Source organism: Apus apus, chromosome 23 (genome assembly GCF_020740795.1).
Source record: "Apus apus isolate bApuApu2 chromosome 23, bApuApu2.pri.cur, whole genome shotgun sequence".
Lineage (NCBI taxonomy): Eukaryota > Metazoa > Chordata > Aves > Apodiformes > Apodidae > Apus > Apus apus.
Window position 1 is genome coordinate 1270375 of NC_067304.1, and position 71868 is coordinate 1342242.

General features: G+C 48.0%; 1 protein-coding gene across 4 annotated transcripts; it reads right to left on the bottom strand.

Moving 5' to 3' along the window:
• Positions 1-9814: 9814 nt before the first annotated feature.
• IGFN1 (immunoglobulin like and fibronectin type III domain containing 1) lies at positions 9815-56207 on the bottom strand. Of its 4 annotated transcripts, XM_051639078.1 has the most exons (26): positions 56047-56207; positions 51361-51450; positions 50801-50941; positions 45809-45878; positions 44694-44816; positions 41530-41669; positions 40595-40694; positions 38859-38906; positions 38245-38290; positions 37270-37444; positions 36555-36668; positions 34813-34984; positions 33389-33661; positions 26350-31602; positions 24015-24139; positions 23100-23241; positions 22304-22600; positions 21049-21348; positions 19426-19599; positions 18361-18489; positions 17482-17784; positions 15865-15953; positions 13911-14106; positions 12833-13132; positions 11701-12027; positions 9815-10949 (listed from the first exon to the last, which is right to left on the bottom strand). In XM_051639078.1, the coding sequence occupies exons 4-26, from the start codon at positions 45825-45827 to the stop codon at positions 10936-10938; spliced, it is 8859 nt and encodes a 2952-aa protein (XP_051495038.1). In that variant the 5' UTR covers positions 45828-45878; positions 50801-50941; positions 51361-51450; positions 56047-56207; the 3' UTR covers positions 9815-10935. The 4 variants fall into 4 exon arrangements, with proteins under 4 accessions (XP_051495038.1, XP_051495041.1, XP_051495039.1 ...); XM_051639081.1 differs by lacking the exon at positions 51361-51450; XM_051639079.1 differs by lacking the exons at positions 50801-50941; positions 51361-51450.
• Between the last annotated feature and the right edge of the window lie 15661 nt (positions 56208-71868).

Consider the following 71868-nt stretch of genomic DNA (forward strand, 5'->3'; position numbering starts at 1 on the left):
ATCTGTACCTGTCACATGCAGGTTCTCTCTTTCACCCTGTCTGGTTTCCAGGGTCTACACTGACCCAGGTTCTCAAGGTGGAGAAGTATTCAAGTCTTCACCTTCACCCTGAGAGGGGACAAGCAGAGTTTCAAAGCCAGTTTATGGCCAGACACATGAACAGTGCTCAGATAACAGTTCTGGAGATGAGGCAAGGAGCTTCCCTGATGTCCAAGGGGATGTCCAAGGGGATGTTCAACTATTAGAACTGTAGCTGCACCCTCTGTGTTGATCGTCACCAGTGCTGAGCACAGGGAGAATCACCTCCCTGCTCCTGCTGGCCACACCATTCCTGATACAAGCCAGGATGCCATTGGCCTTCCGGGCCACCTGGGCACACTGCTGGCTCATGTTCAACAAGCTGTCAACCAGTGCTCCCCGTTCTCTGCTGGGCTGCTCTCCAGCCACTCTCCCCCAGTCTGTAGCACTGCAGGGGGGGATTGTGGCCAAAGTGCAGGACCCTGCACTTGGTCTTGTTGAATTTCATCCCGTTGGCCTCAGCCCATCAACCCAGCCTGTCCAGGTCCTCCTGCAGCTTCTTCCCACCCTCCAGCAGATCAGCATCCCCCCAGCTTGGTGTCATCTACAAACTTACTGAGGGTGGACTCAGTCCCCACATCCAGGTCATCAATAAAGATGTCGAACAGGACTGGGCCCAGTACTGATCCCTGGGGACACTGCTGGTCACTGGGCTCCAGCTGGATGCAGCTCCATTCACCATCACTCTCTGGGCCTGCTCATCCAGCCAGTTTTTGACCCAGCGAAGGGAAACAACAAACCAAGTATCCATGAGGGAATGTCCTGCACATGACGTGCCCTGGTGCAGGGAAAGCAGGTTGTGGTTCTTGTGCCAGCTCCTCCTACCATTTCTGAGCCTTGCAAAGCCCAAGTGAGATTTGTCATTGCCAAGAGCTGTGTCCCCTTTTCATGTCTTCTGTAGGATGCAATAAGCAATTTCCCGTGTGTATGTGATGCTGCCCTTCACTGGGGGGAAATCCTAGACAGATTTAGGTTGGAAAGGACTTGGAGAGGTCCTGAGTCCAACGTCACGTTCAAAGTAGGGCTCGCTGCAAAGTCAGCTTGAGTTGCTCCAGTCCTTGCCCACCTGAGTTTGGAATGTCCTCAAAAACCCTCCCATCCCAGGGCTGCACGTGTCTCACAGGAAAAAACAGTTTCTGGCCAGTGTTACTGGTCCTTTCTTGGTGCAGGCAGGGCTGGTGGTGGAGGAAGGCTCCTGGGCAAGCCTGCTCCAGCTTTTGCTTCTCCAGGCTGAGGGCACCTCCTCCTTCAGCCTCCCCATACGTGGGGTGCTCTGGAGCATCGTCCCTGACAACAGAAAAGTGGGAGCTGCAAACACCCCTGTGAAAGGGCAGGGATGAGGAGCCTGGCAGCTAAAACGTGGTTCACCCTGGGGTCTGCCACGTGTGTTTGCCATTTCTGCAGAACTCAGGGCTAATGATCTGCAGAGTGAGGATGCCAAGGATGCAGAGCAGATTCACCACTTCTGTGACACCAAAAAGCAATTTCTCTTTTCTTTAAAGACACAGCAACAGCTGAGGTTGGAGCACACTTTTAATTAAGTTAAAATTAAATCATTAAGGACTGTTCTACTGCCTAGGAATGACTGAAAAAAGAAATAATCTTACCTTGCTTCTGCAGATCAAAGTGCCTGGTCTTCATCTCGTAATAAAAACAGTCTGAAATTTTATACAAATGATTGATCTAGAAAACCAGAAAGGACGTCCCAGTAGTTAGTAAGTAGCAGCTGCCCTCAGTAATTTTTAACTTCCGACTTCAGTTGACTTGGCAAAAATAAATGCTGTGCAGCAGTGGGTTTACTAGGCAGCTCCACTTCATATTCTACTTGAGGCCTCATCATCTGGAAATTTTCTGCCCTTGTAGGCAACTGAATGGGAGTGGAAGGAGCATGTTGCTGCAGCCCAGCAGGAGCTGTTGAAGGAAAGGGACCTCCTAGGGAAGGGAAACTCTGTGTCCTTGGCACAACACGTGGCCTTCCAAGCCCTACATCTGGCATGGGAAGGAAAAGCAAACACTTTTGTAGGACACCTTTTTGGTTTTGGGCAGTACAAAAAGTCTTGTCTCCATAGGTAGGACACAGAAGCTTTGGCCAAGAAGACTTAGCCCAGGGATGTCCCAAGGGTCTCCCCTGCTTGGTGCCATTGGCAGTGTCATCAGAGCTCATGCAAGAAGGACAGAGACTAATCCCTGGTCCTGAAGCAGGCAGCATGCACAGGGGGTCCTGGTCACCCTGCTTTGGGACATCCATCTTCAGAGCAGGCTGCATCTATGGACCATGCTCTTCAGCCCCACATGGTGGCCTATGACATATTTATTATCCTCGGAGGCTTTGGTGGGTTTTTTTTGTCTGGCTGAAATGACAGAAATAATTTGAGGGCAGTGGTGGGGTGGGGCTTTCAGAGCAGGAAACCCAGGCTTTGTCCTAAAGAGCTGGTGGAATAACTCAAAGCTGAAGAGTGAGCTGATGATGGAGGAGCCTGGGACAGGACTGGAACTGCTCCTGGACCCCCTTCCTCAGCAGCACACATATACCAAGGCAGGTAGCTGGCTGTGACTCCATGTTGGGACACATACACACAGGAGACACCAGCAGGTGATGATGTGTGGTCCAAATTTCTCTAAGGCCCAGGACAGCAATCCCAGCAACCCAAAATCTCAAGAGCCCCAACGCAGCTGTTGGAATGGCCTCTGCAGCATCTTCCCACAGTGTTTGGTCTTTCCCACACAAGTAACACAAGTGTCCTGGAGTCTCAGCCTTGTCCCAGGGTTTCACAGTTGATGTTGCTCCAGGGGACAGGAGGCTGCACCCAAATTCTGACCTATCTTGGCTGCTGGGGAGGATACTTCCTGGACTCTTCCTACCAGCAGATGGAAAACGAGGACTGGAGGGGAAAACAAAGAAGCTGCTGGTGATTTGCAGCAAGTGCCTTGTACTCCATTAACACATGGATCCCACAGCACTGGAAGTCTTTAAGAAGACAGATGCCTCTTCTGAGCAAGGCTGGTTGCACCGGGTCCTGCTCTGGAGCAGGGCAAGGACCAGGTGACTTTTTGAGCTTCCTTTCCACCCTTCAGCGTTCCAGTCCTTCCATTCCTTGAGCACCATGAGATCCCGTCCACTGGGACAAGGCATCTCATGGCAGAGGCAGCAGGGACAAGCACTGACAGGGATGCTCTGGGCATCTGCTATGTGACCACCTTGGAAGAGGCAAGCTGTGCTCCCCAGGTGCCTGGCCCAGGCCATCATGTGCCTCTTGCAGCTGCCCAGGGCTCAGCCCAGACGCCTGCAGCGCACACTGCTCAGCACAAGGGGCTGCTGGTCACTGCCACCTGCCCAGCCATGCACCCAACCCATAGCCAGGCCCTCCCAGGGGCTGAAGGTACCCATGCAGTCAGCACCCATCCCTGTGGGTGTGTCAGCACCAAAATCCTGCTGCTCAGAGATTTTAGAGTCATTGGCATGAAACTCATTCACATCATTGATTGTATTAAAGGCAACGAGCTCTTGCATGGACGCGTGTCCTGGGCGGGTGGAAAGGAGAGGAGGAGCAGACCTGCTCAGGCATCTGCACGAGCACTCTCCTGCAGCCAGGCTGCCCTTTGGACCAAGGCTCCTGGAGCTGGGAGCTGCCTTGCCAGACAAGTTTTCAAAAGGCAGCTATCAGCTCCTTGCTCTCAAACACGTGTCACTGTGACAGAGGCAGTTTATCCTCTGCTGGAATTGAGCAACTCCTCCCTCCCCTTGCATTACCGAAGCCTTTCAAGCATCATTTGATAAGCAGGATGAGTGCAGCTCCTCCAGCATTGCTCCATCTTTTGGCGTGCTTTCCTCTGCCAAAACTGCGTTTCAAGCTAGCTATAAATTATGCTTCATGTTTGGCTTTCATCTGTTCACCACGCAACGGGCGAGAACAAAGGCCACCAGGTGCCACACCAAGGCAGGAGAGCCAGGGGCAGGGTGTAGGGACAGGTAGCAAGTCTGCTGGAGGAAGCAAAACAACCCCCTGTCAGTCTTACATCAGAGATGTGGAAAGCTGGGGTGGCTCTGGCGGCAGCGAAGGAGCTGGGTTATGGAGGATGAGAGGAGGGGAAAGAGGGCAGAGGAATCTGCTTTTCCTGCAGGGTGCTGAGCAGTTACAGCAGCAGAAGCAGAAACAGCAGCAGACAAGGGGGCAGGCAGCCACTGTCCAGCAATCATGGAATGGTTTGATTTGGAAGGGACTTTAAAGATCACCTAGTTCCAACCCCCTGCATGGGCAGGGACACCTCCCACCAGCCCAGGCTGCTCCAAGCCCCATCCAACCTGCCCTTCAGCACTGCCAGGGATGGGGCAGCCACAGCTTCCCTGGGCAACCTGGGCCAGGCTCTCACCACCCTCAGAGTGAAGAATTTCCTCCTGATACCTAATATTAATCTCCCCACTTCCAATTCTAATCCATTCCCCCTTGTCCACTTGCTACAAGCCCATGTAAGAAGTCCCTCTCCAGCTTTCCTGTAGCCCCTTCAGATACTGGAAGGCCACTATGAGGTCTCCCCAGAGCCCTGTCTTCTCCAGGCTGAACAACCTGGACAACAAAAAGACCATGCAGAACATGAGCAACCAGCACAAACAAGGCAGGGGAGAAAGGCAGAGCTGCAGACACAGAGAACCAAGAGCTGTACAAGCCAACACATCTGGAAACTCCAGCTGCTCCAAGGGCATCCTAGATGGAATGGCATTGCCCAGACCAGTGGCTGGGGCCAGGTCAGAGAGGGGCTTTGCTTGCTCTGGAGTGAGCAAATAAGAGGAAATGTCATTTTCAGAGTAACAGGACTTCCTAGGTCAGTGCCTCTGGGTCTGTCATGCAAATCTGCACCTGCTGGGGAAGGCTGAGCCTGCTGAGGGTGAGGAGGAGCCAGTGTCCCTGGCAAGGATGAGGGAAACAAGTGCCAGCACATTACAGCACATTTGCTGCTCTAGGTGATTGTACTTCAGTTCCATTTCAGCATGAACATTTTAGGTTGAGTTCTCAGGTAGCTCAGACCCCTTGGAGGACCACAGCCCATGGGGCAGATGCTCAGTCCTTCTGGTGGTGCCAGGGCTGGACAGAGAGAAGGGAACAAAGCTGGAGGCCTCACGAGTCCCTCATTACAGGAAGAATGAGCTGCACAGACATCCCAGTGTTCTCCTCATTTTGTACAAAGACCTCAGCAACTTGTGGCTCAGCAGGACCTTTTCTGTGAACCAAGGTGCCTCCTGAAGCTGCTGTGGGAGTCCCTGAGCACACACGGTGCCCTCTTGTCCTGACCTGGGCTGCCTGCTGCATCCTGGCTTAAAATAAAACTCCTTGAATAACAGTGAGTCCCATCAGATACAGCAGCACTTGGTGTAACCACAGGCCTGCAGCCCACAGACCATGTTCAGTGGTAACACGGGTGGAGATCCAGTCCACACTGGCTCCATCTCACCTGGCTTCAGTGGCAAACAGCTAACAACAACCTTGCTGATGTGTTTTTGTTTTGTCTTTCTTACCAGGCCCAGAAGTAAGATCAGGCAGGAAATTATGGTCTGGTCAACACCTCCAGCCAGTTTTGCACTGTCAGTAGACAGGTCTGGTTGTAGATGTGGCACATGGTTTAGCTGGCATGGTGGTGGTGGCTTGACGGTTGTGCTCGATGACCTTAGAGGTCTTTTCCAACCTCAGTGATTCTCTGATACTATGATTTGGGTTGAGAATCTTGAGAAGGTTGAGAATTTTGATGTGCTCCCCTGTTGGAAAGCTGCCTGTGAAGAGAAGCTGCCTGGGATGACCTTGTTGTGAATCCAGCAGCATGGAAAGCTTGGCCAGGAAGCTCCCTACGAGCTGCAGCTTTGCACCAACTGCCTAAACCACAGGAGAGGTTCAGCTGAGATGGGCAGCTGCCAGACTCCCATCAGATGCTGAATCACTGCTGAGCCACATTGCAGAGGGTTTAGAAATACTCCAGACTTGTCCAGTTTTACTTCTTGGCATTGCCAGTTGCAGCAGAGTCTGAGCCAGGCCTGCAAAAACTGACTAACCCAGGCAAGGTCAGGCTGCAGTGCCTGCAGCCCCTCTCACCACCAGCCTCCCTGGGCCAAGGCTGAAAAGAGACTGTGCCTGAAACTCTGCTGACTGAGCACCCAAGGGACCTCCAGGGTGAAGGAGACATGGTGAGACACCCACACACCCATGGCATCCCAAACCTACAAGGGCAAAGGGTAAGGACTGGGAATCTGGTAGAAGTGGAGCCACTGTGAGCATTGTCCTTGTACATGAAGTCTTCCAGTACTCCAGGGAGGGAAGTTGCAACCAGTGCAGATCCAGGGCCAGAGTCAGAAAGTGAGTCCATAGGGTCCTCCATCTCCCAGGCTGGGAAACTCTCTGCATTGTCCCTGGGAAGTCCTCTGCAGTCCTACAGCACCACTCCCTGGAGATGATGGGATGGAAACAGCTTGTGCAGCCAGGGAGGAGCATGGACAGAGGCTGTTCCAAGGGCTGCCCCTCCCTGGTGAGCACTCCCATCTCCAGAGGCAACCGGGTCCTCTCCAGCAGCAGCCAGATCCAGGAGATGGATGCAGAAGTTGTCAGTCATTGCTCCAAGTGCTGCCCAAGGTCAATCCATCACTGTCCTGCCCTGTCAGGAGGTTGGGCTGTGAATCCCTGCACTTAGAAATTAATTATCCTCCCCAAAGAAGGAAGCACCCTGAATTCAACCTCATGGGCTGCTCACAAACTTCCAAAGGGTGTCACCCAAAAGCTGAGATGTGTAGCCCTGACCACAGATCCCTGGAGAGAGGGGAGCTAGGAGATGTCACTGTACAGGACCAACACATGGACATAGACATCCACAGCACACAGCAGGCTGGGAACCCACAGAGGAAGAAGCAGGGACCTTCTGCCCCTTACAGTCTTGGTCACTGACTCTGGTGGATGAAGGAAAGACTTGGCTCAGCAGGGTCTCAGGTTAAATCAACGAAGAAAGAAGGTCCAGAGAGTCCCTTGGTCTGACATTAGCTCTCAGAAAATAGCATGGAAAAGCACTGCTGATTTATAGACATAGAATCATTTTGGTTCAAAAATACCTTTAAAATCATCAAGTCCAAATGTTCTCATTCTCCAAGCCACCTGAAAGGTCACAGAAGTTGCAGTTCTAACAGTAATTTTGGGGTTTTTTGGCTGCAAATCAGCCAAATACACCAAGCACACCTCCTGCCAAGGAAGGCTCCTGGATGAGGACCTGCTTTCTGCCCTAGAAGGATCCATCATCGTGTACTCAGTGGTGAAAATGGGATTTTGCTCTTACACTGTTGGGACCTGCTCTCCAGCTTGTTCATGCCCATCTCACTCCCAGCAGGGATACACACAGCACCCTCAGCCAGGCCCAGCCCTGCCTGGGAAGGGAGGGGGAAAAAAATCAGAGCCCTGGCAGAGGAATGGCTCACGTTCATCAGCACACCCTGTGCCCTCCACCTAGGGTGGGAGCCAGCAGAATAGCTCATCTGTCCCTCCCAGCTCAGGAGCATTGCTCTCCTCGGTGCTCATCACCTGCCCTGAGAGACAAACTCCACCACTCTGGCTTTGCTGCTCCCTCATCAGATGGGAATTTGGGGGAGTGGCCCCAAGGGACTGCAGGGCAAGTGCCAGCAGAGGCAGCCTGCAGCAGTGCCACACACCCCCTGCTGACATGAAGTCATAGGCCAAGGTACCCACACCACGTCCTTTGGTTGTTGAGGTGGTTCCTGGAAGGAAGGGTGGTCAGACTTAGCCCAGCCCCACACTCAGCATCTTCCCAAGTCAAATAATGACTGCAAAGAGTGATGCCAAACCATGAGACAGGGATGTGGAACAGGTTATAGGCAATAATTGCTGTAAATACCACCAAGCTGGAGTACAGGTTCAGCCTCCCCCTGCAGCAACATCTGCTCTTCCCCTTCGGAGGGTGATTCCTGGGAGGTGGATCATCACTCTGCTGTCATCAAAGGGCAGAGGATAAACAAGCAGCTCTGCTGACTCCCAACACTCCCTCCCCTGCTGCTCGTGCTGACCAGACCTTCCCAGCACACCAGCCTTACCTGTGCACAGTCTGCTCCTTGTGGAATTCCTGACACTACTGCTCAGGCTCTTGCAGCCCAGCTCGACGTGTCTGGCTCAGCCCTGCTCCCCAGCTGGGAAGCATTTTAAGCACGTGGGGCTGGAATATAAAATATTCAAGAGAATAAAAGTAGAGGAGCATCTTGAATTGGGGCTGACATCTGTGTACAGGGATAAGTCTGCAGCTCTCAGCAAGACTTGCAAGAACCCCCCACTCCTGGTGTGTCAGTTCCTTCCAGACATCACCCAGGCTTCAGTCTCAAATGTCCAGACCCTTCCAACAAGCTTGGGCCTTTATGCTCAGGAGAAAAACAGCAGAAGTGACCCTAGTGCTGCACATTCCCCACACAGCAGCTCCCACACACTCCTGCAGGGTCTTACCAGCATTAGTCAAACCAAAACTATTGAAAACTTGGTGTTTGTCACTCAGCCCTGCAGGAGAGCATCTCTCTCCTCTCAGCAGATTCAGAGAACAAAGAGCAGCAAGTGCATCTCCAGGGATGGACCTAGTTCAAGCCTGCTGGAATCCATAAACATGGATTACTGGGAAGGTCATCTTGGTCCTTGTCAATGGGGAAACAAAACCAGAGACACTCCTTCAAGGGAAGGGATATCCCACTCCTTGCAGGAGCAACAGGCCACCTCAAAAGAAACATCTAACTCCCAGTGGACTCTTCTCCAGGTGCAGCACTGCAGTTCCCAGCTGAGTGTTGCTCTCTTGACCATGGTCCCAGGCAGCACCTCCACCCACTGCATGATGGCAGATGGCCCAGTGCACCCACACTGCTCACATTCAGCCTCTGTGCTCTTTCAAAGGATGGAAAAGTAGCAGCACATCAAGGGACTCCACTGACCTGGCCACCAAAACTGCTCGAGATGTGGCCTGAGGATGGCAATGAGCAAAGGCACCAGCACTGCCCTACACCTTTTTTTTTGGATGGCACATGCTGCAAGGCTGGAGCATGCTAGGTCCATGCTGGCAGTCCTGGGAAGTCCTGCTGTGCTGGGAGATGGTTTCTGTAACAAGATTTGGAGGGTTGGCAGCCCTGGGAGCACAAGCCAGAGGTGCCCAACAGAACAGAGAGATGGATCCCAGTGGAAAGCAACACTGAGAGGGGAGCAGCCCCATGTTTCTCTTGCATAGAACAGGTGGGATGGAGAGAAGCTTCATCTGGTGGATCAAGGAGGGCTTGAGACAGGGGTCACAATACAGTGGTGAGGGTTATGGTATAAACAAGATGATCCTTGGTTAACATCAGCATGCAACATAGATGTTCCCAGTAGCAGCTGGTATCAGAAGCTTCAAGGAAGGAGGCATGAGACCACTTGCCCTGGGTACACCCTGATCAGGGAGTGGCAGGTTTATGCTGCCATGCACATTATTGTATTTTCTTGAACAAAATTTGCATTATCAGAGACTGCACAGCTCTGCCACTGCAGCAGCAGGCTCATACATTAGTGGGAAAGAAACCTATAAAAGCCTCATATCTGTTGTTCTTGCCAGATTAAACAGAAACCTACATATACAGTACAGGGTGAGGGGTGACCTTTTATAGCCACTACATGTGAAAACTGCAACAGGCTTGGATTGGCATTGAGGCACTGGCTGGGCTTCCTTCTCCCAAATAAACACTTACTCGTGGTAGATTTTATTGAATGATGGTTTAATTTCATAATCTACTGTTGCTATATCTGTACAACATTGTACAAAATATAAACCAAAAGAACATTTCAGCCCCACAGAGATGTTTGACTGGCTGCCTGAGGGTCCAGTGCCTTTAAGTCTTTGATCTATACTCTCCAGTCCTCCAGATGCTGTCACCCAAGTACCTTTGGTGCTGAGGCTCCATGCTTTGTGTTCACACAAGCATCACAACATTTTTGCTTTCCAATCTTCTCCACTCAGTGATGGAATTCCCCAGACATGGCTGAAGATCTCTAGTGGCACCTCATATTTCTGCTCTGGAGACTTTTAACCTCTTCTCACATCTGGCAAAAACATTCTAGCAGTGTCATGAGGCAGTTAAATTTCAGAGGTGTTAACGTGGTAGTTTAGGAATAACATCCTTTTTCACAGCACTTGCTCTGGTAAGTTCTTTAAGTCCAGCATTGATCTGCTCACATCAATACAACTGATTCTAGGTTTCCATTCATTCCCATCACGGCATTTCCCCTGTGAGCAGCACTGCCCCATGTAAGCCTGGGCTGAGAATGTCTCTCTTGCCCAGATAAAACTAGGATCTACCAGATAACTCTTTGCAATACTTAACTTGGGTAGTGGAATCCATGCAGAACTGCCTCTACCAGAATTAGGAAACCTGCTGAGAATTATGTGGAATCTGAAATTCATTCTTTGGATTGGAAAACCACAGGCTCAAAGGCCAACTTCCCAGATCTCTGGAGTCAAGAGATATTATTGTTGCAGCCTGCAGCAGGTGAAGCAGAAGGATCTCTCATGCCTGGGAAAAGTTGCATTTTGGCCAATTATTTTTCCTCTCATTTTCTGTGTTCCTGAAGCTTCTAATCTGTGTTTTAAAGGTTAGTGGAAAGCCATGGTCGTTACCAAAAAATACAATCCTCTTAAAGCCTTTTCCCCCCATTTTTACAGCATCGTGTTCAAAAGGCAACTTTTGGATCTGACAAATCAAACAGCAAGACTAGAATGCACATCTGAAAACAAACACACAGCCCTCCTATAGACCAGTTCACAGTCAAAACCTTCTCCTTCTCATCGTGGTGCTGAGATGTTCTCAGGAAGGTCATGCTACAGGGAGGTGTCTGAAAATGAGAGAAACAGAAAAGTAGCTCAATATTAAGAGGGACATGGTCTGTAAGGGACACTGGAAGGGGGAGCTGAGATGTTAAGGGGCCAGAAAGACTGCAAAAAGTCTGCAAAAAGATTACATGGATTTAACTGGCCTGTTTCTCCACTTGTTTAACCCACTAAGATATTCCAAATTGCATTAAAGGGAAATACTTGGCTCAGAGTAAAGGGTATTTCCTTATGAACTGAGTGAAACTCCCAACAATACTTTTCCATAAGTATTTCCACCATGAGACTCTCCTCAGCCAATTACACTGATTATCTAGTGACCCTTTTAAACCATGTCCCTCCTCTTTGCCTTTGGCCACCTACCACCAGCTTTTTCCTTGCTGCTTCACTTAACCTTGCACATCTTTTATTCTTTTATTCTGCACCTCCTGCACTGTGGAAAAATCTGACTAGATATTACCTTCTCAAGCAAAAATGGAGTATTTCTTTTTAAAAAATCTGCTAAAGATCAGCAAAAACCTCTGGCTCTTGTAGAAATCAGGTGGGTTTTCTCACACCTGCCTTTTCATTCCTATTTCTGTTTCTTACTTGGTCACTAATAAGATAATTAAAAATTCAATTAAGCCAAATATATACTGCCTTACAGAAGATTGCTCTTGCCAGTAAATGAAGCTGTATGGGGACCAGTTTGAAGGCATCTTGACAGCCATGACATATTTGACATCACACAGTGAAGGAAGAAATGAAGTTTGTTACCTTTAACAGTGAGGGAGGCTTTGCTGAAGACCCGGCCCAATTCATTACTGGCTTCTACCATATATTGTCCTGCATCACGTTCTGTGACAAACAGGACAACCAGGGAGCAGACACCAAAGTCGTTTGTGCAAAAATAGGCAGGATCATCGGAGAGGTCTCTGCTGTCCTTGTACCATGTCACCTTGGGAGGTGGATGGCCTCCAACTGCACAGCTCATGTGGCACTCGCTGCCGGTTGTCACCACGTGAGGCTTCAACGGGACGAGGAATCTTGGGGGTAGGTTTTTATTAACTTCCCTGTGCTTTTGTGGTTTGACTTCAGGTTGGACTGTAAAAATAAGAACGAAACAAACATACAAAACCCAACCCAGCAACACACCGAGGTCCTGCTTCACAGCAGGAGAAAGCAGAGGTTAAAGGACTGGGTTTCGGTTGTGACACTTGGATGTGCAGAATGTCTGTGACCCTGCCCTGCAGATGGGAAGATCCCAACCCCTGGGGATTGTCATCTGTGCTTGTGGTAGCACAGTTAGTAATGGCACAGAACCTGACAATATTCAAGAAACATTTGGAAAACACCCTCAGGGACATGGTGTGAACTTTGGGGTTGTCCTGTTCTGGGGCGGGACTTGGACTTGGTGATCCAGGCTGTCTGAGGAGCTGTTGAGCCACCATCCCTGGAGACATCTAGACAGAAAGATGTGGTGCCAGGGGACAGGGTTTAGTGGTGGACACTGCAGAGTTAGGGTAGTGGTTGGACTCGATGATCTTGAAGGTCTTTTCCAACCAGAATGATACTGGGTGATACTGTTACTTCTCCAATTCCCAGAATTTAACTTTGAAGGCAGGAACTTTGGTTTCTGCAAAACTTAACTCATAGATTTTGATGGGAATTAATTTAGTGGTGAATTATGTGATATGATGGCTGGAATTAAAGGATCTATCTGCACAACATCCATGCAGAGAGAAGCCTTCTCTGCCAAACTGGAATTTCTTAGGGTATCTCTATGCATTCTTGTTCTGGGCAACTAAATGTCCACAAGAGCAGAAGCCCCTTTCAGGATGGTGTGTTAAACAATAAAAGAAGCAAAGCACGACCACACACAGATAAATACTAGTAAAAACTGTTCTACCTTTTAGTTTTTTAATTTTCCAGGGCTTCACAGTTTCAGATGGACGACTGGCTCCCAAGTTATTTTTTGCCAGAACCCTGAAGTAGTAATCCCTGCCTGGGACCACTTTGGTGAAGGTGAACTTGTTGGTGTAGATCAGGTCACCCACCACGTGCCACACACCCTTCTCCGATTCCCGTTTCAGGACTGTGTAGTACAGGTGATTTTCCCATTTCTCAGAGGCTGATGGCTCCCAAGTTACTGTCACTGTATTTAGCACCTTCTCTTCCAATTGAATGGGTCCAGGAGGCTGTGGGATATCTGTCAGGTGAAGGCAAACAATAACAAAGATGTAGGGAAAGTGGCACAGGACAGAACCCTAAAAATTTTAAGTCCATTCTATGTCTGGGGGCTGAGTAAATATCCTGGTCATTGGAAGGGACCAAATTGGATTCCTTCTCCAGTCACACAAATTGATTTGCTATTAACTGTACTTCTGCTGCATTGCTGGGCCTCCTTCCTTTCCTGTACTTCTTTACTTCTTGGGGAGACAGCAAAGAGAGTTCATAAAATCATGGAATAGTTTGGGTTGGAAGGGACTTGAAAGGTCATCTAGATCCACCCCCTGCATGGGCAGGGACACCTCCCACCAGCCCAGGCTGCTCCAAGCCCCATCCAACCTGCCCTTCAACACTGCCAGGGATGGGGCAGCCACAGCTTCCCTGGGCAACCTGGGCCAGGGTCTCACCAGCCAATTTTTGTAGCTATGACTACATGTCCTACAGCTGCTGCTGACTAAGCTTAGACAGTTACAAAGAGCATGACCTCCTCTCCTGTGGCTTCCACTGTCCATCTGTGTAACTTTGCCCCTTTAAGCTGAGTCACTCTAGATGCTGGGTGTAATTTTAATCAGGAGATTGTTCTGTCCTGCAGACACAGCCAAGTGACATCATGAAGCGGCCAGACTGAATCTCGTGGAAAACTGTTCTCTAGCTCTCCCTGCACAGCTCAACTCCAGGAGAGCTCACTGTGCTGAGCTCAGTTCATGGCCTGCTGCCTGTTCCCAGGAATTCTGTATGTGTACGTGACAAGGAGTTACCTGTGACTTCAACTTGGAAAGTGAATGTTTCTCTTTTCCCCAACCCATTCTGGAGCTCAACGGTGTAGGTGCCGCTGTCGGTGAACGCGGACTCCCCGATCAGCAGCTGGGTGGTATCGTCTTTGGTGCTTATTGCAGCCTGGTCTGGAAGGGGAAGCCCATCCTTTAACCAGGTCACCACTGGATCTGGAGCTGCCTGTGAAGAACAATACCAGTTACAGCTCACTTGTTTTGCCTCCAAATTATGTCTTTGCATCTTTAGCTCCATTGTCTTTTCCCAAATGTACACCTACGAGATGCAGCAGAGCAACACTTGGAATCATGATAGTACCACAGACTGGTTTGGGTTGGAAGGGACCTCAAAGATCATCTAGATTCAAAACCCCCTGCATGGGCAGGGACACCTGCCACCAGCCCAGGTTGCTCCAAGCCCCATCCAACCTGCCCTTCAACACTGCCAGGGATGGGGCAGCCACAGCTTCCCTGGGCAACCTGGGCCAGGGTCTCACCACCCTCACAGCAAAGAATTCCCTCCTCATCTCCAACCTCAACGTCCCTCTTCCACTTTTAATCCATCCCCCTCATCCCATCCCTCCCTGCCCTTGTCCCAAGTCCCTCCCCAGCTTTCCTGGAGCCCCTTCAGGCACTGGAAGGTGCTCTAAGGTCTCCCTGGAGCCTTCTCTTCTCCAGGCTGAACACCCCAACTCTCCCAGCCTGTCTCCAGAGCAGAGCTGCTCCAGCCCTCTCATCATCTCTGTGGCCTCCTCTGGACTCTCTCTAGCAGCTCCATGTCCTCTTTATGTTGGGAGCTCCAGAACTGAACCCAGCCCTGCAGGGATGTCTCACAAGAATGGAGTAGAGGGGGAGAATCACCTCCTTTGACCTGCTGGCCACACTTCTTTTGATGCAGCCCAGGTGACAATTGGCTCTCTGGGCTGCAAGTGCACAACCACTTCATAATAGAGTAAATAAGCCAATAGGATTTGTCAGAAGTAATAAAAAAGGGGAAAAACTGTCTCATTTGAAGAGGAAAGGGGGTCTAACAAGACCTGATGCACATTGCCAGCCCATATTGAGCTTCTCATCCACCATCACACCCCCAAGTCCTTCTCCTCAGAGCTGTTATCAATCCATCCTACACCCAACCTGTATTTGTGTTTGGATCCAAGATGGATCTAAGAGCCCTGGAGAAAGGGCTGCTCTAAACTTTCTTTGCATTTTTTCTCTGTGTCTTTTAAGAATGTTACTGCAGTAAGGTGTTCAGGTTAACTGTGTCAAATGAGATGTGCTACACCACCACCAGATCACATCAGTAGTTACTATTATTCTACTTTTAATAAGATCTGTTGGTTTTGGAAAGAAAAAACATCCTCAAAGTGTCATCTCTGGTTTCTCTTCTCCAGGAGATTAGGAGACGGCCCAGCAAATATAGACACTTTGTTCTCATCAACCTCTTCTGGGTATCCCAAACTTTCCAGGTGTTGTTCCAAGCTTACACCAAAGCACCCAGGAGTTCTGTCAGTGCTTGCCTGTTTCCCAAGTCATACAACTTAAGTCTTGCTGCTTAGTAAGACAAACAAGGTCAAGAAGGTGTTGCTAGAAATGCTGCCCCAAGGTCTTCCAAAGGAAAACCAACTGATTTTTAAGCTTTAAGAGTGACAGATTAGAGCCAGATGATGGTGATTATGGCATGGCTGGAGGGACATGATTGTGCCTTGTTTGCAGAGGTTGAAGAATGACCATAACCTCATAAAACACTCATGCCAGGAGTGACAGCTCCATTCTTGTTCATGTTTTCCTCAAGCAGAAAGCACACACAGCTCAGGCAGGCTGAAGGATCAAAACTAAAATCAAAACCCCAGGCCAAGAAAACAGCAGCTCAGGTTTCACATCTGCTTTTGACAAGAAGAGAAAAAGAGATGTGGAATTGTTACAAACATCTCTGCATACTTACTTCAAAGGGAATATTCACTCGGATGGGATTTCCTGCTTTTATAACCAGGAAGCTTTTCACTGTGTCATCTATTAGAAACCTGGGAGAAACTGGAAAAGACAGTGATTTCAATAAAAATAAAGGCCAATTTATTACTCCAACTGCCCTTCCAACAGCTGCTCTGCAGGGTGTTGATAAACTCAGTGGTACTGTGGAAAAAACCCTCCTTGATTCATGAACAGAGCTGATCTCTTTCTAATTGTATTACTATTTGTTGATCACCAACACTGAACAAGGGGAAATGATGTAAAAATTAATTCACAATGAAGTTTGTACAGAGGTGATGTCTCAACCACAGAGAAATTGCAATGGACCCTTAAAAAATATGTGCTTACATAAAATAAAATTTATATAAAATAACCTATATGAATACAGAGCATCCTATGGAAACCACCCTGAGTTAATTAAAAATAATATTTTTAGTTTGGGTTTTTTTCCTCTTTTCATCAATATAATAGACTATTGTATTAAGCATTTTTCTAAAAATGGCAAATAAAATTGCACTTGTTTGTATTTAGAATTTCCAGTTCAGAAATAAGAAAGGTTCTTCCCAGAATCTTCCCAGATGGACTTACAGTTATTTGTTCACTGACTGATTACAAAAGGAATCTCTGAACACAGGCCAAAATTATTTTTATTTTGAACCCAAGTTAAGGAAGATTAATCCCCCAGAAAATAACCTCTCACTTCTCTGCTTCTGCAATGCTCACAAAAAACAGGGGGAAAAAAAACAACAAAAAAAACACCCCAAAACCACCAAAAAATAAAATCAAAGTTACAGATTGTAAATAAAGATTTTAAAAAGTGAAAAAGAAGCATTTGAACTAGAAAATTAAGATAGAAAATAAAGATTACAAAAACTCAGATAACAATTGCAGAAAATGAAACAAAATGTCTAATCCTAAAGGACTATAAAAAAAGACTGAAAACTCATTTTTTCCATTAAAAAAGCATGGGTAGGCATAAGGTTTGTATGGTTTCTGTCTGGTGATTGTAACTGTGGGATAGGTCCACACAAGGGCCAAAAAAGTAAATCTGAGGAGAAAATACAGTTGGGGGGATTCTTTTATCACAGTGAGTCTTTCAACAGGAGCTGAACATTGTGAATTGTGCATTTACTATCAGTCAAATCTTTAGAATTTCCTGAGGAGGCAAACAAAGCTCTCTGGAGCCTGTCAGAATTCCAGGAACTTCTGGATGATGGTCTTAGTTTCAGGCTGTCCCGTGAGGAGCAGGGAGTTGGACTCTGTGACCTTTATGAGTCCCTTCCAACTTGAGCTCTTCTATGGTTCTATGAACTGAGACCAGACCCCAGAGGAGCAACGTAGTATTTGCTCTTCTGCTACAGTCTGGGAGTTCACAGCAGCTCATCACAGTGACCTACCAAGCTTGTCTGCATCCTGTGACCTATAGAATCTTTGGATGGTTTGGGTTGGAAGGGACCTTAAAGATCATCCAGATCCAACCCCCTGTATGGGCAGGGACACCTCCCACCAGCCCAGGTTGCTCCAAGCCCCATCCAACCTGCCCTTCAACACTGCCAGGGATGGGGCTGTTTTCAGAATCCTTTCAACTTACCTACAGGGGGAGCATCTTCCATGCAAGCTTCAAGCTCTACAGCTTCTCCTGGGCCACTGTCATTGAGGGCTCTCACACGGAGGAGGTATATCTCCTTGGGTTGGAGGCCTTTGACTGTGTAAGTGGTGGCCTCGATGGGAAGAACATTGCACTTGGTCCAGTTGAGGCTGTCAGAAGACCGTATCTCCACCTCATAGCCTGTCACAACATTCCCATCTTTTGCTTCAGGTGCCTTCCATGTCAAAGTGACACTAGTGCAGTCACTGTTGCTCACTTTAAGGTCCTGCACTTGACCTGGAGATTCTGAAAAAGCAATCACAGAATCAGAGTGGTCAGGGTTGGAAGGAACCTCTGAGGATCTTCTATTCCAACCCTCCTGCTAAAGCAGGGTCACCTACAGTAGTAGGAAATTTTATTTAAATTATTTTTCTAGGATTTCTATCCCCTCTCTTCAATCACTTCCTGAGATTCCCAACATCCTTGCAGTGCACTGGATATCCACCCTGCTGTCTTGACTCCATCTTGTCCCAGTTCTTCAAACCTGAACCCAGGTGCCTGCTCCTTGCCAGCCATGCAGTACAAGCTGCAACACTCCTGAACCAGTCTGCAACCCATCCTGAAGACCTCTGAACCCTGAAGACCTCTCCACACCTCACATAACCGCTGCACAGGGAGTCTGTCACATCTGGACAGAACACTTTTCCATTCCCTCCTCCTGCTGATAAACATCAGCCTCAGCCATAAAACATTCCTCAATCACTTGATCTTTGTCTCCCGAAACTTCTACAAAGCATTGACAAACATGGCCTCTCCACAACCACCCCAGCCCACATTCAGCTTCACATGTCCCCAGAGCAGCAGGATGGGCAGGGCACTTACTGGTGGAATCCCGGGCAAAGGCAGGCTGGGAGGGTTCACTGGCATCTCCTGTGCCAGCAGCATTGACAGCTGCCACACGAAACTCATACTGCAGCCCTTGCTTCAGGTTGCTCACCTTCAGCTGCTTGTCTGCAGAGAGACAAGGAGAGCCTTGGCTCAGGTGAGCTGTTCCCAAACAGGGAAGGGTGAGACAATCATGTTGTACTTTAATTCATGCAGAATTGTGCACTGAATCATTCTCAGGAGTCACATACAAATGCTGTTTCCCCTGCCCATCCCTATCTAAGTGCATATGTATTTCTGGGACACATTCATTGCACTCCCTTGCAAATCCATCAGTATTTGAGAACTATTCAGGTACAGAAAGTCTAAATACTGCTTTTCCTCATGGGATCATCCTAAACTCTTCTCTTATCAGATAAGAAGCCCTAGCTTGCAACTGATAGATATTTGATAGCTACATTCAGACCACATCTTGGAGGTCATACTTGGGTTTGTCTTCCTTGCATCTATAAATTCTTGGCTGCCAAGTGCCTGTCGTGGGGGATAAGGACAGTCATTCTGCATGTGAAGTGAAAATTGTAGTTCCAGAAACGGAAGACATATCTATAGAGAGAGGAGCTAATATCTCAAGATGCAGCAGTGAGCTTCTCTGCACTCTTCTACAGCCCTATTGGGAAAAAGAACTGTAATCCTCTTCCCAGGCATTCAGGTGTATAGAAACCCAAGGCCCAGATTTGCTGTGGCACAGCTGTGGAACCTCACTTGTGAAAACACATGTACACTAGGGCTGTGAAAGACAGGAAGGTAAAACTTCAGACAGGGGTCATATGGCTGTGATGGGGACAGCCAGCAGCTCAGGACAATGTGGCTGTGATGGGGACAGCCAGCAGCTCAGGAATTCAGAAGGAAAAGCACTGATATGAAAAGGTTTAAGATTCTAAGCAGAAAGCAAGGAGTTAGAAGGCAGCGACTCCACAAAGATCAGCCTGTTACCTCCTGAACCCATCTGACCTTTGTGCCTTCTTGCAGCCTTTCAGTCTGTTCCAGGACCAAGCTGCCTACCTGCTGTGGGCACCTTGTTGACTGGCAGCCAGGTCACGCTGCCCTTCTTGCGCTTTTGAACCATGTATCCCACAATCCTGGAGATGCCCGTTTTCCGAGGGACTTTCCAGGATATTGTGATGGTCTCTCTGCTGGTGCTGACAATCTGAGGGGGATCTGGGGCATCAGGTGTAGCTGGAAGATCAGGGTTTCATTATTAGCAGGTATATTTTTATTGCAAGATAAAGTGTTCTGTGTCATTTATCCTTCCGGTTTCCCTGTTCATCAGGATGTGTTTTAAATATGTGACTGAGACCTAAAGGTGTGTGTCCTGTTCCCTGCACAAACAGGATCCAGCATGATTAAGGGAGTGGAACATCTCCCTTATGAGGAAAGGCTGAGGGAGCTGGGTCTTTTCAGTTTGGAGAAAAGGAGACTGAGGGGTGACCTTATCAGTGTTTACAAATACGTAAAGGGTGAGTGTCAAGAAGATGGAGTTAAGCTTTTTTTAAGTGATGACCAGTGATAGGACAAGGAGTAATGGATACAAATTGGAGCATAGGAAGTTCAAGGTGAATATCAGAAATTTTTTTTTTACTGTGAGAGTGACAGAGCACTGGAACAGGCTGCCCAGAGAGGTTGTGGAGTCTCCTTCACTGGAGACATTCAAAACCCACCTGGACACGTTCCTGTGTGATGTGCTCTGGGTCACCCTGCTCTGGCAGGGGGGTTGGACTAGATGATCTTTCGAGGTCCCTTCCAACCCCTAGGATTCTAGGATTCTATGATTCTATGAACCTCTGCTCCTGAATTTTGTTTCTGTGAAGGACCTGCTGTCATCACAGCTGACAATTCCCCTCTCAGCCTGTGGAGCAAAGCATTTACATTCTGACATGATCAGAGAAGTCAGAATGATTCATGCTTTTAATAGCAGAAAATGGAAATGGAATGGATTTCTTAGCCCTCTTCAAAATTCAGGGCTGCTCATGATCATGAAAATGTAGAAAGAAAAAATGGGAAATAGACCAGAGCAGTGCTTTCTCTCCAGTACTGCATTCATGGTCATGGCAAAACTGTTTGAGTATTTAAACTCACTGAAGGACAAAGAAGAGAATTAACTGTTTGAAAATCAGGGAAGTGAATAAGTCAGGCTGAAAAATGCTGCACATACGGAGATTCTCCCTTGCCTATGGAGTTAGAAAACTGGAAGGGGCAACTCTCCCCCAGGACATCTCTCCATCGGAACATTGGCACAGCCCTGTGTGATCTCTTGATCCACAGAGAGATGTCCCAGTGCAGAGAACTCCTAGACCCTTAAGAAAAGCTCTCACAAGTTCCCTTTGTAGCCATCCCAAGATAAAATTTTCTCTGATCTTGAAGCATCTTGCAGCCCCCCACGAAATTTGCTTTCCAATTCAGAATGGAGCATAACTGAGAACGTAACACCTTCTCACCTGGCATCACCAAAGCCTACAACAAACTTCCCAATGTGTGGTCTCTATGGATTTGTGGAGACCTCACAGCTGTGATTCAAGTTTAGATCCGTAGCAACATTCAAAATGCAGCGTGTTTGCTTTGGTGTCAGCTTTGAAAATTAATTTCCCTACCAATTGTCAAACACAATTATGGGAAGTTCTTCCATACCTTTACTGACAGCCTTCACTTCCTCCGATTCCAGGGCGTCGCTGCTCCCCTCAGCATTCACAGCTCTCACCCTGAAGTAGTAGCTCATGTCTTGTTCTACTTTGTTAGTGGTGAAGGTGGTACAGCTCCGGGGGGTTTCTCCCAAAGCCACCCAGTCGTTGTTGCCCACCTTCTGACTCTCAATAATGTAGGTCTGCACTGGTTTGCCCCCATCATCACTTGGGGGTTTCCACTGAATGGTGATGCTGTCTGCAGAGCTTTCCACAATTTTGATGGGACCTGCAGGTGGCTGTGGCTTGTCTGAAAAGGTGAGCATGGAGACAGTATGAGTTAGCTCCAGACTAAGGTGTGCTCCTGGGTTTGGGGCAGAATCACAGAATTGTCACAGTTGGAGAAGACCTTTGAGATCACCACGTTCAACTGTCAACCCCCACCCCTCCCCAGAAAAGCCCACTAGAGCATGTCCTGAAGTTCCTAATCTACATGGTTTTTAAATACCTCCAGGGATGGTGACTCCACCACCTCCCTGGGCAGCCTGTTGCAGTGTCTGACTTCTCTTTCAGTAAAGAAATTCTTTCCAATATCCAGTCTGAATCTCCCCTGGCCCAGCTTCAGGCCATTTCCTCTGGTCCTGTCATGACTGACTTGGGAGAAGAGCCCAACTCCCACCTCCCTACAACCTCCTTTCAGGGAGCTGTAGAGAGCAATGAGGTCTCCCCCAGCAGACACTGTCTCTCACATCCAGCTGGGAGCCTGTTTCCAATGGGATACAGCTGCAGAATGAGGGCTGGGCACTCAAATCACCTCTTCAAATCTTCCAGTCTTCTGATGTTAGAGAAGTGTCGGGGAAGCCAGATCCTTGCTTCATGGGCTAACTGTTCTCTTAAGCATTGCACCAGCTCAGCTGGTTTGTAAAGAAGGAGACCATTTCTGGACTCCCCAAAGACCACAAGTGTTTATGGCAGAGGTGAATTTGGCCTTGATCATCTATTTTAGATTTTCCTGTCGTGCACATTCCCACCTCCCACAGTCACCCAACATTCAGCTGCTGAAGCCATGCAAAACTGAACTAGACTCGTGTCATCTTGTATTGCAGGGCAAGAAACCTGCCAGCAACCTTTGCTTGTGCCCCGATTTAGTGGACAATTACACCTTGGAATGCCCAGTAGCTCTAAATAAGATTCTCACCAGTGTTACTGGGTTCCCTGCCTAAGCTCTACAATGAAAGCCACAGTGGGTGCAACAGGGCTCTTACCTATCACCACAAGCTTTAAGTTGATCTCCAGGACCCCACTGTCATTCTTCAGCCTGACTTTGTAATCCCCACAGTCCTTCCTGTCACAGCTGGAGATGGAGAGCATGGTAAAGGTCTCTGTTTTATCCAGACGAATCCTTGTGTCATCCACCAGCTCCATTCTGTCCTTCAGCCACGTCGCTGCGATGGGCAGCCGGCCCTCGAAGGGGATCCTGAGCTGCACCTTCTGCCCTGCCTTGGCCACGGTAGGGACACTTGTTAAGTTTTTGAGGAGAACTTTGTCCACCTGGGGAGGATCTAAGCAGATGATAAAAGGTGGTGAAAAACTGCTGCTCACAGAGGATAAAGCTCACCTTGGAGGGAAGGGCTTCCCTCATGATGCTGTCAGTAATGCTTAGAAGCAACACTTGGTCCTTCACCTTGGGATGCCTGCTCAGTGTTTCACACACAGGTATGTACTTTGCTACAGGATAATTATCACAAAGTATTTGTGATATCATCTTGTTCTTTTCACTGGACCAAATTTCTCATAGGCCATACACTAAATACAAGAATGAAGAAATCTGGCCTGAGAAATTGTTACCTGCACCCCAAAATCTTTGAGTTAATTACGAGCTGTTGAGAAAGGCTCCCTAGTGAAATTTGCAAACACAGAATGCACCAACTTGTACAAAAAATCTCCCATTGACATGGAAATTCTTTATGATAAAGCTGTCTCAATAACAAAGTACAGGTCCCTGAGAAGACACATTACATTTCAAGCACAAGGCTGCATTAGTAGTTTGAATAGTCTCACCTTCAACAAAAATGGAAGCTTCAGTTTTTATATCTCCACCTTCAAACCTGTATTTCCCAGCATGAATATCTTCCACTTTGTTAATAATTAGTTTGTGGACTAGACCTTGCTTTTCAATGATTACTCCATCCATGCTTTTTAACTAGAAGGTAAAACACAGAGACCCATTCTTTAAAAAAGGGTGAAAAAAAGGCAGTTAAAGCTTAAACTGGACAGACAAAAAATTTAATAGTAAGACTTATGAATGCCATGCATGTTTAATTAAAAGAATATTCTGGCATTACTCATCTGGTAATGTTACATAGAAGCACAATCAATTTACTTGCCACAAAGACATCATTCAAAGCCCATTACAATCAATTTAAGCAAAGTCTCAAAGCTCTCTCTGTTTATTCTTAATGATAGAAACATTGGCCCATACTCGAATATGATACCTCAGAACTTCTACAGTACCATCTGGATCCCACAACTGGAATTACTCTCCAGTGTTATGATGTCTATGCTTAACCTTCAGCACTGATTAGAAAGGGTACTCTTATTATGCCTGCCTGAAGGATCCTTGAAGATTTTCCCCTCACTTTTTGCATATTTCTCTCATTCACCAAGGAGAAGAAAAACGATCGGATTGCAAGGAAGAGACCCACCCCACCTCCATCCATGGAAAAGAATGGAAAACACAAAGCCTGTTGTCAGCATGAAAGGAAATAACTTTCAGCAGGAAGGACGAGAAATCTTGCTGGGTTTCTATCAGAAATGTTATTACCAACAGGCTCCTGCAGAATCCATCCAGGGCCACCCTCAGGCTACAGCAAAACTGGCAGAGGGAAGGACACCTTGACATGACACGGGGGAAGAGGCAGAGCCAGAGAGCAGAGCATTGCTCACTGAAGGACACAGTAGCTAGAGGACACCTACCTTTAATCCATCTTTAAACCAGGTTCCTGTCACATCCTCTTTACTGACAGTGCAAGACAGCTCAGCTGGTTCCCCTTTCAGGACTCTGACATTAAGTAACTGCTTGTTGACATAACAGCGTGGCACTGAAAGTGTTGAAAAGACACTAACTCTGAGTTACACTGGCAGAGAGAAAGATAGAGATGAAAATGCATGTGCACAAGAGGAGAAAAGAGCTTTGAAATTATATATATATATATATACATACATACACACTGCAGCTGGGACAGACTTTGTACCACAACTCTGTGGGCCAGTTGGCAGAAACTCATTGCACTGAAGGGACACGCCAAGTAGCTGCACATAATCCAGCCCTGACGTCAAGCTAAGGGGAATGGAGTCCTCACAAATCACAGTCTCCATCTACAGATTTGCCATTTTGAGCCTATGCCAATTGTCTTGGTTTCCTCTACAACCAGTGGGAAAAAACCAGGCTATTCCTAGTGGGATGTGGATAGGCTACTGCACTGTTCTCCTCTGCATTGACCAGGCACAGGGCTGCCCAAACACTTCCCCCTGAACAGCCCCAAGTCACACTCTTCTCCACCCCCCATATTCCTCTTCCCCTTCACAGAATCACCAAGGCTGGAAAAGAGCTTTAAGATCATCAAGTCCAGCCTGTGACCTGACACCACCACATCTCCAGACCATGGCAGTAAGTGCCACCTCCAGCCTTTCCCTGAACACCCCCAGGGATGGTGCCTCCACCGCTTCCCTGGGCAGTCCATTCCAATGTCTGATCACCCTCTCCATGAGGAAGTGCTTCCCAAATTCTTCATTAATATCCTCATCCCCTCTCTAATAAACACCCCACCTCCTCCCCCATTAACTCTTATTTTGTTGATTTTACTTCCCTCCTTATACTTCTGTTTTGCTTGCCTTGATAACTTCTAACTCATCAGCCATTCCATTAGGTGACTATTCCCCTTTGGTTGTACATCTGAAGCTTCTCATCTCCACAATTTTCACATCATCATCTTGCTGGTTTCACCACTGGCCTCTAGACAAATGGCTGCACACACTTTTAGTCTCCTTTTACTATATGCAAGACCTTTTATTTCTGATGTCACAAGAGAAAAGAGCTCTTGACATTATCCATATTAACTTGGAACAACACAGACCTGTGCTCTAGTTGTTAGAACAAATGAAGTGAAACAGTAAGTTTTAAATTGGAACCATATTAAAGAAACATGGTGCACTGGTTTGGGCTGGGACTGAGTTAGTTTTCCTCACAGTAGCTGCTGTGGGGTGTTTGTTATTGCTGAGCAGGGCTTGCATGGAGTCAAGGCTTGTTCTGCTCCTCAGCTGGAGGTGCACCAGGAATTGCGAGGGGACACGGCCAGGACAGCTGACCCCACTGACCACAGGGACATTCCAGACCATATGACATCAGCACAAGGCTGGGGAAGAAGGAAGGGGGATGTTTGGAGGGATGGTGCTTGTCTCCCTGAGTCACCATGAAGTCTGATGGAGCCCAGCTGTCCTGGAGGTGGCTGGTGGGAAGGGGTGGATGAACCCCTTGTTCTGCTTTCTTTGTGCACAGGGCTTTTGCATTAGCTATTAAAGTGTCTTTATCTCAACCCAGGAGCTTCCTCACTTTTACCCTTCTCATTCTCTCCCCACCCCACCACAGAGGGAGTGAGCAAGTGGCTGTGGGGGCTGAGCTGCTGGCTGGGGTTGCACCATGACATGTGGCTGCATTCCTGGAAACTAAATGGGAACCAGGATGTTTGTGACCTGGGGGCTGTTCCACATGGAGCTGAACCATTTCTGTAAATGAACAGATCATAGAATCACAGAATCATAGGATGGCAGGTTGGAAGGGACCTCAAGAACCATCTCATCCACCCTTTCTGGTTTAAATGAGGTGGCCCAGCAGCCTGTCAAGCTGAGTCTTAAAACTGTCCAATGTAGGGGACTCCCCCTTCTCTTGGGAGATTATTCCAGTGTATAACTTCTTATGGTGAAAAATTTTCTTCTGGAGTCCAAGCAGAACCTCCCAAGGAGTAACTTGTGCCCATCAACCCTTGTCTTCTCCATGTGACTCCTTGGAAAAAGGGACTATTCCCTGTTGCGGATAATTTCAGCAAAAGATCATCTAGACTTCTAAGAGTTTGACCTGAGCAAATTGCCTAAGGTCAAACAGCAAATACGTGGTGGAACATGGAACAGGTTGTGGTTTTACCACATTTCCACATTTGTCTAAGCCACAAGAATCAATTTTTGTCCAGGATTAGGAACATGAGACTCAAAAAGCAAAGACCAGCAATACAGAAGTCATCAAATCAGCACATACCTCTCAGATCATCGAGGGAATAATGTCTTCTTTTTTCAGTACTTTCTGTATTCTTCAAGAAATCATATGCTTTCATCTCAAGGTCAGGTTCCTGATTTCTCAGGTTTATTGAAGGAGGTCCAGGATAAAGATCTGGCATCTGACCAAAATCTGATGGACTTTGACCAAAACCACCTGAATTCCTCCCGCCAACAGATCTATTATGGGGTTTTCTCCCTGCTCCTCCAAGGACAGAAGTTTTGCCATAACGGGACTCTACATGTCCTAAATCTCTGCCCTCACCCCTGGCATCTCCTTGACCTGAAAGTGACTCTTTCTGAAGAGCTGAACCTTCCTTCCCTGATCCTCTGAGATCATTGGTAGTGCCCTTTCCAGTTTCACCTCCACTCGAAGATTTGCCAGGATATCCACCACCTCGCCCAACAGCACCTACCACACCATCTTTGCTATGGACTGAAGGTAACTCCCTTTCATCAGCTCCCAGCCTGCCACCTGCACCCACACCAGCCCTGGCTCCAGCTGACCCACTGTCCTTCCCATAGGGAGACCCAGCACCCCACACAGCAGAACCACCAAGACCATCACCTTCTGAGAAAAAGCCATCTCCTCCTGCTCCACTGCCATGTCCATGAGCTCTGCTCAGCAGAACATCCCTGCCATAGCGAGATCCCATTACTTCATCTCCTCCAAAAGGAAAATGAGCAGCTCCTGCCACAGCCCCAGCTGGAAGACCATCCCTTCCATAATGAGAAGCAATTCCCCCTACACCAGCACCACCAACACCCACTCCAGCAGGGACACCATCCCTTCCATAGGAAGATCCAGGTCCCCACACACCAGCTCCACCAGCTACACCACCAGCCCCAGCTGGGGGACCATCCTTTCCATAAGGACCCCCAAATCCTCCCACACCAGCTCCACCAGCCCCAGCTGGAAGGCCATCCTTTCCATAGGGACCCCCAAATCCCCCTGCACCAGCTCCACCAGCCGCAGCTGGGAGACCATCCTTTCCATAAGGACCCCCAAATCCCCCCACACCAGCTCCACCAGCACCAGCTCCACCAGCCCCAGCTGGAAGGCCATCCTTTCCATAGAGACCCCCACCTGCCCCCACACCAGCTCCACCAGGAACACCAACACCAGCCCCAGCTGGGAGACCATCCTTTCCATATGGACCCCCAGCAGTCCCCACAACAGCTCCACCAGGAACACCAACACCAGCCCCAGCTGGAAGACCATCCTTTTCATAGGGAGAGCCAACTCCTCCGGCACCAGCTAAACCAGCACCACCAAAACCCACTCCAGCAGGGAGACCATCCTTTCCATATGGACCCCCAACTCCCCCTGCACCAGCTACACCAACACCAGCTGGGAGACCATCCTTTCCATAGGGACCCTCAACTCCCCCTGCACCAGCTTCACCAACACCAGCTCCACCAGCCCCAGCTGGAAGGCCATCCTTTCCATAAGGACCCCCAAATCCTCCCACACCAGCTCCACCAGCACCAGCTCCACCAGCCCCAGCTGGAAGGCCATCCTTTCCATACAGACCCCCAAATCCTCCCACACCAGCTCCACCAGCACCAGCTCCACCAGCCCCAGCTGGAAGGCCATCCTTTCCATAGAGACCCCCAAATCCCCCTGCACCAGCTACACCAGCACCAGCTGGGAGACCATCCTTTCCATAGGGACCCCCAACTGCCCCCACACCAGCTCCTCCAGGAACACCAACACCAGCCCCAGCTGGAAGGCCATCCTTTCCATAGGGACCTCCAACTCCCCCTGCACCAACACCAGCTGGAAGGCCATCCTTTCCATAGGGGCCCCCAAATCCTCCCACACCAGCTCCACCAGCACCAGCTCCACCAGCCCCAGCTGGAAGGCCATCCTTTCCATAAGGACCCCCAAATCCTCCCACACCAGCTCCACCAGCACCAGCTCCACCAGCCCCAGCTGGAAGGCCATCCTTTCCATAGGGACCCCCAAATCCTCCCACACCAGCTCCACCAGCACCAGCTCCACCAGCCCCAGCTGGAAGGCCATCCTTTCCATAGGGACCCACGCCTGCCCCCACACCAGCTACACCAGGAACACCAGCACCAGCCCCAGCTGGAAGGCCATCCTTTCCATAGGGACCCCCAACTGTGCCCACACCTGCTCCACCAGGAACACCAACACCAGCCCCAACAGGGAGACCATCCTTTCCGTAAGTATACCCAGGTCCTGCTGCACCAGCTCCAGCAGCATCAGCGCCAGCAGGGAGACCATCCTTTCCATAGGGAAAACCAACTGCCCCCACACCAGCTCCAGCAGCACCACCACCAATACCAGCTCCAGCTGGGAGACCATCCTTTGCATAGGGAAACCCAACTCCTCCTCCACCAGATACACCAGGAACACCAAGGCCTGCTCCAGCTGGGACACCATCTATTCCATATGGAAAGCCAAATCCTCCTGCAGCAGCTACACCAGCACCAGTAACACCAGCCCCTGCTGGGAGACCATCCTTTCCATATAGACTCCCAACTCCTCCTGCAAATCCTCCACCAGCACCACCAATACCAGTCCCTGCTGGGAGACCATCCTTTCCAAAGGGAGATCCAGCTCCTCCTGCATCAGCTCCACCAGCACCGCTAAATCCTGCTCCAGCTGGGAGACCATCCTTTCCATAGGGACCCCCAACTCCCCCTGCACCAGCTACACCAGCACCAGCTCCACCAGCCCCAGCTGGAAGGCCATCCTTTCCATAGGGACCCCCAAATCCTCCCACACCAGCTCCACCAGCACCAGCTGGAAGGCCATCCTTTCCATAAGGACCCCCAAATCCTCCCACACCAGCTCCACCAGCACCAGCTCCACCAGCCCCAGCTGGAAGGCCATCCTTTCCATAAGGACCCCCAAATCCTCCCACACCAGCTCCACCAGCACCAGCTCCACCAGCCCCAGCTGGAAGGCCATCCTTTCCATAAGGACCCCCAAATCCTCCCACACCAGCTCCACCAGCACCAGCTCCACCAGCCCCAGCTGGAAGGCCATCCTTTCCATAAGGACCCCCAAATCCTCCCACACCAGCTCCACCAGCACCAGCTCCACCAGCCCCAGCTGGAAGGCCATCCTTTCCATAGAGACCCCCAAATCCTCCCACACCAGCTCCACCAGCACCAGCTCCACCAGCCCCAGCTGGAAGGCCATCCTTTCCATAAGGACCCCCAAATCCTCCCACACCAGCTCCACCAGCACCAGCTCCACCAGCCCCAGCTGGAAGGCCATCCTTTCCATAGGGACCCCCAAATCCTCCCACACCAGCTCCACCAGCACCAGCTCCACCAGCCCCAGCTGGAAGGCCATCCTTTCCATAAGGACCCCCAAATCCTCCCACACCAGCTCCACCAGCACCAGCTCCACCAGCCCCAGCTGGAAGGCCATCCTTTCCATAAGGACCCCCAAATCCTCCCACACCAGCTCCACCAGCACCAGCTCCACCAGCCCCAGCTGGAAGGCCATCCTTTCCATAGGGACCCCCAAATCCTCCCACACCAGCTCCACCAGCACCAGCTCCACCAGCACCAGCTGGGAGGCCATCCTTTCCATAGGGACCCCCATATCCCCCCAGACCGGCTGCACCAGCCCCAGCTGGAAGACCATCCTTTCCATAGGGACCCCCACCTGCCCCCACACCAGCTCTGCCAGCAACACCAACACCAGCCCCGACAGGGAGACCATCCTTTCCATAAGTATACCCAGGTCCTGCTGCACCAGCTCCACCAGCACCAGCCCCAGCAGAGAGACCATCTTTTCCATAGGGAAAACCAACTCCTGCACCAGCTACACCAGGAACACCAATACCACCCCCAGCTGGGAGACCATCCTTTCCATATGGACCCCCAACTCCCCCTGCACCAGTCCCACCAGCACCTCCAAAACCAGCCCCAGCAGGGAGACCATCCTTTCCATATGGATACCCGGTTGCCTCTGTAACAGCTATGCCAGCACCACCAAAGCCTGTTCCAACAGGAAGACCATCCTTTCCATATGCAGCCCCAACTGTCCCTGCAACAGCTACACCAGCAGCATCAACACCCCATCCAGGAGGGAGACCATCCCTTCCATAGGGAGATCCAGGTCCCCCCCTAACTGCTTCACCAGGAACACCAACTCCAGCCCCAGCTGGGAGACCATCCTTTCCATAGGGACCCCCAAATCCTCCCACACCAGCTCCACCAGCACCAGCTCCACCAGCCCCAGCTGGAAGGCCATCCTTTCCATAGGGACCCCCAAATCCTCCCACACCAGCTCCACCAGCACCAGCTCCAAAACCAGCCCCAGCTGGAAGGCCATCCTTTTCATAATGAGAAACAACTCCCCCTGCACCAGCTCCTCCTGCACCACCAAATTCCCCTCCAGCAGGGAGACCATCCTTTCCATAAGTATACCCAGGTCCTGCTGCACCAGCTCCAGCAGCACCAGCCCCAGCAGGGAGACCATCCTTTCCATAGGGAAAAACAATTCCTCCTGCACCAGCCCCACCAGCACCAACACCAGCCCCAGCTGGGAAACCATCCTTTCCATAGGGAGACCCAACTCCTCCTGCACCAGCTCCACCAGCACCACCAAATCCCCCTGGATGGGATGGGAGACCATCCTTTCCATAAGTATACCCAGGTCTCTCCCCTGCATCAGGAGCACCTAATCTCCCAACACCCCCAAAACCAGCTCTGTAACCAGTATCACCCAATTTTCCATCCTTGTCACGCTGAGAGCCCACACCTCCTCCATCTTTCATGGCAAGGTTAACAGCACCCAGCATACGACCATCTGTGCCATCTACAGAACACCATTCACCTGCTCCTCCTACTTCATCACCTGCTCTTCCTGTCATAGAATCCTTGCCATGGACAGGCCTTAAGCCACTTCTGCCTCCTAAGCTTTTTAATCCAAAGATACTACAATCCTTTGGCCCTGAGTCTCCATCTGAGTCTACTCCAGAAAACTGCCCTGTCCTTTCATTTTGTTGGACTTTCCGTAGCCCTTTCTTTCCCAAAAATCTGTGGCTTCCATCAACATCAGAGTGGCCTTCACCATTTCTGTACCAGCCATCTTTCTCCACGCCAGTGTCCATAAGATCATCTTCAGCACCAACACGTTCTCTGTGTCGAAGTTTCTTTGCCTTCTCTAGTTCTGGCAACGTTTCTTTTGGCCACTCCATCTCCTCCCTTTCGTCTCCTTCACCCTGTTTCCTCTTCCCTTTGGCATCTGTATTCAAGATGCATTGTTTAATTGGAGGAGAGATAATTTACATAATTGACAGGAAAAGAGAGAAGGGGAGAACAAATAACAATCAATAGGTCATGTACTGCACCAACAACCAAAGACAATGTGTTAGAATCTGTTACCATTTCATTCTAGGACACAGAATCATTAATATATTTAAAGAAATTTAAAGTCAGTTCAGATCCTGAATTTTTTCAGCATCACATTCAGACACAATTTTACATTTCTTACTTAAAAAACAATCACTTTTAGGGGAAACATGCTTATTAAAAACAAACAGAACGAGCAGGAAAACAAGGCAAGTTTCCAGCATGATAGGTCTAATTTTGAGGGTTTTAGATTGTATTTGGGACTCATGAGTTCCCTCTGGCTTCTCCCTCTAGCCCTGGAGGAGATATAGAATATCCCACAGAGTGGCCATCAGCTCCCAGCCTGGCAGCAGGATCTCACTGCTACTCAGGCAGCTTGAACACTTGGTATCCTGGCATTTTAGAGATGGCCAACTTGAAGACCAGAGATACTCAACCTGCACTGTTCCTGAAAGTTCCTCAAAAAGCCTTTCTGAGAGAGACCACCTCTTCCTGTAGCTGGACCTCAAAAGAGACTTAAATAAACACCTTTCAGAAGCAAAAATACACTACTTAACAAACTGTTAATCTGCTGGAACTGGGAAGAGTGTTTCCCAGCTTCCTTTGAGCTTCTTCTATCATGTTTAACCTCTAATTTGGAAAGAAAAATACTATTGAGCAAGATAGTATTGAATAGTATTGATCGTAAACACTTCTCAATCCCCTGGATGCTGAACTGTGGTCACACAGCAATAGCTTCACCAAGAAAACACATTGAGATGTGAAGTATTTTTTTATAATTTATGGAGATTGTGCTACTTCATGGAATCACAGAACTATAGACTGGTTTGGGTTGGAAGGGACCTTAAAGATCATCTAGTCCCCATCCCCCTACCATGGGCAGGGACACCTCCCACCAGCCGAGGTTGCTCCAAGCCCCATCCAACCTGCCCTTCAACACTGCCAGGGATGGGGCAACCACAACTTCTCTGGGTCAGTGTTTCACCAACCTCACACTAAAGAAGTTCCTCCTAAAGTCCAACCTAAACTTCCCCTCTTCCAGTTTGAAACCATCACCCCTTGTCCCATCCCTCCCTGCCCTTGTCCCAAGTCCCTCCCCAGCTTTCCTGGAGCTCCTTCAGGCACTGGGAGGTGCTCCAAGGTCTCCCTGGAGCCTTCTCTTCTCCAGGCTGAACACCCCAACTCTCCCAGCCTGTCTCCAGAGCAGAGCTGCTCCAGCCCTCCCATCATCTCCGTGGTCTCCTCTGGTTTCACTCTAGCTGCTCCACGTCCTTCCTGTGCTGGGGGCTCCAGAACTGGACATGGCACTCCAGGTGAGGCCTCACAAGAGGTGAGTAGAGGGAAAGAATCTGCTCCCATGACCTGCTGGACACAGTGCTGGTGATGCAGCCCAGGATACATTTGGCTTTCTGGGCAGCAAGTGCACAAGTATTTCATGGTAATTATAGAGTAAATAAGCTGATAGAATTTGTCAGGACTAATAAAAAAGTGAAAAAACTGTCTCATCTGAAGAAGAAAGGGGTCTAGCCAGACCTTGAGTTTTCCAAATACAATTTAGAAACTAGTGGCTCCATAATTCATTTCTCAGGATAGAACCATCTCAGTGAGCAATCAGGCAGTGAGAGGAATATTCTTTTGTTAAGACACCACAAGGCAACACCGCGGGAATTGTCACTTACACTCTACGATAAGCCAGGCGTTCGAGGAGCAGAGGCCGGTGTCGAGCGTGTACATGCCATTGTCAGAGGGCCCGACATTTTTGATAACCAGCTTGTGGGTCAGGCCATCAGGTGTTACAGAGATCTGGTACTTCTCACTTCCCTCGAGGAGGTGGGTTTTGTGCAGCCACACAGCGTCGTAGCAGGGCGTGCGGAGGAGGCACTCAAAGGTGGCGTCTTCGTCCTCAGGACAACGCGCGTCGCTGAGGGGCTGCTCGAACCTCACCGGGATGGCTACAATGGAATCAGCACAGAATTGTTCTGGTTTGAAAAGACCATTAAGATCATCGAGTCCAACCACTAAGCCAACTCTACCAAGTCCAGAGCTAAACCATGTCCCTCAGCACCACATCTACATGGCTTTTAAACACTTCCAGGGATGGGGATTCAACCACCATCCTGGGCAGCCTGGGCAAGTGTTTAATTATCCTTTCAGTTCAGAAGTTTCTTCTAATATCCAATCGAAACTTCTCCTGGTGCAACTTGAGGCCATTTCCTCTTGTTCTGTTGCTTGTTACTAGGGAGAAGAGACTGACAACCCCCCCCTGGCTCCAACTTCCTCTGGCAGTTCCAGAGCCAGAAGGTCTCCCCTCAGCCTCCTCTTCTGAGGGCTGAACATTCCCAGTTCCTTCAGCTGCTCCTCATCAGACTTGTGCTCCAGCCCCTTCCTCAGCTCTGTTGTGTTTCTCTGGACATGCTTCAGCTCCTCAAAGTCCTTCTTGTCATGAGGAGGCCAAAACTGACCCCATTTGAGGTGAGACCTCACCAGTGCTGACCATAGGGGGATTATCCCTGCCCTGGTCCTACTGGCCACATTATTGCTGACATGAGCCAGGATGCCTTTGGCCTTCCTGGGCACACACTGGCTCATATTCAGCTGCTGTCAGCTAACAGCCCCAGGTCCTTTTCTGCTGTGCAGTTTCCAGGCCACTCTACCCCGAGCCTGTTGTGCTGCTGGGGGTTGTTGTGACTGAAATGGAGGTCCCAGTACTTGGCCTTATTGAACCTCATCCCATTGGCCTTGGCCCGTCAATCCAGCCTGTCCAGGTCCCTCTGCAGAGCCTTCCTACCCTCAAGCAGATCAACACTGCCTCCCAACTTGGTGTCAACTGCAATCTTCTCACTGTCACGCAGAAGTCAGAGCCAAGCTGGTACTTGCACCTAGTCCTTTGGACTACAAATACAACACCCACATCACAAAACCACCTTCCTGCTCTTTTTCACCTCGGTCTTAGAAAGAGCCTTATGTGGCCACACAAAAACAACCTGCTGTAGTTATCAGGTTTTACTGCTGAGCTTTGCAGAAAGTCCTAGATAAACATTTCCAGCAAAAAATAATTTCTTGTTACAGTTTCATATCACATACATCTAACTTGATTCCTTACACTCAGGGTCCAGTGCAGTTGAGAAAACAGGTACATCCTCCACTCTGACTTGGTACAAGCCTGCATCTTCTGGCTGCACATCATTGATAATGAATTGATACTTTTTTCCAATTCTCCTCAGGCAGTGCTTTCTGTATTCATCCCCTGTTCCATATCTGAGCCGCTGACCATCCTAGGAAGAGAATCACAGAACCATCATGGTTGGAAAAGATCTCTAAGATCACCTACTCCCACCTTTCACCTGGGGTGGAGGGGTTGGAGGAAACAACACAACCTACCCAAACACACAACAAAAACAACCGCAAAAAAACCCACAAACACACACTCCACAAAACCAAAGACACACAACCCACAAAATACTCCCCATGCCCACCAGAGCATGCCTTGAAGTGCCACATTTACACATTTCTTGAACACCTCTAGGGATGGTGACTCCACCACCTCCCTGGGCAGCCTGTTCCAGTGCCTGACCACTATTTCAGTAAAGAAATTCTTTCCAATATCCAGTCTAACCCTCCCCTGGCCCAACTTCAGGTCCTTTCCTCCTCACTTGGGAGGAGAGCCCAACTCCCACCTCCCAGCAACCTCCTTTCAGGGAGCTGTAGAGAGCAATGAGGTCTCCCCTCAGCCTCCTCAAACTGAACAACCCCAGTTCCCTCAGCCTCTCCTCACAGGACTTGTTCTCTAGACCCTTCACCAGCTTGGTTGCTCTTCTCTGGACATGCTCCAACAACTCAAAGAGTGTGCTCATAAAGCTACTTGCATAACCAGTGCAAGGCATTGCAAACATATCAGACCAGACTTGTGACATGATCACCTTATTGATATGAACGAGTAACAGGAGAGAAGCTGACACTGTTCCTACTGACAATGGACAGGGCTCATTTTTTATGCTTATTGCCCACACACAGGCAACACTGTGAGCAGTAAATCCTGCACAGAGCAGAGCATCAGACCTTCAAAACAAGGAAAAGAATCATATTTGCTCACTCACGTATGGTCTTGAAGCTTAACTAATACAGAGTTACTGTAACTTGGAAGACAAAGTACTTTCTTTGCTTAGGTTTTAGCATCCTCATAGATAGACAAGCAGGTGAGTCCAACACCTTCCCACCTGTAACACACTCAGGTTTCCTTCTGCATCTTGTGGCTGCACAGACTTCATGCCTTGCATTTGATTCAGGATTTCATTAAGTCTGACCTCCTTTTTTACAAATTTCTATTTCCCTGTATCAAAGCCACTAACCCCAGTTTGACTGGAATGTAACTTCCAGAAAAACATCCACAGCACTGATCACCTGGGGATCACAGCAGGATAACTAGAGAACTAGATGGGATGTTTTACTTTCTTGAGATTTTTCCTTCACAGAAGTGAATTATTAGTGGAATAACACACTCCAGAAAGGGAATAAAATCCTTGTTTATTTCTTATGTGAGACTGTAGAACTTGGGCAGCCTGAAAGACAGTTACAATTTCCTCTTACCAGATGAGCTCTTGAAGTCAAATGGATGTTGTAACTGTTTTCCCTGTACTTGGATCTACAAATCCCAAGTGATGTTCACCACCACAGATTACCTGGTCCTCCCCACCACCACTTCTCCTTAACCAAACCAGGATTCTGCAATGGACAGACAATTTTAACAACCTTATTTTCTCTCAGCCACTGCCCAGTAGACCAAATATTTTATGTAGAAAACTTGAGTGGCTGCTACGAGCTGAGCAACTCATCTCACCCCCTCACCTTAAGCAGATAAACTTTGCTGTTACTGTTTTTCAGGTTCATCTCCAGGCTGAATGTAGCTTTTCCCTCTTTGTTGACTTTGATGTGCGTGAAGTTTTTGATACTGTGTAGTAACTGCAGAGAAAGAGACAAGAACCTAGTCAGTGATAAAGCTGCCATGACAGATGTCCTTAAGCTGTTGAACTAATGTGAAATCTACTCTTTATCTGCTCAGTAAAGAGCTACTTCTTATTTTATGTGTATAGAAGAACCAGCAAGTTTCCAGATTTCCCTCCTGTAGGCAAATTATATTTTATGTGCCACCTCCTGGTCATTCACACACTAGGCAGCCACTGTCTGCCCAGGTTTCTACATACCCCTGTATGTGAAGAAAAAATTTTATTCTCAGGCATATAACCTTTAAATTTGGGGTCTAAGTTCTCATTAGAGGCAACTGGATAGAGATTTTAGCAATGTAGTTTAATAAAAGCATTGTATCTCCTAAAATTAATTGAGCGAACTTCAAAAACAGCCAATGACATTTTCAGCTATGGGGGTATAGAAGTAGGACTTCTTTAAAACATTGTCATAAATCATTCTCTGTCATGATACAATAAAATTTTAATCTACAAAACCCTTTAGGAAGGTTTAGCCCATGTTCAGAAGATACTAAGGAACTACAGCATTCTGCAATTGGTTAAAAATCAGTTCTTTGAGTGGTTTCAGTTTATTTTACCTCTCCTTGTTCACTCTCTGTGTCCTTCCTTAACTCCTGCAGCTTTTTCAGCATCCCACGGAAGTCAGCAATTCCATATTTCATACAGATTTTCTCATAATCTCTTTTATCTGCATGCAGCAACAATTGGTAGATTGCTTCTTTGTCCAAAGGTTTTGGTTTTGGTGCTGGGGCCCTTAGAACCAGGGGAAAAGCAACAACAACAACAAAGATTTAGCCATTTTGACAGACAACAAGATGTCTTGTTTTAATGTACTAAATCCTCTTTCATTTCTCTCTCCTTAATTTCTGTAGTTCACTTGGCCCTGCAGATACAGATGAGAAAGAATGGGACTATCCTGGGACAGGTTTTCTGCATCTCTACTACAAATTAGATGTTGCCAGGGAAGAGTCTTGCCCTGGGCCATATAGGACAAGCCTGTAATGCAGTTGTTCACACTGGTAAATTACCAGCAGAGTCATTGGCACAGCGTGGCCCAGGCCAGCTTGCACTCTTCCAGGTAATTTCTCAGCACAATTCAGGATTTTGTACAGGCCAGAGACCATTCCCATTAGACAGTCTTTGGAGGTTCCCCACCTGGAATGTGAGGGGATTTCTGCAATGTGCACATGGCAGTTTGTGCACAAGGCCTGGGAAGCAGGGTTCAGCCCCTGGTTAGCCAGAGAGATCATGACATGGAGACTTGTCACTTAGCCAGGAAGTTACTTGTGAGCCAAAATCTGGGAAGCAGGGAAACAGATCTTTTAAGTCAGAATCTTGTGGTGCAAAGGAACATACACCTCAAAACGCGGTGAGTACCTTGTACTTGTCTCAGTCTCACAGATAGTGGCAAACTGTGATGTTCTGTCTCTTCATACTGAGTCTAACAACAAGTCTGGAAACCTAAAGTGTTGCCTTGAAGATCTCTGAAGCTGTCCCCTATCATCAAGAAACATCTGGGATGTGTAACCAGGACCCTCAGCTCGGACACTCACCGCTTCCTCAGCCGCTTCCGGAACTCCTGAAGCTCCTTCCTTAAAGCTGTTAAAGTGGGGGAAACAACAAACATTCAGATATCCAACACTGTAAAATATAGCCCCCAAAAGAAGATAATGCAAAATAGCCACTGCCAACAGGCTGTTTACCACCAGTGATTTTTTCACATTTTACAAACAAAATATCATGAAACTTAGAGCCAGTTTTCTCTGCCAAACTCGTGTCCTTTGAGTAGCACTGAAGTGAAGTTCATCACTTCCCAGAGGGCTTTCCATTCTTTCTAGAGGGCACTCTAGAAACCCACTGTTTTCCAGCCACGTTAGGATGTTTGATCCAGCTGTTTTTGACATCACAAAATCATTTTCTAGCACAAATGATTCCACCATTATTAATTAGAACAGCTCAAAGCCATGTCTAAGATTGTCACTTGACCCAAAGGTAAATAGCAGGTAGAAAGAGATGACAGAACATTAAAGATTCATTAACCCTTCTCTTCTTTAATCTTTATAAGTTTGGGGTTGTAATAATGTGATAGACAAAGGAGTATTAACTGTCCCTGCCCCAAAAAATACACAACAAAACCAAAAAGCAACAAAATCTAACCCTGACTTACCTTCAGCAGGATTAACAGGAACATATTTTGCTCTCTTCTTAAAGCCAACTGGTAGTTTATAAGAGAAAAGAGAGGAAAAACAAGCCATGAGATGAGCAAGATCTTAGAAGGACAGAATCATAGAAAGAAAGAATCATAGAATGGTTGGGGTTGGAAGGCACTTCAAAGACCATCTAGTTCCAACCCCCTGCATGGGCAGGGACACCTCCCACCAGCCCAGGTTGCTCCAAGCCCCATCCAACCTGCCCTTCAACACTGCCAGGGATGGGGCAGCCACAGCTTCCCTGGGCAACCTGGGCCAGGCTCTCACCACCCTCACACCAAAGAATTCCCTCCTCATGTCCAACCTCAAGCTCCCTCTCCCAGTTTTCATCCATCCTCCCCATCCCATCCCTCCCTGCCCTTGTCCCAAGTCCCTCCCCAGCTTTCCTGGAGCCCCTTCAGGCACTGGAAGGTGCTCTAAGGTCTCCCTGGAGCCTTCTCTTCTCCAAGCTGAACACCCCAACTCTCCCAGCCTATTAACACTGATCACACTCACACTAACACCAGTAAACCAATGAGCTAGAAAAACTCTGCATCTGTTACCAATGCAAGAGGAAATCCCAGCCTGGATTTCCTTGTCACTCTGACACTGACTCCTTTTCATCTCCATCTCTAAATGCAATTATTTTGTTACAATCAACTCTGTGCTTACTGGATACTCTACACAGTGGAGGAGACTGTTCCTGCTCTCTGAAGGTTCTGATTTAAGCAACAGTAGGAAATACTAACTCTTCTTTCAGAGATGGGGAGCCAAGGTGCAGGGATTATCTGGCCACGTGCAGTTAGTTGCCTTCTGAACTTCACAGGCACACAGGTGAAATGGACACTTCCAACATAGTCCACCTCCTGCTCAAGTAGATTCCAAGAATATGTCAGTTCTATTTTATGCACAAAGTGCCCGTTTCTCTTCACTGACTCTAACAGGAAGCAGAGGACTAGGTGAGGTGAACACCATAGATATCTGAAGTGAAGTGGGATGGATCCCTCCCAAAAGACTGATCATGGAATCACAGAATCGTTTTGGCTGGAAAAGACCTTTAAGATCATCAAGTCCCACCATTAACCCAGCACCTTGCCAAGTCCACCATTAACCTGTGGTCTATGTACCACATCAGGACATCTTGTAAATCCCTTCAGGGATGATGATTCAACCACTCAGATTTTCTTCTCATCGGGTCATCAGATAATGTAGCTGCTTTTGAGCTGGAGATCTTTCATGAGAGATATCTTACAGCTTAAAAGAAAAAGCTGTGTTGATGGAGGTACTAGAATGCTTTACATTAGGTTTATGTACCTGTTCAGAAACCAAATCTGTGCAGGAAAGGGACCACCATGACCAACACTACAGTGAAGAACTCAGACCTGAGAACCATCAAGGATGTGCTTCTGTGTGTCACAGCAGCAAATCATTCAACATCATGAAGAAAGGATTGACCCAATAGAACACTAAACCCAGAGTGCCTGATTATGATCCAGTGTAGTGACCACAATAACACTTTCTCCCCCTTGCCTTAAAGCTCCTACTGTCATGGAGCCACCAAAGTCGAGTCACAGAAGATCTCCAGCCCTCAGGGAGGGCAAAAAAACACCTGCACACCAAGGATACTAGGACAGTTCTCTGGACACACACCCCAGAGGACATCAAAGCCAATTACTTGGAAACACAGGACCTTTGGAGAACCTGTCAGTCCTACCTTGGATGATCTTGAGGCCAGCAGAACATGAGGCTTCCCCGTATTCATTCACAGCAGAGCAATGATAGAGGTCACTGTCAGAGGTCGTGAGGCGGTTTATCTAAAAGAGAAGGACAGTGCAAGAGCTGGCAGGGATGTGCTGTGCTTCAGTTCACACACCTGCAGCTTCCTTAGAAGCTACTCTATCATTCATTAGGAAGAATGTGGCCAGCAGCTTGAGGGAGGTTCTCCTCCCCCTCTACTCTGCCCTGGTGAGGCCGCAACTGCAGACCTGTCTCCAGTTCTGGGCTCTACAGGTCAGGAAGGACAAGGAGCTACTGGAGAGGGTTCAGGGCAGGGCCACCAAGTGCTGAGGGGACTGGAGCACCTGCCTGTGAGGAAAGGCTGGGAGAGCTGGGGCTGTTCAGCTGCAGAGGAGGAGACTGAGGGGGGATCTCATCAACCCTCATCAGTATCTCCAGGGGTGTCAGCAGGATGGGGCCAGACTCTTCCCAGCAGTGCCCAGTGACAGGACAAGGGGCAATGGGCACAAACTGGAGCACAGGAGGTTCCAGTTGAACATGAGGAGGAACTTGTTGACTGTGAGGGTGGCAGAGCCCTGGGACAGGCTGCCCAGGGAGGCTGTGGAGTCTCCATTCCTGGAGACATTCCAAACCCATCTGGATGTGTTCCTGTGGGACCTGCTTTACAGGATCCTTCTCTAGCAGGGGGGGGGGCTGGACTAGATGATCTCCAGAGGTCCCTTCCACCCCCAGCACTCTGTGATTCTGTGATCTCAGACCTTTCTTCTATCCTCAGAATGACTCTAAAAAGCTTTGTTTGCTTTTCGTTGTGTTATCACAGGTGTGAGGACACCTCTATCAGCTCACTGTAGGTTTTTCCCTTCCATTGCTCCCTCTGTCCCATGAGTTCTGTCTGAAATATTTTCTTTTTACCTGCAGGATGAATTCATTTGTTGTGCTATTGAAGAAGGTTTCATATTTGGCAGGATTATCCATTCCTCCTAGCATACGTGTCCATTTTACGTCAGGGGTTGGGACTCCTTTGACCACAGCTCTGAAAATGGCATTTTTACCTTTGAAAAGAGCAAGAAATTAGTTATTTAAGACAGATTTGAACATGAGGACTCTCATGCCAGGTCCCTTATGTTATCAATACAGTGATCCCCAGAGAGAGCCATCTCTTGTTTTAAGCAGACACATTCTTCAAACATAACTATATCTTTTTGTTTTCTCCATAAAAGAGAATTTACTCTTTTATTTTAGCCCAATTTACTGCAAGACACCTGCCATAATCTCCACCCTCACTCACTGGCTTTCAAAGAGATTAACTGAAAACTAACTTTAAAATTTACCTCTGGTACATTTGGTCTCTGCCTGTGTTTTTATTGCACGGGATAGAGAAATTATACACCCAAGGCAGCAATTTTTTGGTATCTTGCTCTGATTTTGAACTCCCCCAAACTGTGGGCACTACTTGTACCACAACCATCAAATGCCCAAATCTGTTCTCATCACACAGAAATACCCCTACAAGGTTCCATTGCTTTTCTGTTCTTTTAGACTATTCCTTTGGTTTTGACCATGCTGGGCAGGATGTTAAATAACAAAGGACTCACTGTGCTGGAGTCTCCTGTCTCTGGACATAAGTAAAGTTTAGCTGTGAACAGCTGCAGCTTCTAAACTCTTTTTCATTTAGATAAATTTGGATTTTTTTAGGGGGTGAAAACAAGAAAATACCCCTCTGCATACTTAAGAGCACATGACCTTAACAGACACCACTGATCCCCAGCTGGGAGGACCCTTGCAGGGTGGGGGGGCTTCCCCATGTACTCCCTCCATGCCATGTTCCTGAAATCCCTTCCCTGTCTGCTGGCCTGGCACCACGTGGCACTCCAAACACACCAGGCTCTGCTATTTGAAGAGGCAAGTAAGGGAGAAGAGGATGGGGTTCACCTGGGAGCTCTGTCCTGCTCCCCTAAGAACCTGACACATAAAGCTCCAACAGCTTTATCCCTGCCACATCCAACCCTTCCCCTTTTTCTTCCAAAAGGCTTCAAAGACACAGCAAACACAATGAAACACCAAATCAGAGAAGTGACTCATGCAGGAAAGTGGGAGTGTCACAGAAATAGGGATGAGTTCCCCATGGATCTAGCTTAGGGTGGAAATGATGACTATCTTTCTTTTGCAATAGGTTTGGTCTTCAGGTGACCAACACTGTCAAAAATTCTCCCCAGAAAGTCTTGCAATATTTCTCACACCCTTCTGTACTCAACACCAAAACCCGTACTTGATGCAGCAAGTTCCTGCTGACAGATTCTTATAAAAAGCCATTTTCCAACTCTTTCTGGGACTGCAGCACTGTCTGTTATTGAAGTCTGGTTCCAGTTGATCACACTTTTCTCAAATATTAGCCATTCTGGCTTCAATTTCCCATGTTTGCCATCTGTCACAGGACAGAACTCCACATCTGAGGGTATCAGCTGATCCATGCACTGAACACAATGGGCTGATGAGGGTGTAACTAAGGACACTCCTCATGCATCTTCAAAGACACTTTACACCAACCTGAATGCCCTAAGAGTATGTACCTAACTACAAGGAACCTACCGTAAATCACAGACTGGAAGGGACCCTAAAAATCATCTAGTCCCAACCTCCTGCATGGGCAGGGACACCTCCCACCAGCCCAGGCTGCTCCAAGCCCCATCCAACCTGCCCTTCAACACTGCCAGGGATGGGGCAGCCACAGCTTCCCTGGGCAACCTGGGCCAGGCTCTCACCACCCTCATAGTGAATTATTTCCTATCAAAGTCCAACCTAAATCTCCTCTCTTCCAGTTTAAAACCATCACCTTGTCCTATGACTCCCTGCCCTTGTCCCAAGCCCCTCCCCAGCTTTCCTGGAGCCCCTTCAGGCACCGGCAGGTGCTCTAAGGTCTCCCTGGAGCCTTCTCTTCTCCAGGCTCAACACCCCAACTCTCCCAGCCTGTCTCCGGAGCAGAGCTGCTCCAGCCTCTGATCACCTCTGAGGCCCTTCTCAGAAAGGGCTTGGAAAACTGGTGGTGACTGCCCACTGTCGTGGCCCACGCCTGAATCTTTCAAGTGGAAGGTGGAGGAGGGATGTACCACTAGAGGCCACTGTGATCCTTCATCAAACCTCAATGGTCGGTGAAAATGCTCTGCTGGGTGTGACAACACTGAGATCCAGGGTGCTAGAAACGGTTCAGTCTTGTGAGGGAAGAGGAGCTACAACATCTCCTCAGGCTATTCCACCCAAAACACAAAACCAAACCAAACCAAAACACTCTCTGCAAGTGCAGAGGTGATTACTGGAAGTCTTCCCACTGATTTTAGATCTCTGTGCTCCATGCAAGACCTTCATAGCTCCTTGAAGGAGAAGTACAGCCCAAACAGCACCTGCAGTCAGCATGTATTACTTTTAAAAGAAGCTAATTTTAATGCTGAACTTTCATAATAAAAGTTACTTCAACAGGAAGAAACAACTTTTTCAATGAACTTAATCTTTTGATCCAAAATACTTAGAGACCTTTCTGCAGAATTTCCAGGACTTGTTGCATACATTTGGAGCCAGATTTTGCTCTTGCATCCACTAGTGAAAACTCAGGAGACCTCTTATCAGTACTGATGAAACTTCATCACTACAACAAAGACTCTGGCCACACAACACTTTTTCTGGTCTAGTCAAGACTCTTTAGGAACTACCTTGATTCACTGTTAATTTTTTCATGTGGTGAGATGTGGAATCAAATCTCCATGTCTGCAGCTTTGACTGGTTGTCATAGAATGGTTTGGATTGGAAGGGACCTTAAAGATGATCCAGTCCCACCCCCCTGCATGGGCAGGGACACCTCCCAGCAGCCCAGGTTGCTCCAAGCCCCATCCAACCTGCCCTTCAACACTGCCAGGGATGGGGCAGCCACAGCTTCCCTGGGCAACCTGGGCCAGGCTCTCACCACCCTCACAGGGAAGAATTTCCTCCTAATATTCAACCCAAATCTCCCATCTTCCAGCTTAAAACCATTATCCCTCATCCCACCACTACACATCCTTGTAAATTCCTTTCAGGAATCTCACCTTCCTGCAATGTCAGAGAGAGAGGCTTCTTCTCAAAGTCAGGAGTAGTGCATCCTTTTGGAATGTCCTCCACAAACTGGGTGATAAGAACACCTGGGATGGAAGATTTCTTCAAGGATTTTACTGTAAAGGTAAAGAAAAATACATTCAATTAGGATAATATTTAGAACTTGGTCCTTTAGAAACCATCTCACAACCTTCATTACATCTCCTTAGAATAGTAGCTGTTCCTGCTCAGCTCCTCTTGGGCCAGAAAGGACCCATCCATTCCTGTACTGCAGCCTGTGCAGTGTGTCCAAAGGCTGGAGCATTAAGGTCTGTGATTTTGTGCTGACTTAATTCAAAACTAGAGACCAAGTGGGAAAATCTGCAACCAAGATCACAATCCAGGGCCACAGAGAATCACAGAGTGGTGGGGGTGGAAGGGACCTCTGGAGATCATCTAGTTCAACCCCCCTACTGGAGCAGGATCCCATAGAGCAGGTCCCCCAGGAACACATCCAGGTGGGTTTGGAATGTCTCCAGGGATGGAGACTCCACAGCCTCCCTGGGCAGCCTGTCCCAGGGCTCTGCCACCCTCACAGTCAAGAAGTATTTTCTTATATTTAGGATAAACCTCCTGTGCTCCAGTTTGTGCCCATTGCCCCTTGTCCTGTCACTGGGCACTGCTGGGAAGAGTCTGGCCCCATCCTGCTGACACCCCTGGAGATATCGGTGAGGGTTGATGAGATCCCCCCTCAGTCTCCTCCTCTGCAGCTGAACAGCCCCAGCTCTCCCAGCCTTTCCTCACAGGCAGGTGCACCAGTCCCCTCAGCACTTGGTGGCCCTGCCCTGAACCCTCTCCAGTAGCTCCTTGTCCTTCCTGACCTGCAGATGCAGGTCTAGTGATGATTTAGATAAAGACTGCTTTACAACAATTATTTTCCAAATAAAACTTCAAAATTTGGCATGAGATAGACACTGTTGGAAAGCTCAGCAGAACCTGATCTGCCAGTTACTTGTGTCTTTCTTCGTGGTGGTGACAGACAGATACCAAATTTCCAGACAAGACAAGGAACTTGGACTTATTCTCAGGGCAGCCCAGGTGGTGTTCATGGCTCTGTCTGTTCTCTCACCTTCCTGCCGGCTTTTCATGATGCCTCACTCGGCTGCCTGTGGTCAGCACAAATAGGCTACAGGTTCTTCCTGGGAAAAACACAAGTTGTTTCATTACTTACAGTTCACAAGAGAAATGATAGACATTCCTACTGCACATTTTTATGATGCAGTTTGCCCATCCTCACCTGCCATATCCTAGCAGCCAGGTTGGGAATGACCTGCCAATCAACACATTGAATCATAGAATGGTTTGCGTTGGAAGGGACCTTAAAGATTATCTATATCCAACCCCCTGCATGGGCAGGGACACCTCCCACCAGCCCAGGCTGCTCCAAGCCCCATCCAACCTGCCCTTCAACACTGCCAGGGACGGGGCAGCCACAGCTTCCCCGGGCAACCTGTGCCAAGGTCTCACCAGCTTCACACTAAAGAATTTCCTCCTGAAGTCCAACTTAAATCTCCCTCTTCCAGTTCTAATCCATTCCCTCTTGTCCTATGACTTCCTTTCCTTGTCCAAAGTCCCTCCCCAGCTTTCCTGGAGCCCCTTCAGGATCTGGAAGGCTGCTATGAGGGCTTCCTGGAGCCTTCTCTTCTCCAGGCTGACATCATGACAGTTTTGAACCAATAAAACCAGCACAAACAGCTAGCAGGGCTAAATGGAAAATGTACACATCTAACAGCATCCCTGTCACCTCTTCCTTTTTCATGTCATCTGGCTTTCCTCCAAAGACCTCCTCTCGTGTTTCAGGCAAATATTACACCGCATGGCACTCACGTGGTGAGTTCTGATGGATGGCAAGAGCAGTTGCTGAGAAGAAAGCCATGGAGATGGATGCCTAAACTGGGGCATGAAGCAGAAGCACATCCTGATCCAAATTAGCTTGTCTAAATTAGCAACAGACCTGAGAGCAGACTATAAGCTACTACTTTAGAAGGAAATGGCAAAGTGTGAACTTGGCATTAACTTGTTATTGTTGTAGATCACTCATGTGACCTTCTGCCCAAGGTGTCTCTTTCCCTGTATTTATAAATTGGACAACATGTAATGTAACACATCACTATCTTGCAAGCAAACTGTGAAGGCAGAATCCTTGTCATACGAGAGATGCTCAGAAACTATAGAGTTACTGGAGCTCCAAAAGAGCAATTAGATTAGATTCCCATGTGGGATTAATGCTGTGTCTCCATTTACCCTCTGCACTCCTTCACTCAACACAGTCCCACAAGAAGATGCCACTTTGAACAGTTTTAAAAGGCAGATGGACTTGGCCAGCTCACATATGATCTTCCTTCTCTTGCCAGTATCAGACGTTCATCACACCTACTATTGCCACCCTACACCTGATGAAAACCCTGGGGAGGGCCCCAGCATCTCCATGTTGTACATACAGAGTTGCATTATCCACGGAATACTTTGCTCCTGCTAAGGGTAAAAGACAACTAAGCTAACAAATACAGTTTGTGCTGTATGTCCCATAGACAGGCCAAAGAAAGTGTAACTCCCAGAACTTCTGGGTCAGGTTCTGAACCAAAAGGATAAACGTTTTCCATTAATCAGCAGTTGCAAATGGGAATACAGACATAACAAATCCCTGGCTCCACTGCTGGCCTTCATACAAATCTTATTTTAGGGCTCTGCATGCTACGAATCTCATAAATAATTTATTACTTGGAAAATAATTCTGTGACCCTCACTGACTTCAGTGGAAAAGCATGTGAAACAGCAGAAATGGGAAATGACACATGGGACAGCACGACCAACAGCCAAGTCCTCACTTTCTGTCACCTCCAGGTCTGGTGTGGGTGACTTTTGTTGCTCTCCACAAAAGCAAGGGGTTTACATTTCAGTGTGCCAGCTTCTGCATGTTGGTATTTTGGTATATCCCATAGTTACTACTGTAAACCACTGGTAGATGTTTAAAAAATTGCAAATGAAGGGAATGAACAGCTGTGGGAGGGAAAAGACACAAAACTGAAGTGAAAACAAGTGGTGCCAGGGCATCCTGCCCTGCAGCTGGCAGGGCACTGCACAGCAAATGGCAGAGATTTTCAGAGACTCTTGATCATCCCCTTCTGATAGATTTAAATTGTCCTCCAAAATACTGAACCGTGTTAATAGCAAACATTATAATCCCCTATTGCCTTTTGCAGTCTTGTGTCTTCCTAAACATGTCACCACTCCTGGAGCTGAAATGTCTGATGCTTACAACTTTCAACAAACATGATTACTTGACATGAACTTGCAACAACATTCCCCTTAGTTCCTTTTATGCTACACTCACATTTACCCTTTGCTACTCCTGACTTCTCCCCTCTGCACTAGGCAATACTGCTGAGCATCTACACTGAAACACGAACATGGTTCAAATTCTGAGGTCCAAAGGCATCAAGAAACTTATTATTTCCTTATGTGTCCACATGTATGACATCAGATGGTTGTTCTCAGGCTGCTGTGACTGGATGTAACTGAACATAATAGTAACCTGTTGAGAGATTGCCATCTTCAAATGGATTTTTTTAAAAACAAATTGTGACAGTATTTGTATAGGTAGTAACAAGCCCCATGTTCACATCCCTTCCATGCACAGTAAGCACTATGTGCACTATGTGCATACTGCTGGGTTTACAGGGCCTTAAATATTTCAGAAATTCACTTGGATTAAAGCTAAGCTGCTGTGAGTCCTTAAACTCCTGTGAATTCTTGCCTTCTGGAGAGTGAGAGAAGCATGTTAGTGCCACACATTGATTGCACAGTTAAAATAACAGTGCTAGGATATACAAGACAACATTCCCTCAATGTAATTAATCCAACCACATCACATTTTCTTGTGTCTTCTGTGTTAAATAAGGACCAGAAAATAACACATCAGCTGGCACAGCCATTCAGACCCTACCCTGCTTGCTTTTAACTTGTTACATGAACAACGTTTTTGCTTTGACTTCAGCTCTAACCCAGAAAAAGAAACCACAGCATTTTTAAAAGAAATGAAAGACAGCAGAAGCCTGCCTAACATTTTCATCGTGTAATTTGTATCTTCACTCACAGATGCTTGAAACAGAGGTGTCCAGACTAAGATGATCACCGAGGTTGCTACTTAATCAACAGAAGCAGACAAATACTTCCCAAAGGCAATCTACCCCTCCATAGATGAAATGCTGTTGACAACACAACAGGGCTGACACTGGAAGTAGCTCAGGACTCTCACTCCTCTGAAAAACACACCACTGTTATGCATTTGCCTCATTCAAGTAACCAAGACTCACCCCAGGCAGAATTCTGTCTGCTTTTCACCTGCAGAGACATCCCCTTTGCAGAGAGTGGTGAAGTTTTGAATGCAGAGCAGGAGTGAGCTCATGACTACTGACAATATTTTTTAACTACCAAAATAAACCAGATAGCCTGACAGGATGGGAGGTCTGCCCTTCATCTTGTCAATCCATCAATCTGTCTGGATGAGCCAGAGCAAGAGCCCATTCCCTTTTGCAGGCTGCCTGGACACTAGTGATAGGGCCATAAATCAGCTAAGTGAATAAGTAAAACATTTGGGAGTCACAGGATTTGGAGGTACTAGTGGAGTCACAAGTAGTTATTTACGAGGCTCAGACAGGGGGACACACAGACAAGATGTGACATAATTGCTGGCAGAGCCTGGTGAGCAAAATCAGCCAAACTTGTAGAGAAGTGACAGGCAGTGAGTGGTTCAGACAGAAGTGATGGGTCCAGAGGCACCAGGGGGACCACAGACCTCATCAATGTACAAAGGCTTTAGCACCGAGCACAGAAGACTTGAATCATCATTATAATAAATGAATCAGCAACAGATGCAGAATTCTAGTTCTTACTTGCAATTAATAAAAAACAGGACAGTCCTGACATAGCAAACATTCTAAACAAACCACCAAATTGTTGTGTTCTCAGTCTCAAATTCTAGCTATGCTTCACACCAGAGACCCAGATACTCACTGAGAAGGAGGATCCCTCACCCTACATTTCTCTTTTAGCTTTGGGTGGGCTTCCGTTATTTGTTAACTCTAAGTAATATTTGGGGTTGGAGTCTTCCCATTTCAGAAGTTTTTTAAAGGAAAACATCAAAGGCTTTGGTTAGAACCACAAGACTGAAGGGCAACCACTACAGAAGTGCAGTTTCATGAAAACTTCTGAGCAGGTCACAGAGGAGGAACGTCACAAGCACTCCAGTGATGAATGGAGGGGTTGTGTAGAGTGGGGAGGAATGCCCGAGGATCAGGTTTTGTGTGACTTATCCCTTTGGTAAATCTATACTTGACTTGATCTTCTGTTCTGCCTCAGGGATTATGAATGCACAGAAGTGATTGCTCAGGCTGTCCCCAGTGTACATACAGATACACCAGACACTCTATAGCTATTTATTTGTGCAAGGGGCGTTGGTACAAAATGCCAAAAGGAGCCAAACACCATCTGTATTTTCTAAGTGAACAAAAGTGATTCAGACCCAACTCCAGTGGGCAGAACATTGAATTTGTGTCCATTTGCTGAGGCAGGAATAGGGTGACCACACAAGAGCAGGTCAGTCTGTTCCTTTCCACGTCTGCAACACATCCATGAATTCTTTCACAACATAGACACGTATTTCCCTACAGCAAATTAATTTACTGGAAGTATCACAGAGCAAATATAACAGTTCTAGTAAAAGTCAAGAAATAAAAACAATGTATCCCTACTTACTGTCCCAAAAAACAATGCATCCCAGAAAAAAAAGAAAAACAAAAAAGAGACACCAGTGTATCTGTGCCACAAGTCCCATGGTAGCTCCATGGGACAGTTACAGCAGATCTTCAACAACCTGCCATCGTACTGGGGAAACCAGTGCCTGCAACAGGAGACCACTCCTCCCAGAACAGTTCCGACCATTTCCACACCACTGCAACACAGAGCAGTGTCTATCGTGGCAGTGAGGGGGACACTTCATACTCCCAGCTCTGTAGCACCCCCAGGCAAATCTCAGTGGCAACACGACCAAACTCACTACCTTGCAGGTTGAGGTTCTGAGATGATCCTGCTTGAAGTCAGTCCTGACTCTCCTGGGACCACGGCAGCTCTGCCCGTTGTTTCAGACCACAGAGCTCTCCATTGCTGTTCAACAGGTCTGCTGGTCACAGATACTAGTGATCTGTACAAAAGAAGCCACACCCCTCCTTAGTCTGTTGTAAATCTCACCAAGTGGCAAAAGAAATGACAAATTCTTGTCCCCCTCACACCTCTCCACTCTCCTAGAAGCTAAGCCTGTGCTCAGTAGCTGCCTGGCCAGGATATCTCCATCCTGTGCTGTGTGCAGTTGTAGGGGTCTCGTTATACATCCACCCTTCCCACAGCACCCAGGGAGGTGCTCTGGAACCCAGGGCCTTTGGCAGGCCCCAAACAAGGCAGGGGGCCAACGTGGTCAGATGTGACCATCAGTCAAGGCAATGCTGGATTTCCAAGTGTAAGCTCAGTCAAGAGTTTGTGTCTCAAAGAAGGACAAACATTTGTGCAGATCGATGGCTTTTGAAGGAAGGGACAAGCTGTGCATCCAAGTTTTGTAGGACATACCAGTAGACTGCTTCTCAGAGGCTACGAATCCTTAGGAGATGCCATCATTCCTCAGGAGATGCCATCATTCCTTAGGAGATGTCACCATTCCTTAGGAGAGAAGTAAAACCAGTGGATTATTGAATTTGTGTATGGGGCAACCATGCCTGGGCTTTGACCTTCATGAGTAGAGTCCTTCAGTCTGTGCTATTCTGAGAGGTCTTACAGAAATCCAGTTCCTCCTAAACCAGCTTCAATGCTACAGCCCAAACAGACATCCTAATTCTGTCTTTCCTTCCAGCACAGTCATGGGCTGATCCCTGTTCCCATGAGCAGCAACAAGAACACCTATTTCTATGGAGAGGTTCTCACTAGAAGTGCAAATGCAGCACACTGTGCCCCAAAATATTTTGCTTCCAATCTGCCCTTGCAACTTGTAAACTTTCCTTTCTCTATGCAGAAAGCTCACTTGGAAGCAAAGGTACCTCTGTTTAGTTCCTGATGTTCACAGAGATGACCAGTCTGGTACCAAATGACATCTCCTCCCAGCAGCAGCAACAAAGCCTGCTCAGTCTGGGAATCCACTTGATTTCACTTGTGGCTGGGATGAAATCCTCATGTTCAGCTCTGAGATGAAGGGCTGGCTCCAGAAATTGGCAAGAGGAGTATTTTTCTCATGGCAAAAATGGTTCACATGATGTCTGGGCTGGCAGAACCAGAACAAGGTTTTCCTCTGGTTTTCTGTCAGGACATGAGAGTTCTGAAATCTGTGGTTAACAGGGAAGGGAACGCACAGCAAAAACTTGGTCCTGGAGCTAAGACTGAGGTTAGCTAGGATGAAGACAGAAGAACCATGAAGGGCATCATTCCCACTAGTCTTGGGAAGTCATTTTCCAGTGGAAAAGATAGTGGGGGTAGTAGCACGATCTATCAGCTGTTCTGATCCACATATCAAGAACTTCTCCCTTGCAGGGTTGGGGGTCACCACTTTAACCAACAATGTATAAGATAAATGTGAAACTGAAATTCTGGAGTAATTGTTTTTATTCCTTCTTTCTTTTTGACAGTTATTGGTGATTGCAGCATATAAACCCTCACCATTCATAAGAAAGCAATGTCAACAGAAGAAAATGTGATTGCTCAGACTGATGCTCAGGCTAAGATCCTTCAGTTCTACATCCTTTGTTACATTTATAAAAGAAGAAGCAATTCCAAAGTCAAATATAAACAATTTAAAAGTTAACAAGCCAAGAAAATAAGAAGAATTTTTCATCTGCTGCTGCAAAATCCTCTCACTCAGTAGCAGACTCAGATTTTTAGCAGTGTCTTTGTGGGTTTCCCACAACCCCTTTGTCCACCTCTTTTGGCCAATGATCATCCCAAGAATGATCCTCAGACATTAGTCTTGCTGGTCCAGGGCAGCAATTATGATACTTTGTTGATTGGACGCTGCAGCCATAACATCAGGAACCTTCAATAAAATCAGTTGCCACACAAGCCTCCAAAGGCAGTAACACTTCATGTAAGCCACAGAAATGCCCCCAGAGGAAGTGTTTATTGGCTTCTACCAAACCCTGAATTCAGCTCTCAGCAACTGCAGCAAGAGCTTTCCACTCCACAGTGTTAGCCCAACCAAAGGGCCTCAGCTCTCCAGAGCCACGAGGCTTTACTGCTACTCCCCTTCCCAGGTCCACTCCCTCCCCAGTGATTTGCTCCCCCTGAACAGGACACTTAGTCTCAAATCATATCTAGCTGTTGGGTTCTGCTTGAACAACTGAGGAATTTCTAATTTGATAGCCAGTTGGGTCCAGCAAGTACCAGGAGAGCCACAACTCCACCTGGACCACTAAACATGGACCTGACAGGGCTTTGCCTTCATTCCAGCACTGGTTTTACAGTTTTCTTTGGGGGGGGAAGGGGGAAGGAATGGAGCCCTTTCCTATAGAGGGACTGCTAACTTAAAACCATCTGTCAGAACAAACTCCTCCAAGAGACTGACCTTCTTCCATTTCACAGCTTGTTTTCCACCCGCCCACCTAAAAGCCCCTGTTAACCCCTGCATGCCAGTGGTACCACTGAAAATCTGCAGAAAGTCATCACCAAGCCTGGGACATTCAGCAGCAGTCACTGCCTCGCACTGCAAAGGGGACACATTTTTCCCTGGAAGCCAGTTCATTCCCCTGACAACGGGCAGTGAAGAAGTGGCAAGAGGCAGCAGCTCCAGGACAGTTATTTCAGGCCTAAGTTTTAAAGTAGATTTTATCTGGAAACAAGACTCTTCCAATCTTTTCCCTTCCTCTTAGGTATATGAGCATGAAGTCTACCCATTCTGACCAGTGACAACAGGAACAATTTTTCCTAGAGACTCTCAGCTCCCACCAGGTGGCTCAGAGCAAAAAATGAGGGAACCAAGGATCTGGTAGGTCCAAAAAGCTGAGTGGATTTTCCAGTTCATGAACTGATGACCAAGAGCAAAAGTTAATCTTACACTTGAGTCACTTAGCCAAGCCACATCATTTCCCTACAGCATGAGTGTCTGATCAGTCACTGCACTGAAGGCCAAGGTGATGTCAAGGCGGCTTTTAGGCAGAAATATTCAGAAACATGTAATGGGTCAAGAGATGCAAAGCCCAGAAGTCAGGTTCAAAGCCTACTTTGACATTAGAGCAATGAAAACCCTCATAAACACCACACCAAAAGAAAGTTGTATTTCATGGGCACAGAAAATGGAATGAAAGTCCAGATTCAGTGAAGACCAGCAGTTACCTGGAGCCCTACAACCACCCAACATACCAGTCACACCAGGTAAGTCTGACAGTGCTCATCTTGCTGGTCATGGAAAGGGACATTCTTTTGGCCAGATCAGGCCACAGACCTGGTGGATGACAGGACAGCATTTTGTTTTTACCAGGAGAATACTCTGCTCCAGGATGAGGAACAGTCACACCATGCATGTGGATGCCCCAAATGAGTCTTCTGGACTCATAATATTTGATTTTGAATAAACATAAAGCATCAAGTGTTGAGCACTTGCAGCTTCTTCAGATTACAGTGGAAGATGTCCTTGCTCAGCCCAGTCCCTCAACACTAGATCACCCATGTTGGACACTCCAGAAGAAATTTAAGGCACTATTTTAAGGCTCTCAGCCTTGGTTACTTCACCTCCCACACCCAAGATGCTCCCCTGGCCCCTTGTCACCAGCGAGCTGAGCTCTGTCATCGCTGTTCACACAGAGCCATGATTAGACCCACTGCAGTTGGCTGGACTTTCACACGCTGAGATGGGACTTAACATAAGGAAAAGATCAGACCCAGGGTAACAAATTCAAGCAGGGGTCTGCTGTCACACCATGGATTAGCTCCTTCCTTCCCACGGTGCACACAGTTCCATTTATTTCCTTGTTGAAGACTGATTAAATCTGTTTGCATCCATGACTGAGCAGAGGGGTTTGCCAGCACGATCCATAATTGAGATGGAGCCTGGGTGCCTATAAACCTGACCTTCCTGCCTTCCCCTTGTGATGGCTGCTCTCATGACCATCTTTCTTGCATGTTCCAATGCCCAGGTTGGCTACTGTTGGAATCTACTTCTTTTCCATTGGGAAAAACATAATAGTGGGCACGAGATGTTGAATATAAAATGACCAAAGAAGCAAGCAAACATCAACACACGGCCAGACATACCCCACCAGTACCTTTCACCTCTCCTTGAGACGCTGGAGAAAACATTTCAACCCATCGTGTGCTTTAATGAATGCAGAGAGCAAGGCACGTCTGCCCCTTTCATTTGACCCTGCTTGGCCACTGGACCTTGCCAAATGTCTTCTGCTCCAGCTAAAATGAACCCTGGATGTTCAAACCACTTTCCACATGCCACCCTTGGGCATGCAGAGGGTTAATAAAGCCCACTGCATGCAGTCCAAAAAAATTATTGTGCTATTCAGATGCCGCAAAGGATTCAAATTTTAAGACTGTTTCTCATTTCCCACCTCCCCCTTCAAACTAGAGCACACAACAAATACCCCAGGTCTGATTTATTTATTTGTTTCCCCAACCTGCCAGTGGCAACAGATGAGAAAAGCCCAGTTCTCGCATGACGAGCTATTTTAATGGTTCATGCCCTAACGTGCCAGGAAGTTTGACACTGAAACAAATGGTAAGAAAATCTCTCTGAAACTCCAAGAGGCCACAGTGTGCACCAGCTTCCCACTTTCTTTGCAGGACACCTGAGCATTATCTGCAGCATTGTTCCAGTACTGCCCTGACCCCTGCCTGCACAGATTAATGCTTGGCACCTACAGAAGTGCCAGAGGACTCCTGTTGCTGGGAATGCTCTCCCATTCCTTCTGAAAGTTGTCCTGTGTCAAACTCTCACCTTATCTAGCTTTGAAATATCAGAATAAAATAAGCATCATCCAAAGCCAGAAAATTATGCCAGCATCCACCAGGAAAATAACCAAATTAGGAATAACCATGATGGAAAGTGAGGACGTCTCTCCCCTCTCACCCCTACTTGCTCCTGGAATCCTGGAGTTTCAGAGAAGTGTTGCAGAGCTTTGGTTTGTACAGATATGAAGCAGGGTCTGTCCCCATCGGTCACCTTTTCTGCCTCATGAAGGGGACCACAAGGAGCTCCAGCACACTTCAGCCCACAGCAAACACAGCTACTTATCTAAAGCAAGCATCTTATCTAAACCCAGCACCCACCTGCCTGTGCCACCTCCTCTGCCCCAGCTGAAGCCGCGGGTGCCCCGTGTCCTCTCTGCAGTCACTGCTCAGCTCTGGGTCCCTGGGCTCCTCCTCAGCTGCTCCCTCTGTCTCTCCTCCTGCCTCCTCTTCTCTCACACTGATTCTCTCTCTCGCCCTCTGGGAGGTGAAGCCTGTCACAGGGCTGTTAGCCTGCAAGACACCCAGATGATATATTTTTTTATGGGAACCCAAAGCACCTGCCTCCTATTCATTATCCTTTCCATCCATACCAGTAATGGTGCTGGACTCATCTCAAATTAACATAATTCTTCAGCATTTCACAAGTCAGTGGGAGTGGTGCTTTTCCTGCAGATTGGTTCTTCCTCACAGTCACTTGTTAAAAACTTTCTTACAACTGAATCACCCTGGATTTTTTAAAGGAAACTGCAGCTTAATTGGCTTGAAATCAGTCTGAAGAATAACTGGCGTTACTAACTGATCAGATAAATTGAACATCAGTTCAAAGAGAGTAGCCAAGAATATTTAAAGATGAGGCTTCTCTAAACACTCTCCTTTTTAAAATAATCCTTTGAAGAGTTAGTATGATGAATGTGAGATGGGGAAAGTACTGCCCAGCACCTGCTCCCAGTGTTAATGTGAATTCATTAGCATGTCGTGGCAAAGCATGAGCCTGAGCTCCAGCCATCTGAGAGCAGCCTGGAAAACATTAGGTTAGGCTGGAAATGTGGATCAGAGGCACCTGCAGACTAGGTTATGCTTATCAGTAAAGGAGACAGCTGGAGCTGATCTACATAGACCTTGAGAGAAACAACTCAGAGCTCTAAAATAACAGAGCCCAAGGCAGGGGATGAAGAGGCTTCCAGACACGGTTTCCTCACCTTGCAGAGTGCAATGGGCACCCGTGGACCACTCAAAGCTCTCCTTGCTCCCACCCCATCCCAGATCTGCAGCCTGCAGACATTTCTGATGTTCCACTGCCCACAGTGCTCACCACAGGGACAGTCACACCTTGAATGATGATGTCTGTCACATGCAGTAATTCCAAAAGCAACTCCATGCAGCACCATGAGGGCAGACATGAGCACATCAGTGCTTCTCAAAGGCAGATGAATGAAATTCAGCAGCTCATCCTCTTCAAGGAAGAAGATGTGTTTGTTGGCTGTACAAGGAGCACTTTAAGTGCTGGAAGGTGGGTGAACTCCATAGCCCCAACATGGTGCTGCCTGTGAATTCACTGAGGGTGCACTTGATCCCACTGTCCATGTCACTGATAAAGATATTTAATAGTGATGGTCCCAAGAGAGGCCCTTGAGGGACACCACTTGTTACTCATCTCCATCTGAACATCAAGCTATTGAGCACTACCCTCTAGATGTGACCATCCAACCAATTCCTCCTGCACCAAACAGTCTACCCCTCAAATCCATTCCTCTGCAATCTGGAGAGAAGGATGTTGTGGGTGACTGTGTCAAAGGCCTCGCAGAAGTCCACAGAGATGACATCTGTAGCTCTTTCCTTGCCCACTGATGCAGTCAATCCATCATAGAAGGCCGCTAGGTTGGTCAGGCAGGACTCACCCTTGGTGAAGCCATGCTGGCTGTCTTTAATTACCTCCCTGTCCTCTATGTGCCTCAGCACAGCTTCTAGGAGGATCTGTTCCATGATCTTCCCAGGTACAGAGGTTGACAGGTCCCAAGGGTTGTAAGAAGGCACCACAAGAGGTACAAAGATGACCTCGCAGGAGGACAGCAGGCTTGCCTGTGCTTTCATGTACTTCCCAAGAACTCAGGCAACACAAAAGGGGTTATCATTCCCTAACACTTCTATTTCAGATTAACCAGTTTTTTGGGTTTGGATTCTCAGTCCCTGGACATCACAGTGGCCAACTGAAGTCTACTAAGGATTTCCTACCTCACCCCTCAACAGCTAGGCATCCTTCCTGTTGAGAAGCAAGCTTGAGCTGCTGCACAGTCTGCTGAGGTTACACTTTAACAGGTTTATGCCATAAAGGGCAGGTTACACATCCATAAAAATCAGATTTACATACCTTTATGCACATCTACAGTCAGCAAAACACAGAACGTCCCATTTAATGTTGTAGGATAACAAAAATGTCTCCTGCCTCAAAAAGCAGAGAAGTACTAACTGGGTTAGTTAACTGGAGATGCTAAAATCAGTCTGATAGACTTGAAAATATGGCTCAGTTACCAGACCTCAGAAACCCAAAGGGCAGCTGTATGCAATGTGCTTTACTTAGCAATCCTCTGACACATCCCTTTCCAGTATCCCAGTATCAGTGATTTGGAAGCCTGGGTGTTCCCTGCCCTTTGACAGCCCTCATCAAGATCATTTCCTACCAGACACGTGAGAGGATCCTACTGGAAACCCACCAAATACTGTATTTGAGCTCACCTGAAGTGTCAAGATTCCCATTTCATCCCAAATTGCCAAGTGATTATTGGTTGTCTCAAAATTGCATTTGTCAGGAAGGAAAATTCTTGGTCAAAATGAGCCCTTCAGATTTATTTACATTATAGGTAGATTGTGTTACTCTCCCACTGAGCATTATCCTAAAACTCTGTCAGCTCAGCCAGCCCTGGCCCTCTCTCCTGCCATGTTTGCAGCCCAGTCATTCCATTGTCCACTAGTTGTACTGAAGGCACAAAAACCTTCTCAATTTACATGAAATGAGCATAAGACACAAAACCAAACAACTAGTGCAGTGAGTCTGAGAACCCTGAACCTTTGCTGTGACAAAAAATGCAAACCACTGTGTGCTCTTCCCAAGCTTTATGCCCAAGAAGCATGGAGTCTCCAGGAAGTGGACATGGACACTAGGGACAGTTGTACAAATTGTCACATCTCAGCCAGTTTTCAGATTCCCAGCATGTAGATCAGGTAAGAGTGTCCTCCAGTAGGGCACGGCAGCACTGCTTCAGATCCAAAGCTCCATCCCAAGCCAGGATGCAGCCTGGTGGCAGAGCAACTCTCTGAGGGGCCAAATATCTATTTTGGTCATGTTTGCCATCTCTCAAGCATCCATCCAGAACCAGACATCACAGTCTCCTCGGGCACCTCAGCCTGTACAATTCACCAGTGCCTTCAAAGCCCATCCTACTTCAGCAACCGCTGCAAGTCTTGCCTGTGGTGAGGCTGATGTCATGTAGTTAGATTCTGTGGATAATCAACTCATTAGCTGAATGACCCACGCAGTAATCAGGATCTCAGTGTATTCCCCCAGACACGAAGTGGAGAGAAACTCCACCAGGGGGGTGCTGGGGATCCACTCCATCACCCAGGGAGGAAAGATAAATCTGTCAGAGGGCTGTGAGCACCTGTGAGGGGGAGAAAACAAGTTACTGAAGCATCCAAACACACTCAGAGCCTTCCAGGGGGTTCAGCTACAAAAACAAGCTAAGGGCCATTGCCACCAGAGCTTCAGCCTGGAGAAGGAGGGTCCAGGGAGACCTTTGAATGTCTTCTGGTACTTGAAGGGGCTACAGGAAAGCTGGAGAGGGACTTTGGACAAGGGCAGGGAGTCATGGAATTGAGAGAAAATGGCTTTAAACTGGAAGAGGAAAGGTTTAGGTGAGACATGAGGAATAAATTCTTCATCACGAGGGTGGCAAGACCCTGGCCCAGGCTGCCCAGGGAAGCTGTGGCTGCCCCATCCCTGGCAGTGTTGAAGGGCAGGTTGGATGGGGCTTGGAGCAGCCTGGGCTGGTGGGAGGTGTCCCTGCCCATGCAGGGGGGTTGGAACTGGATGATCTTTAAGGTCCCTCCCAACTCAAATGAGTCTGTGATTTTATGATTCTTTTTCAATGACTGCACATCCCTTTCCCCCACCCCTCAGCCCCCCCCACCCATCAGATCAATAGTTGCACTTTCAGGATAGCAGCAGGAGGACACGAGTACCCTCCAGGTACTCAGTCACAAAAAAAGATCTGGGCAAAAACCCAGACAGCAGGGATAACCAAACTGGGTTTCTGATTCACCTCTTCCACCCTTCTTCATATAGAATTAGTATGTCCCTAAGGAGTCAGTGGAGCTCACCTGACCCAGGAGCACTGACAGCAGCCTGCCCTTGTAAGCTCTGATTGCTCTCTGGGTAACGTGACCTCATGCCTGTGGGCACAGAAGGCCCAGATGACACTAAGCAGACGGTAAGTGCCCAGCCCACAAATGCCTTTCTTGGGCCCAGGCCCAAAGCAGGTCTGATATCACCCTGTCCCTCTGTCTTGGCTGACAGTTGCAGGGTTCTTGATGGTCTTGTGAGGGTTTTTTACCACATCGTGAAGGCAGCTGAGTTTTTTTCCCCCAAACACCTCATGACAGCCAGTTCTCTCAGTCATTCTCCCATGTGATAGTGACCCAGGGTGTGACAGACACAGGGCATTGCTGCTCACTACCAGGAACAAGGACAGGCCAGGAGCTTCAGCAGGGAAATGCTGTAAGAGCTGGATGCTGGGGAGCTGGAAGAGCTGGGCTGCTCCATGGTGGAAAAGGCAGCCCCAGCAAAGGCAAGGCTGAGACCTTACTGACCAGGAGCCCGATGTGGGCAAGCAGAGAGTTGATGGCAACAGGGTCCATCAACAGTCCTGTCATCTTCAAAGGCAAGGTAACAAACAAGTCAGGTCCAAGATCAGCCTGAGAACTCTAAACAACAATTCAGGAATCAGCTGGAAAACAGGTGCAGCTACAGCAAAGCACAGGAAGGGGATGAGGCCCCAGGCCTGACTTTAGAGCTCCTGGGTGTAGGAAGGGGTTGCACAGGAGGTTGCTCGAGACAATGAATGCCTATCAGTGCCTCACAGCCCTGTCTCTGTATTCAGCAGAACTTAATCCCTGTGACACACCAGCTCACCCAAACCTTGCACCCAACTGGAGCTCTTAGGATGGTGCTTCAAATTCAGCTCCCTCTTCCCTACCACTCCACCTTCCCCAAATCCTCCTGCTTCTAGGGGTAGTTCTGCTCTCCTGCTCATCTCAAAGCCCAAAAGACCTCTCTATCCCTTCTGCATGCCCGTGCTCTCCGTTCCACTCATCTGCCTCACGTGCCTTCCCTGTTCATGGCTGAAGGGGACAGTGGGAGCAGAGCCATGAGAGGGGGCAGGTACTGAGCAGAGAAGGCACTGAGCAATGGAGAGGCACACAGCCCTGTAGGGAGAGGTTTATCTCCCTCTCTTCTCACTCCCCAGGAGGAAAAATTGCACCATTTCATGAATGTCCTGTTCACTATGTTGGGAATAAAGAGAAAAGTATATTTTGGTTGGGAGTTTCTGTTGTTCTGAGATTTCCAAACTGAGATGTTCCCTTCCACGCTCCCTCAGTCTCTACAATGAATCCACGAGATCCCACTGCCTTAATATTTTAAAAATATTTCAAGAATTTTCACCAGGAATTTAATGTGATTTCTGTGCCATTTCTTCCCTCAAGCACATGCAGTGGACTGATCAATACTGTCAGGCACAACGATCTTCATCCAGGTTCACCCCTGAAGATGCAACTACTGCCTTGTTTTTCACACAAACATTGACTGTCTAAAAAGCACCACAGAGAGTGGTCTTTCTATTTAGGATCAAAATTGCAACTGTCTCTTGTGGGAAGATCTTAACAGTCTTCAGTGAAGTAGTCTTCTGGAACACCTCTCCTATGAAGACAGGCTGGGAGAGTTGGGGTCTTCAGCCTGGAGAAGGAAAGGCTCCAGGGAGACCTTAGAGCACCTCCCAGTGCCTGAAGGGGCTCCAGGAAAGCTGGGGAGGGGCTTGGGACAAGGGCAGGGAGTCATAGGACAAGGGGTGATGGTTTTAAACTGGAAGAGAGGAGACTTAGGTTGGACTTCGGGAGAAAATTCTTCCCTGTGAGGGTGGTGAGACCCTGGCCCAGGCTGCCCAGGGAAGCTGTGGCTGCCCCATCCCTGGCAGTGTTGAAGGGCAGGTTGGATGGGGCCTGGAGCAGCCTGGGCTGGTGGGAGGTGTCCCTGCCCATGCAGGGGGTTGGGACTGGAATGAACTTTAGGGTCCCTTCCAAGCCAAACCAGTCTGGGATTCTATGATTCTATAAGTAGACCACACAAGTCTTTTTTTGCCAGTTATTTCAGTGACTCAGGGAAGACACAAGCCTAGAAATGCAGATACTTAGGAAAGTGCACCAAAGAATGATGCCATGTAGCCCTGGCAGTGTTAGATGATGAAGTCACTGTCAGCACTTCAATACTCCTGAAAATACAAAATCTCATGTTTAAGTCATCTCAGTTTGAAATGTCCAGCCCTGACTAATGGACACTGAGTATCTGGAGCCTCCCTGACACCACTGGATAACCTGGATGCGTGTGTCTTGGTGCCCACACACAAGGAAGACCAGTGGGATATATGCATCTTGGTTGTCGTAAGTACACGTATACATGAGTCTGAGTGAACAAAAACATTTTGTTTTAAAATGAAATCACCTTCCTCTCCTTTAAGGTCTCACACTGAGTTCTGTCACCTCATTGCAACATTACTCCCTACAACACAGCTAACTCTGTAACTGCCTGAGAAAGGCAGGGCCCCTGAATAGGAACTGGAGGATGAGATTATATTTTTACAACGTGGTTTCTGACAGTCTCCAGGAGCTACTGTTTATGTACCACCTTCGGTGACATCCAGCCTCACACACGCTGTATTTTCCACCACCAAGCACGTTCTGCCCGAGGTCAGACAGACATGCAGGCTCCAGTCTGGTTGAAAGGTGGGGGGACATAGTGAGCAGGTCACTTATGAAGGCAGATGGATGGTTTGATGCATCATTGAAATGGGCAGGATAATGTCAGGGGTGCTGAGACATCACGGCCAGACTAGGAGAATGGAGGAAAGGAGGAGTGGGTGTTGGAGACGGATCCTGTGTCAGGAGGGGTGATGGATGAGGGAGGACAATCTTCTGGGAAGGGCAGACACCACCAGTGCCAGGAGCTGAGAAGGAGGAAACAAGACCCAGGCAAAGGCCCTGATTAACCCTGCAGTTAGAGCTGCTCTGAGGCAATCTGAATGGCAAGGAAATTGCTTGCAGTTTGGGCCTCACAAAGTCCAACATGTCCTTGTCCATCTCTTTGATCGACAGGTTGAGTCCCAGATGTTTGCCTATGACCAACACAGTGAGTGGGGCATCCTCTCAGCAACTCATGTGCTTTTCAGGCAGGCAGATCTCATTTCACACTCATCACTTACTCCTCTCTTTTCACTCAGTGAGTGCATCTACTTTGAAGGGGTGTTACCAGAACAGAGGTATTATTTCTCCCACAGTGACCATACAGTGTCTATGCAGCCCAAGGTGGAGGAGATACGGGGAAAAAAGGACAAACCTCACATGTTTACCACCAAGGAATGCAGGAATGCTCTAGTGAGATGTTCCTCTTGGCCATCCTTAACCGTTCCTCTCATGTCAATATTGAGGAACTTGGGTTCCACCCCAAACTGCCAGCAGCAGCAGAGTGGGAGGCTGCTGATGCAGGTGGTCAATCTAGCACAGAGAACAAGACTCCCACTAGCCCAGGAAGATACAGAGAAAAACCCTAAAGACCTCTAAAAAGCAGGGAAGCAATCAAATAAACCCTTAATTGTTGCTGCTCACCTTCTGCAAGAATCTGAAGACAAAATTTCTGGGCTTTGTGTTTATTAAGACTCCATGCCCATCTTTCAAAGAATAATGTTAGTTCTCTGTCCCATAAATCTACACTAAAATTTCAGCTTCCTCTTTCTGGTTTAGTATTTTCTTATCTATACATCACCTTGTAAGTGGCTATCTCACATGTTACATGCCTTTCTTTTCCCTGCCCTCTCTTTATTTATTCTGATACACAATCTATATCTTCTTTGTAGTTTGTGAACTTACATCTCATTGATAATAACATTGAGATCTCCAGTTTGTCTTCTCTGGAAGGGTTTTGGCCTCCTTCTTGACTCTCTAGATATGTCTGCAAAAATAGACCATGAGCATTGCTGACTTATGACCATATCCTTGAGAAATAAACTTCCTTAAACAACAAGCCACAGCCGTCTGAGGCAGAAGCCAAGATACACTGGCCTTGCCACATGCCAGAAAGGTCAACAGCCCCAAATTGCTGGATCAGACAGGAGGACAGAATGCCAGAGCAAAGGGCATATAAATCTAATGACTGTCAGCTTAACTATGTCAGCTGATTTCTGAGCTCAACCAGAGGGTGAAAGGAGAAGGATGGTCCCAGTTTATGAGACTCAATGAATTGAGGTCTCTTTCAAACACGAGTAGTTACAACAGTTCCTTAGATGTTTCACCCAGGAAGTGTTTTACACTCAGCTATGTGGGATACCAGGCAAAGCCACCTACAGGTGACAGGCAGCCAGACACACTGAGCTGGAGAGAAGGTGGTGGCAGGAAAGCTGTAGGAGTCTACAGAGCAGCTGAGGCATGCAGTGCTCTCTGCTGTGTTTATTGAAATGATGGATTATTTGCCACATCACATTGTTCCAACCATTGTTTTCACAGATGCAAGGTCACAACATTCATACAAGACTCAGGTATGAACTGAGTCCTGGTGAATCTGAAAGCCACCTAACCTGGCAGCTGAAAGAGAGCTGCAGCTGGGTCACTGATGATCACTGAATGGCAGGGATGTCAGTGAAGGGGGATCTGGAGGTCACAGTCAAACCTCCCACTCAGGGCAGGACTATCCTGAACTCCAGACTGGAGCAAGCACAGCTTTTCAGAGGGCAGGAGCAGCTCTGCTCTGGAGACAGGCTGGGAGAGCTGGGGTGTTCAGCCTGGAGAAGAGAAGGCTCCAGGGAGACCTTAGAGCACCTTCCAGTGCCTGAAGGGGCTCCAGAAAAGCTGGGGAGGGACTTGGGACAAGGGCAGGGAGGGATGGGATTAGGGGGAATGGATGAAAACTGGGAGAGGGGAGATTAAGATGAGACATTAGGAATAATTTCTTTGGTGTGAGGGTGGTGAGACCCTGGGACAGGTTGCCCAGGGAAGCTGTGGCTGCCCCATCCCTGGCAGTGTTGAAGGGCAGGTTGGATGGGGCTTGGAGCAACCTGGGCTGGTGGGAGGTGTCCCTGCCCATGCAGGGGGTTGGATCTAGATGATCTTTAAGTTCCCTTACAACCCAAACCATTCCATGATCCTATGAAACCGACTTGATGGACAACAGATGGAGGAGAAGTCAGCAGTGAGCTTGTGAAGCAAAGGCCAACAGCATCCTGGCCTGCATCAGCTAGAGCAGAGTCAGCAGGTCAAGGCAGGTGATTATTTCCCTCCTTTTGTGAGGCCACACCTGAAAGATTACGTACAGTTTTGGGCTCCCCAGTTACAAAAAACAAAAGGCCTGGACATACTGGAGTGAGTCCCGTGGGCAACAAGAAGAAGGAGGTTGAGCAGGGGATTAGAGCCCATGAGGCAGAGGAGAGGTTGAAGGAGCTGGATTGGTTCAGGCTGGAGAAGACAGGGTGTGGGGGGACTGAATTTCAATCTCCTGCTACCTGGTGGCTCACAGAGAAGGCAGAACCAAACTCCTCTCAGCAGAGCACAGCAATAGGACAATAAGCAACAGACATGAGGTACAACGAGAGCAGCTTCAATTAGATGTTAGGAAAAATATCCCACGAGAGTGTCAAACACTGGAACAACAGAGACCACATCTCCATCCATGGATATATTAAAAATATTACTGGATAAGGCCCCAATCAACCTGACCTAGTTTTGAAAAGGAATCTGCTGTCAAAACCGACCATTTTATGAACATGAAGTTTGACTCAGAACATGGAAAGTTGAGCCCAAAAAAGGACAAAGTGAAGGATAAAGGCATCAGTGGGCAAAAAGATAGAGAAGGAGCAAAAATAAAACTGAGGTTAATGGAATTTGTCAGAATAGTAAGTGTAACAAGTAGAATGACTGTGCTAATTTTAATCAGTAAAAATGAGCTGGTCAGATGAAGTTTCTGTGTAAAAGTACTGGGGCAAAATAGAAGGAACTTGCTTTGTTAAAAAATATGGAAATGGATCAAGGGCTCAAAGGAGGCAGCAACTGTGAATACAACAGAGATCAAGATGAAGGTGGAGTGACAGTCCATGTCAGCAAAGGCATGACTGTGAAGAAAGGGCAAGTGCTGCAGAAAATGGAACTTCTGAGAGTCAAAAAACATCTTGACAAACCATTCCCCATGAAGCACGTTAGGGGGGAAGCTTCCAAACTTCTGCATGCCAGAGTCAGGGATTTAGGATTCCTGGCAACTTTTCTCTTCTAATGGTTTTTCTTGCCAAGAAGCCTGTCATTACGGCTCTGTGAATAACTGCTGACATGCTGCAGTCTGGCATCAGTTATTATTAATAGCTGGAAAGTCCTAGCTTATTAAAGGAGTAAATTTGTGCGTGCCCAGAGAGGATATAAGTTGCTTTCAGCTGCCTTCAGTGAGGAAGAGACCTTGAGTGATCAGGTTCCTTTGGCCTTGCATAGGTGGCACAAAAACACTGCCCTGCCAGGGCCATTAACACCTGTTACTGCGCTCGGGGCCTTGACTCTCATCCTTTGTCACAGTGCAAAGTCCATCCGAAGCGTACGATGGAAAGTACAGCTATTTCATCCCTATATTGGAGTAGATTTTCATCCATTTGGTGTTTGAAGTCCGTTGGTTTTGTTTAATCTATGTGTTCTCTAACTTTCTGAGACTTCAGTCGGAGCCAGACTCCAGGGGAGATGCTCACAGATGACAGACCGAGTGTATCACAGGATCACAGCACGTCAGGGCTTGGAAGGATCAGTGAGTCCAACCCCCCTGCCAGAGCAGGACCAAAAACTACAGCAGGTCACTCAGAAAGGCATCCAGACAGGTCTTGAAAGTTTCCACAGAAGGAGACTCCACAGCCTCTCTGGGCAGCCTGCCCCAGGGCTGTCACCCTCACAGGAAAGAAGTTCTTCCTCATCTTGAGGTGGAACTCCCTGTGCTCCAGTTTGAACCCATTGTCCCTTCTCCTATCACAGGGCACAAGTGACAAGAGCTTGTCCCTGCCTTCTTGATGCCCTCATGTATTTATAGACATTAACTAGATCCCCTCTCAGTCTTCATTTCTCCAGACTAAACAGCCCCAGGTCTCTCAGCCTTTCCTCATCAGGCAGGTGTTCCAGTCCCTTCATCATCCTTGTAGCCTCCATCGGGCTCTCTCCAGCAGATCCCTGACCCTCTTGAACTGAGGAGCCCAGAATTGGACACAATACTCGAAGTGAGGTCTCACCAGGGCCAAGTAGAGGGGAAGGAGAACCTCCCTGGACCTCCTAATGCACCCCAAGATATCATTTGCCTTCCACAACATGGGACCTCACACCAAGCACATACATAAACAATATATTTGGTTTATTCCTGCTACGACCTTAATTTGCCTGTAAATTCCTTTCACACTTTATTCACACCTGCATATTCTGTCAAGTTTTTTTGTTCCAATGAGTTTGAGATAGGATATTTTATCAGGTTTTTCCAACCTGGCATGATTTCAAAACCAAGACATGCTGCAACCAAGTAAGAACTGACATGTATCAACCTAGGTAGGACTGAACAAACAGTTTCAAATGAACTGTGAAAAAAATCTAAATCAAAAAAAGATTAAATGTGCCCACTCTGCAGTGCTGAGAGGGTGAGAATGTGTTTTAAATAATAATGATGGTGATAGTGGTGAGGACCAAGCTGACCTGAGAAGAGAGGATACAAAAAAGGAAATCACTGAGAGCATTGGAAGGAAAATTTGAAATGCAATTCCAGGCCAAGTTGATGAATTGTTGCTGTTAGAAAATATCAGTTTCAGCTTTTGATCTCAACTTCTGGGACCTCCACCAGAATACAGGGAACACTGCTGCTTGTCTGTATTCAAGAATCATAGAATCATAGAATCACAGAATGCTGAGTTGGAAGGGACCCATCAGGATCATTGAGTCCAACTTTTGTTCCTGTGTAGGGTACCCCAAGAATCACCCCATGTGCCTGAGAGCATCATCCAAACACCTCCTGAACTCCGGCAGGCTTGGTGCTGTGACCACTGCCTGGGGAGCTGGTTCCAGTGCTCAACCACCCTCTGGGGGAAAAACCTTTTCCTGATACCTAAACCTTCCCCGGTTCAGCTTCCTGCCATTCCCCCCAGTCCTGTCACTGGTCACAGGAGTGAAGAGATCAGGACCTGCCCCATCTCTTCCCCTCCTGAGGAACCACAGACTGCCATGAGGTGACCCCTCAGCCTCCTCTTCTCCAAGCTGAACAATCCAAGTGACCTCAGCTGCTCCTAAGTCATCCCATCCAGACCCTTCACCATCCTCATGGCTCTCCTTTGGACATTCTCCAATAGCTTGATGTCCTTTTAATACTGTGGTGCCCAAACCTGCACATGGTGTTCCAGGTGAGGCCACACCAGTGCAGAGCAGAGCGGGACAATCCCCTCCCTCGCCCGGCTGGCAACGCTCTGCTTGATGCAGCCCAGGACACGGGTGGCTCTCCTGGCTGCCAGGGCACACTGCTGCCTCATCTTCACTTTTCCATCAACCAGGACCCACAGGTCCCTCTCTGCCACGTTAGGAAGAGGCATGGAGATGGCATCATGGGCTGCTTCAGGCACTGGAGGGCAAGAAGTACTAAAAAGTTTGGTTTGTTCAGCCTAAAAAAAGAGAGGTGGGGGGGAGGGAACTATTAAATACTTTACAAAGGTAAAGAGCAAAAGGGAGGACAAGGTGACAGAAGGACAAATGGAAATAACTGACCATAACGAGGAACATTAGGAGATTTTTAACCATCAGATCTGACTAAGGAAGCTTCCTAGTTGGAATAATAAGGTGCAGCATCTGACACATTTAACACAGGTTTGTTTATTTTCTAGTGGGAACTCTGTGCCACAGCTTTCTGCCACTCAAATCCAGAGGTCTTTTCTAAGGTCAGGAATGAATTCTGAGAAAACAAATGTCCAGGAGAAACTGAACTCAGAAACTCTTGGCTGCCGTAAATGCCACTTGGGAGTGACTTGCTGTCAGTTATTTTGGCAATTTGTTGACCCTACCCTTGGACATTCTCTTTCAATAGCCAGACTATAGTAAACTTAGTGCACTGCATGATAGGGCACCCCTGTCTCAGGCCAGCACAGGGCACTGAAGAAGGCTTTAGGACACGGCACTCCTCTGAACTAACTAGGCAGCATTACACAAGCTTTAAGTGCTACCAACATCCCTGCCAGTGAAGCACTTAGAACAGGAGGTCCCAGTTTTTACCTCCTCCAAGTCCTCCACATTAGAAATCACAGATTGGCACTTCCTCCAGACAGAAACATCACTTCTATCTTCTCCTTTGCCAATCATAGTGACAATTCTTCCATGATTTAGATTAGACATAGGAAGGAAACTCTTCACCATGAGGATGGTGAGACCCTGGAACAGGTTTCCCAGGGAAGCTGTGGCTGCCCATCCCTGGCAGTGTTGAAGGGCAGGTTGGATGGGGCTTGGAGCAACCTGGGCTGGTGGGAGGTGTCCCTGCCCATGCAGGGGGTTGGATCTGGATGATCTTTAAGGTCCCTTCCAATCCAAACCATTCCTTGACTCTTTGATTTGCTGTGTGCGTGTGTATTTGCCTACATGTCTGCATGAGGGCATTTTGTTGTGACCTGCTGAGAGCTTCAGGGCCTGACAATCCCAGCAGTTGCCTGAGGGGTCATGACTCTGCTGACTGGTGATCAAGAACACAGAAAGCTGTGACCCAAAGAGTATCCACTCCACCTCCCTCGGCATCCGGCTGACAATTGAGCTGACAGCAGAGCTCATGCTCCAGCCTGCCCTGCCTAGTGGGCTGAGGCCCCTGCTGCAGACTATAAATTACACACAGCCAGTTTTAACACCTCTTGATATAGTTATGCATAAAAGCTCTCAGCCCCAGTGGCTCTGGAAGTGGTCGGTGCATCTGCTGGTCCAAACAGGTGTCAATAATTAAGAAAATAATCCCCTGGTGAGAGGGACTTTAGGAGCTGTGAGGAGAGGTCGCAGCTGCAGGGAGGACAGTGTGAATATGGCTGTATGTACCTACTGACACTCCTGGGCACTTGGCTTCAAGGGCAGGAGCTCTCTCTGCAAACAGATCTCCTTGGCAGAGGTGTGTGCCAAAAACAACTGCTACACCACCAGCAGCACTTGTATCAGGCCTTTTGGTTAAGAACATGTTGCTGGACCATGAATCTCCAGACTGTTTCCTGAGGAGGTGGGAAACACCCCTCACTTCAAGAAGGATCTTGAGGTGCTGGAGCAGGTTCAGAGGAGAGCAACAAGGCTGGTGAAGGGACTAGGGGGAAAATCTTACAGGGATAGGCTGAGGGAGCTGGCGTTACACAGCTTGGAGGAGAGGAGACTCAGGGGGGACCTTCTCACTCCCTTCAACTACCTGAAGGGAGGTTGGAGTCAGGTGGGGCTGGGCTCTTTTTCCAGGCAAATAGCAACAAGACAAGAGGGCCTGGCCTGAAGCTGCTCCAGGGGAGGTTTAAGTTGGATATTAGGAAGCACTTCCTCACAGAGAGCGTGATCAGACGTTGGAATGGACTTCCCAGGGAAATGGTGGAGGCACCATCCCTGGAGGTGTTCAAGGAAAGGCTGGAGGTGGCACTTAGTGCCATGGTCTGGAGATATGATGGTGTTGGTCATAGGCTGGACTTGATGATCTTAAAGATCTTTTCCAGCCTTGGTGATTCTGTGAATCTGTGTGTATGATTTAACATGAGAGATGAGCATTCCTGAGGCAACTACTGGGAAAATCTTTATTCAGATTTTAGGACAAAACACACGAGCCCTGACATGACCACTCTCCAGTCCACAGTTCCTTTCAGAGCTCCATGGAACATCTGGAGGCTCTCCGACTCATTTTTCCATGTTTGATGGGATGCACCAAAGAATTTGGCTAGGAATCAAAGGACTCTCAGTGCCACCATTGAGAAAGGAAATTCATCACGGGTGCAGTAGCCAGGAAGCAAAACCAAATAAAAGTCTCCTCATAGTCATAAATCAGCTTTTCCTCACACTTCAGCAACCCCCCGAGGTGAAGCAGTGCCTTGCTTTGACTAACTTGGATGAAATGGGAGAAGCAGACACAGGGTGAGGCACTGAGACCAGTGTTCTCTGTAGTCCTCACTCTGCTGCAGCTTGGCCTCTTGCCACTGGCTCCCTGAGAGCCCAGGCTGGGCCAATCCCACCTCACCCAGTTCCCAGCACACACATTTGGAATCGAATGATCCAGCAGAGCATCAACTCCAGCCAGTGCCAGAATCCATCTGCCTTTCACACTGGACTGTTGCTCCCTGTGCACTGTACACTGCACACTGCAGGAATCACAGCAACTTAGAACATCTTGGGTTGGAAGGGATCTCTAAAGGTCACCTAGTCCAACCCCCCTACAATAAGCAGGGACATCTCCAACCAGACCAGATTGCTCAGAGCCCCATCAAGCCTGATCTCGAATGTCTCCAGGGATGAGGCCCCCACCACCTCTCTAGGCAGCCTGTTCCAGTGATCAACCACCCTCATGTTAAATAGCTTTTTCTTCAAGTCCAACCTCACTCTACCCTTTTGTATCTTAAACCCATCACCCCTTGTCCTATCATTACATGCCCTGTGAACAGTTCCTCTCCAGCCTTCTTATAGGATCCTTTCAGGTTTTGGAAGGTCACTATAAATGACCCCAATGTCTTATCTTCTTCAGGCTGAACAACCTCAACTCCCTCAGCCTGTCTCCATAAGAGGTTCTCCAGCCCCTGATCATTTTCATTTCCCTCCTCTGCACATGCTCCAAGAGGTCCACATCCT

Bases quoted from the DNA above. Each gene is read 5' to 3' on its own strand.
- IGFN1 (XM_051639079.1), bottom strand. The intron at 40,695-41,529 runs GTAAAAAGAAAA...CTTCTCTTTTAG, and splicing joins CAAATGAATTCATCCTGCAG to ATAAACCGCCTCACGACCTC. The intron at 38,907-40,594 runs GTAGGACTGACA...ATAAACTACCAG, and splicing joins TGGCCTCAAGATCATCCAAG to TTGGCTTTAAGAAGAGAGCA.